At 40.3% G+C, this 72,089-nt stretch overlaps 2 protein-coding genes across 2 annotated transcripts in view; one reads left to right on the top strand and one right to left on the bottom strand.

Moving 5' to 3' along the window:
- The first annotated feature begins 5,194 nt into the window (after positions 1 to 5,194).
- On the top strand, positions 5,195 to 30,533 carry LOC124775686. The gene is made up of 6 exons (XM_047250515.1): positions 5,195 to 5,312; positions 26,872 to 27,067; positions 27,380 to 27,569; positions 28,575 to 28,758; positions 29,061 to 29,320; positions 29,427 to 30,533. Exons 1-6 carry the CDS (start codon positions 5,195 to 5,197, stop codon positions 29,697 to 29,699), a joined length of 1,221 nt encoding a protein of 406 aa, XP_047106471.1. The 3' UTR covers positions 29,700 to 30,533.
- A 33,517-nt stretch (positions 30,534 to 64,050) lies between these two features.
- The window catches only part of LOC124775687 (Down syndrome cell adhesion molecule-like protein Dscam2), a 194,666-nt gene continuing 186,627 nt past the window's right edge, over positions 64,051 to 72,089 (bottom strand). The window contains exons 18-19 of the mRNA XM_047250516.1: positions 64,817 to 65,198; positions 64,051 to 64,198 (exon numbers count right to left, since the gene is read on the bottom strand). Coding sequence (XP_047106472.1) covers positions 65,085 to 65,198 — 114 coding nt within the window. The 3' untranslated portion in view covers positions 64,051 to 64,198; positions 64,817 to 65,084. The remainder of the gene's footprint in view (positions 64,199 to 64,816; positions 65,199 to 72,089) is intronic.

Genomic DNA, 72,089 nt, shown 5'->3' on the forward strand with positions numbered 1-72,089 from the left:
CTTTGCCTTTGTGGAGCCTTGAACTCGGGGGGGGGGGGGGGGGGGGGAGGTGGGGGGGCACATTCAATGAGATGTCTGAATGTGTGGAAGAATGGTGGCGCATTCTTTCTCAAGAGCTGAAACCAGAGAAGGTGGTGATGTCAATGTTCACCTTAACAGTTTTTCCTTGGTTTCAGGTTGGGACTCTGGGCAGGCCAGTCCATTTCAGAAATGTTAATTGTTCACACACCATACCTCACTGACGCTGCTTTACGACAAGGTGCATTCTCACGCTGATACAATCATCGTCTCCGAACTGTTCCTCTACTGTACGCAGTACATAATTTTGTAAAATGTGCTCATATTCATGCGCATTTGGCGTTTTTTTAAATGCAGTAAGGGGATCTTCATAAACAACACCCCTTGAGTAACACAGCACTTCCTCCTTAATTCACTGTTGGCTTTATACTTGATGACGGGTACCGTGCTTACAGCCGTTTGCCAAACACAAATCCTTCCATCGGAGAGTATAACGTAATTCAAATCTCTCGTCATCTGCTGTCCTGTGGCTGTACTTTTTCCACCACCTCAAGCGTCGCTTAACACTGGCTACAGACATTGTGGCTTGTAAGGAGCGGGTCGAGTTGGGTTGTTTGGGGGAGGAGACCAGACAGCGAGGTCATCGGTCTCATCGGATTAGGAAAGGACAGGGAAGGAAGTCGGCCGTGCCCTTTCAAAGGAACCACCCTGGCAGTTGCCTGGAGCGATTTAGGGAAATCACGGAAAACCTAAATCAGGGTGGCCGGACGCGGGATTGAACCGTCGTCCTCCCGAATGCGAGTCCAGTATGCTAGCCACTGCGCCACCTCGCTCGGTTTGTGAGGAGCCTCTCGATCATTGTACAATACCACATTATTTTTGAGTTGCTGCAAATACTCATTGTGTTAACTGGACTGCTGGTAGCAATTTATAACACTTGACTAATAACCTCCGCTGATTTCATGAGATTATTTACAACCATCTTTCGCAATACTTGACGGTTCCTGTTCTACTGTACTTCATCACAGTGAATAATCTCATATCATCAGAGCGACGAAAGTTCCGCGAAGGAAACGAAGGCAACAGTGATTTACGTGGGAAGACAAGACCGTGTCTATGAACGTAGTTCGGGATTAAGAATTCTGAGGATATAACACACATGATAGATTATTCTTGAAGAAACAACTTAGCGAAGATCACTAGTAATTCTTTTTATTAGTACGACTTGCTTCTACAGATAACGCTGTCACCATAGCATCTTGTACATGTTTGTTGCAAAATTGAAAGTCATATAGTGATGCTACATCAACCATATGTAACACATGTTGGATATTAGCACGACAATAAAACTGATGTAGTTTTGACTGTTCCTTCGCGTTTCTGTTTCACAAACACATCACCAACAGTCGACCGGGGAAGCTTTAGAAGGGCTAAATTGTCCATGATGGATCCTGTCACGCGTGTCACATCCATTGAGTAGTCCACGTTCGAAGTGACTGAGCTCTCCTGATTGACTCTTTCTGCAGTTACTGCTTCCCTACTGACGACACAATACACCCCGCCTCCTTTTATACTGTCGGGTGCCCTTCTCATTACATCCGGTGGTTATCTCCGCGTTACATAAGGGTGTTGGGATACATTTGTTCAGATGGTGGAAATTTAAGGTGAAGGTATACGACAAACTGGAATTCATTGGAAGTGTAGTTCCTCTACGAAGGAAGTTGTTTCTATGACCGACTCTTGACGATTTTCTTCAGACATTTACCATTTTGGGTTCATAGAAAAAATTTAGAGGATAACTGTAAAGAAATTTTCAACGCCCTTAATTGGAATCTGCAATAGGAAAGACGTTGTGCAACGCATAAAAGCTCTCTCTTAAAATCTCGAGACCGGCGCAAGTTAAGTAACGTATTACGCCCACCCGCGTACGTCTCAGGTTACGAATGACTACCGCAAAATACAGTATTAGGTACAGATGTACTAACTATTCGTGGCGCACGAAAATTTGTGCCGGACCGGGACTGGAACCCCGGTTTCCCGCTTATCGTGAGCGGTCACGTTAACCATTGTGGCTCTATGTGCACGCTTCTCAGACCGATCACAACCTCTATGTGCCACACTGTCTACAACCCGTAATCCTCGCAACATGCATGTATGTCTGAAGAAAAAGACATTGTAAAATATACTGAAGCGCCAAAGAAACTTATATAGAGATATGTAAACAGGCAGAATACGGCGCTGCGGCGGCAACGTCTATATAAGACAAGTGTCTGGCGTAGCTGTTAGATAGGTTACGGCTTCTACAATGGCAGGTTATCAACATTTAAGCGAGTTCAAACGTGGTATTATAGTCGGCGCACGAGCGATGGAACACAGCTACTCCGAGACAGCGATGGTGGGGATTTTCCGGTACGACCATTTCACGGGTGTACCGTGAATATCAGGAATCTGCTAAAACATCAAATCTCCGATATCGCTCCGTCCGGAAGAAGATCCTGCTAGAGCGGGCCCAACGACAACTGAAGAGAGTCGTTCAACGTGACTCACGTGCAACCCTTCCGCAAATTGCTGCAGATTTCACTGCTGGGACATCAACAAGTGTCAGCGTGCGAACCATTCAACTAAACATCATCGATACGGGCTTTCGGAGCCGAAGGTCCACTCGTGAACCCTTGATGATTGCACGACACAAATCTTTACGCCTCGCCTGGGCCCGTCAACACAGACATTGGACTGCTGATGACTGGAAACATATTGTCTGGTCGGACGATTCTCGTTTCAAATTGTATCGATCGGATGGACGTGTACGGGTGTGGAGAAAACCTCATGAGCCCATGGACCCTGCATGTCAGCAGGGGATTGTTCAAGCTGGGGGCTCTATAGTTGCTCTGTAATAGCCCTATAGTGGTGTAGGGCGTGTGCAGTTAGAGTGATATGGTATAACCCTGCTTTTACCTAAATAACAGAAAACCCTGTCTCTATGTTTCCACGTATACTATACCCCAATAGAACAAATAGTCCTGTCAAGGAAAAAGCCACGTATAACCCTCTTACTAAAATTTAGTTTAGTTTCCAAATATTGTACACTATAGGGGGGTAGTCCTGTTAATAGGACAAGCTAATCAATAGAGTAACCCTTTATATAGGATTTGACCGTGTGTTGTGTCATTCCGTTCTTTTCCTAAGATCTTACCCAGTGGTTAGAAAGAAACGCAGTATGAACAGTATTATAATGAAGCTAGGAAAACTCAGTTCCAATTTCATTTAGTGGTTTAAAATATGTACTAACGGACGCCAGCCTATCCAGACAATGAAACAGTGAGTATTGGAAAAGCAGAAGGATGAATTTTGCCTATTTTCCTGCTACTGTTTAAGTTGCTTCCTCAAATAAATATTACTCCACGTAATCAATGTTGGACTGCACCCTTATACAATACGTTTTTAAAAGAGAAAAAGTCCAGTAGACAACTTCAAGAATGCTAAAAAAATTTGGCCCGGGGGGACCTTTAGAAAAGCACTTTCCATAATCAACAAACTTAAATACTAAAATATTTAGATACTAAAGCGCACATTTTTTTATACTGAACATTTCACTTCAAGAGAACCTCCTTCTTACTGAAATTTACTTTTAAAAGCTATTATTCTTTGAACTAACTCTGTATAGTCATTTAGCAGATTCTAGTAACTTGACTACACTCTGATTGAATTTTAAGTACGCAAACACTCCACAATAGTTAAGAAAACACAAAATAAAGTTCAAGAATTATTATTAAAACACAGTTTAAATTAATGGTTCACGCTGTAAAAAAGTAAAAATACAAAAAAAATCTTGTCTGGTGGCTGTAGGCTTGGATGTGGCGAACAATTATGACGGCTAAACTATCCACAATACGGCCTGCAAGTATCTTGCTGCATGGGCTCAATCTCTCTTCTTGGCGTCGCTCAGGTTTACATACAGTAGACCAACAACTCGCAGCTATGCCGTAAGCCGTTTGCAGTCTTTATCCGAGGCATTTTTGTGCAAAGTTGCTGGCAAAGCTTCTTGTGCTCCACGAAGGTGTTGCCTCAATCACTGCTGCCTACAGACTGTGTGACTTACTTCCCGCGCTTGCTCTAGGTAGCGAGCCAATTCGCCCTTGCCACCTTTTCTACCCCCCAGAGCCATTTTCGTTTAAAAAAAAAATCACACTGGCTTTTACATAACATCTATTTCTTTCATTGTTCCTAAGCGTGACCATTTCTTAAATTGTCAAATTTACATCAACATGAACAATTTACACACACAAATATTTTTAAATACAAAATGTCATCAGAAAATTATTCAACGTAATAAACAATTTACACAGTATTTTACTTTCATTACTCATATACAGTGCAAAGAACTTCAAACTCCAGTATAGCACACTTTGCTTTACATCTACAGAAAAATAATACCAATATGAGAAAATTTTAAAGCAAAAAAATTATAAAAATTTAAATGAACCATAATGGGATTCCGATACGGCTCGTGACAGGTGACGTACGTAAGCATCCTGTCTGATCACGTTCATTCATTCATGTTCATTGTGAGCCGGCCGCTGTGGCCGAGCGGTTCTAGGCGCTTCAGTCCGGACCTGCGCTGCTGCTACGGTCGCAGGTTAGAAAATCCTGCCTCGGGCTTGGATGTGTGTGATGTCCTTAGGTTAGTTGGGTTTAAGTAGTTCTAAGTCTAGGGGACTGATGACCTTTTTAAGTCCCATAGTGCTTGGAGCCATTTGATTTGTCCACTGTGCATCCAACGGACTTGGGCAATTCCAGCAGGACAATGCGACACCCCATACTTCCAGAATTGCTACAGAGTTTAAACACTCTTCCACTGGTCACCAAATTTCCCAGATATGAACATTATTGAGCATATCTGGGACGCCTTGCAACGTGCTGTTCATAAGAGATCTCCACCCCCTCGTAGTCTTGCGGATTTATGGACAGGCCTACTGGATTCATGTTGTCAATTCCCTCCAGCACTACTTCATACATTAGTCGAGTCCATGCCACGTCGTGTTGCTGCGCTTCTGCTTGCTCGCGGGGACCGTACACGATATTAGGCGCGCGTACCAGTTTCTTTGGCTCTTCGGTGTATAAATAAGAATGACTATCAGCATACGAAAAAGTCAGCACGGAGGCGAATCATTCACAGATGGGAAAGAGGGTAATTGATACTGGCACGTCAGATAACTTCACTCACCGTATTGTATCGGACGGAGACTTCCTGGAGATGAGAACAATTAATTGTGCATCCCCTTCTGATAAATCAGGTAGGAGCCTGGTTCTCGAGAGCGGCGCTGTTCTTTTAGATCTTAAAGTGAAAAATGCCTGTGAATAATCAGTCAATGTAGATCGTAGTTATTGCCATTCTTTTTAGTTTTCGAATTGTGACCTAATCTTTCGATTCTTTGCCCACTGTTCCAGAACTATCTATCTCACTTCATTACATTTTTCTATCACCTTCTCGTCAAATATCTGTTTAGCAGTACCTCCTTAATTTCTTGTAGATGTCTTCATTCATGAAATATTTTATTTTTTAAATTTCATCCAACACTTCTCTGTTTTTTTTTATAACAATTGACTTCTTTCTCCTACAGCACTTTTTTAACTGTTCACCATACCTCTGTTATGTTATTGTTCTACGGCGCATATAGTAAGAATGATGTAATATTATTTGTTTATTTGCTCTGTCTTAATAATGTTTACCGTTAAAGAATCTAAAAAAAGTTATTTAAGAGTGAAGCTTCCTTTGAGATTAAAGTTTTAGCGATAAAGAGGTAATCGAGGAGAAAGTGTCTTAATCTTTTTATCGAATGTTAAAGGTAACCTCCTGTCAGAGCTATAATTTATTTCATCGGGATAAACTGGCAAATTGTTTAATATGATGTACATGCTATAATTTAAAATGCCTGATGTCAACTTCTTGCTGATCGCTATACGTTAAAAAAAACTGCTGCATACTTCAGGCACTTATTAGCAGGCTTCTTGAGAGATAAAACTCATCGCATCTTACCATGGCTGACGTTTACTATGAACCATTGGGATTCGGAGGGTGATCGTTCTGTATACGAATCCATGGTTCTCGTTCTTTCACCACCAGTTATGACTCCTGAAGCACTATTCAAGCGACCCAGCGCATGTACCCGTTACACATCATGTACAGCTCCATTCCCCGAAAACGAAGGCTTGGGATGCAGGTGCCATTCTACTGACCGCCAGTGAACATGAGAATTTGTGGAAACTGAAGCCGCAGACGAAGTCGTTAAGAATGGCTGCGGGGAAAATATTGCGGCTCAATATCTCGCCCTTTTACCTCGCTCTTGAGTCATACGGTCATGTGCCAATGAGAGGAAAAGCAGCTCTCCCTTCCATTCGGGTGTCATCACTGATTCTAGCATGCCTCACTGTCCTATGAAGCATGAATTTCCTGCTTTCGTAAAAGGAATGTCCACTGCGCAATGACGGTGATGTATAGAAATCTATTTTTGCACGTGAACAATCAGGCGTATTAACTGAAGCAATGCTTGTATCTTTGTTCAGATGTCCATTTGTATTTGAATGTTACAAATACTTTTATTAACTGTATAAATAACTTTAGGTTTTGTGTTACTGAGGACAAATGTGAGGGCGGACGTGTGAGTGCATGAGAGTGAGTGGAACCCATTTTAAGAAACATTTTATGCTGCAGTTTAGGTACTTTAGCAACGTACGCCTTGGATTGTTTTAGTAAGGGAGCTAATAGCCGAGCTGTTGAGCATCAAAAACTCGTACTCATCCGTGAAGCTCGTTCGACATATGTAAGTATGCTGACGAGAATTTGAAGCAGCAAAAGTTATAAGGTGTACAGAAAATTTATTGCGTGACGCGGTAACAAGTCTAAAGATATACTTTTAGGAAAGGTAAACATGAAGTGGGAACTTAAAGGAAATGAAATCGCAGACAAACTTGGTAAAAATGGGTACATGCAGGGTTTCGTGGCTCAATGCGTCGTCCTTATGCATGCAGCGATTTGGTTGTTGAGCGGACTTACAGAAATCCACGTAATAGAGAACGTTAGCTATTCTGTTACACTTTTCTGAACATATACTACGTCGACTAGTTGCCACACGTCGTCCATTATGACGCACTATCTTCTATTACAAATAATTTCTTCGATGAAATCTCATATTTGAGAAAGTATTCTGTACAATCGTATCTTCAGTGTCATTTGACGTTGTGGAAGACAGACTACGCTTGTTCGCGTGCGCTTGCTGTTAGCTAGGTATCGCGCTCTTGTTGTTGTAGTTTGGGTTTAGGGATCTCAACAGAACAGTCATTAGCGACCATACTAGTGCTGTGTGTACAATATGAAGCTGAGAATCAGAGAACGTAGCTGAATAGTATTTTTTATAAGAGAAGTGATGTTGAAATGTTCCTCAGTTTGTTTCATTAACCTACTCCCGATACGGAAACGTCCTCATGTTTAACAAAGCTTACTGCCTTTGACAACATCGGACTGCATGTTTCAAGTATGTATATCCTTGGATTTTTGTTTTTTAGTTTCGTTGGGAGGTACTACGGTGATACTTTCAAGATCTGAACTTGTTACAGACTTTTCTCTCGCCCGGGCGACCGCTACGGTCGCAGGTTCGAATCCTGCCTCGGGCATGGATGTGTGTGATGTCCTTAGGTTAGCTAGGTTTAATTAGTTCTAAGTTCTAGGCGACTGATGACCTCAGAAGTTAAGTCGCATAGTGCTCAGAGCCATTTGAACCATTTTTTTTCTCTCGCTTTTGCGTACTCCGTTACTGTTTCAGCTCATTCTCCAGCTGTGATCAGACTAAGTATCCTAGCTACTGCAAATTCCGACTATTTTCGGTAGCATTGTACTTTATGTCCTTCTGTAGTCTCCTAAGAGTGCTATTTCTGTTTACAGTGCAAAAGTCAGCAAAGTAACGGTTGCGTAATACTTGACAGTGTTTGAAAATTGCGACATCCAGAAGAAACAGGGTTGTGAACCATCTTACTGTGTTGGGTGGCAAGAAATGCTATGGGAGATACCCGACTTGTTATTACTCTGTGAAACTCTTTAGTGCGTGTTTACATTACGGTTTTGCTCGTATTTAATTTTGGGAAATGTTCAACTTTACAGTCAGTTACGAAACCCCAGTGCATAGAAAGAATCTGTGAAATTCAGTGTCGTCTGTAGCAAGAGAAGTTATACTCCGAAACTGACCATTTCTGGTCTTAGTCTCATTTACTTTAATATTTTTCTTCCTCATAGGTCAGAAATATATTCCTAAAATTTTGTTCGTTAATTTCATTACACCCAGTTCACCATTTGAGCTGTCCTATCACACTACTTTGATTGAGTAACAGAGTCACTAAACTGACTGGTGCGTATGAAGAACTCTACCCAAATTCAAGTTCAAAAATGGTGCAAATGACTCTAAACACTATAAGACTTAACATCTGAGGTCATCAGTCCCCTAGAGTTAGAACTACTTAAACCTAATTAACCTAGGGACATCACACACATCCATGCCCGAGGCTGATTCGAACCTGCGACTGTAGCAGCAGCGCGGTTCCGGATTGAAGCGCCTAGAACCGCTCGGTCACAACGGCCGGCCAGATTCAAGTGCGCGACGGTTTCGTACGTTTCCATGCCTCCCGTCTATAAGACTGTATGCCTGCCTACCTTTCGACATTATTTACTCGGGCTGTGAACTGTTCATTCACGAAATTAACGCGCCGTTCTCGTCGCTACCTTCCAAATGATATTGCACGTTACTATCTAGCGTGTATCTAATATGTATCAACTTTTTTCAGTTGCTCTTATCGTGGGGGACTAACAGTTTGCAAATTTCACGGCGTTACGCCCTGGGCACAACGAAACCGAAACTCAGAAACTATTGGACATTTGTTACTCAACCTCAGTGCACAGCTACGCCTTGACGAACAACTGTACTGTCGTTCGCCCGGAAAATTCCATGGATGGTCATGTCATGTCAGTATCCAATAATTTTGACGTAATATAAGTCAAGAGCGGTCTATCGCTAATGGACCAGGTAATTTGTTTTTCCAACGCATTACAAGAAACCGAAAAGAAATGTCCACACTAATAAGTTTTCGCATATTTTAGCTCATTAAGAGAATAAGCACAAACATTTCCGCGAAAGAGTTTCAACTACGACATTTGCTGTACAAATTATGCAGCCAGGACCACACTGTATTTGTAACACATCTGAAGATGAAAATAAAATAAAAAATAAGATTAAAATAAATTTATACAGAATGTCCCAGGAGAACGGTCAATATTCAGCGCATGACAGGCACGACCATTTGAGACAAAAAAATTCATATGGATATATGCCCTATTCCGAATTGTAGTGCTAAATGTTGTATAAATCGTGTGAACATAACAATGTACTGAATATTACAGAAAATAAATAACAATGTACATTAAATTTGTTCTATCTCGAAAGCCATTTGCAATAGGGCATATGTCCATATGAAGTCTTTTGCTTCAAATGATCGTTCCTTTCACATACCAGAATATTTATTGACCATTCTTCCTTGGACACCCTATCTAAGTTCACACAGAGCACTTAATAGCGTATAACAAATCAAAACAATACACTCTGATACTGTGTAACAAATACAGTTACTGCATATTATTGAGGAAAAAATATAAGAAACGATAGAAATCCTCTATTTTGTAATGGAGTGATATTGAGACGTTATCAAGATGAAAGATGGCTTCCGAAAGATAAAGATTAAAAAACACATAGATATGCCACTATCGCATGACAAACAATCCATCGTATGGTACAGAAATTTTCCGTGGCGATAGGCACTCAGTTACATGTGCAGGCTACAATTTCTCAATAAGTTCTTGGTTATTTTGTAGGCGTTTATATTTTATGATGCGAGGAAACTGGTAACATTACTGGGAAGTTCGTCTTTCAGTTTGTTTAGCCTCCTGCCCAAAGTTATTTGTTGATTGAAATACCACTCCCATGAACAGAATGTGTAATTTAAATTACCTTCTAGTGATGAGTCGCATGAAAAAGTTGGCGAATCTGTAACGAATATACTGTGGGGGCGACTGGGGACGTTCCATCACTGACATAATGCTTTGTCAGTAAAGCTGGATACCGTCTACCACATGTCCAAGCCGAAAACCACCCTCTTCTGGAGAAGGAGCAGGTTGCAGATTTATTACGGTACCCCCCCCCCCCCCCGCCTCTCTACAATCGAGATCCTTTCGAGTCCTCTTTCCGTGCGTTGATTGTATACCACTGATGGTAGCTATTAAACTGTTACACCTATGACAGTTTTCATTGAAGAACTGATCCGAAAGCAGATTCTGGAATACTCACCTTCATTTCCTCTTCTGTCTTCGTCTTATAGTTCTACATAAATTATATCGACGAGCCCTGTTTCGTAGCGGCGTAACAGTGGTTTAGTGCAGGAGCTCTCATTATTCTTCCATACGCTAGAGGTGTCAGACCAACAGAGATGATTCAGTTTCATTGCAAAATTATAACCAAATCTGGATCGAAATGAATCCACCCAAAGAATCGTCAAATATTGTGACAACTTTTATTGAGAGATTTATTGCTTGCCAGTGTGGCTATGAAGACCGTCGAACAACTGACCGGATCGACATTATAGTGCGGAAGCGGACACATGGTGGTCATGCCCGTTGTCTAGAGTGGTCGAGTATGCCCAGCGATGACAAAGTACGGGCTTCGGCGCGTTGGTTCGTGATAACAGTGCTTACCACGCCGGTCGCGGATCCTCGAGAGAAACGGCAAACGGTGTAGTGGAAATGACGTACCCGCACACCCGTTAACGTCGGTAATGTCAGCGGGAACTCAGGAGAAAGTTCTGAAAATAACAGTAGCGTGAGGAGGCGCCGATATGGAACTGAAAAGCCAACGGATCCTTAAAAAGGCAAGAGCAGCTATGGATTAACGTGTAAATCATATTCAGTTTGCACGGAGTGACGTCTTTGTACATTAAAATAAAGAAAAAATGTTACCCTCTGCTTAAGTTTACCCAATACACTTCACAACCAAAAGTGGGAACGCATCAATGTTTTGACCAGCATTGTGTTGTATGAGTCCTCTTAGTAGCCTACATGACGCTTCATTTCACCAGCATAAATGATTCGACAAACTCTTGATTAGCTGAAGGTTCAGTGACTTCCTGTTTAAGTCTAATCGAATGTGAAATTATTGTCTAACAACATTTAAAGACGGTATCGAGCCTCGCCGACACACCTCGTAATTTTTCTCGGTTCACGCGGGGGAAATAAAGAAAATAGAAGTCATTCTGATCACACCGCAATTTCATATATAGTCACTTCTCACGTCATTTCCTCTACACCTTTTGCCTCTTCTCTCTAGGTGCCGCATCCTGTGTGGAAACATGGTTATCTTGAAGCCACCGTATCGGTGGCTGGAGGTATTTCGTATAACTTCCAGACGCGTAAAAATAAATGAAGTCCGCCGAATAAAATTCTGGACGTGTAAGAGGGAATTAGCATACAGAAAGCCACGAAAACGGGAGCTATGGACAAATTGCTCGCTTGCATAGGGGAGGAGAGAGAATGGGGCGAAAACATTTACCTGACACGAACAACCTTTTTCAACATAAATAACGACGAGGTCTTCAGTTCCAAAACCGGTTCTGATGCAGTTCTCCAGGCTAGTCTATCCTATGCAAGTCCCTTCATCTCTGAATAGCTACTGCAACCTACATCTAGTTGGTCCTGATTACCGTATTAAAGCCTGCTAAACTGAGATCACAAAAGTCATGAGATACTTCCTAATATCGTGTCGGACTGCCTTTTCCCCGGTGTAGTGCAACAAATCGACGTGAAATGGACTCAACAAGTTGTTGAAAGTCCTCCACAGAAATACTGAGCCATGCCGCCTCTATAACCGTTCGCTATTGCGCAAGTGTTGCCCGTTCAGGAGTTAGTACACCAACTGACCTCGCGATTATGCCCAATAAATGTTCGATGGGTTTCACGTCGGGCAACCTGGGTGCCAAATCATTTGCCCAGAATGTTCTTCAAACCAATTGCGAACAATTGCGGCCCGGTGACATGGCGCATTATCATCCATAAAAACTCCATCGTTGTTCGGGACCATGAAGTCCATGAATGGCTGCAAATGGTCTCCATTTAAACGAGAGAAACCTTTTCCAGAAGTGATCGGTTCATTTGGGTCAGAGACCCCAGTCCATTCCATGTAAACACACAAAAAAAAAATGGTTCAAATGGCTCTGAGCACTATGGGCCTTAACATCTGAAGGTATCAGTCCCCTAGAACTTAGAGCTACTTAAACCTAACTAACCTAAGGACATCACACACATCCATGCCCGAAGCAGGATTCGAACCTGCGACCGTAGCGGTCGTGCGGTTCCAGACTGAAGCGCCTAGAACCGCTCGGCCACACCTGTCGGCCAGCATAATGGAGCCATCACAAGCTTACACAGCACCTTATTGACAACTTGGGTCATTGGCTTCGTGGGGTCAGTGCAACACTCGAACCCTACCATGAGCTCTTACCAATTAAAATCCGGACTCATCTGATCGGGCAGCAGTTTTCCAGTCGCCTACGGTCCAACACATGTAGTCACGAGCCGAAAAGAGGCGCTACAGGCGACGTTGTGCTGTTAGCAAAAGCACTCGTGTCGGTCGTCTATTGCCATCGCACATTAACAACGAATTTCGCCACTCTGTCCTAACGTACACGTTAGTGGTACGTTCTACAGGGGTTTCAGCGGTTATTTCAATAAGTTTTGGTTGTCTGTTAGCACTGACAACTCTACGCAAGCGCCGCTGCTCTCGATCGTTAAGTGAAGGCCGTCGGCCACTGCGATGTCTGTTGTGAGAGGTAATTGGTATTCTCGGAGCATTCTTGTCACTGTGGATATCGGAATACTGTATTCTCCAACGATTTCGGAAATGGAATGTCCCATGCATCTAGCTCCAACTATCATTTCGCGTTCATAATCTGCTAATTCCTGCCGTGTGGCTATTATCAGCTCAGAAACCCTTTCACATGAATCACTGGTTACAAATGACAGCTCCGCTACTGCACGCAATACCGCTACCATCCGTATATGTGCATATCGCTATCCCACAAATCTTGTAACCTGAGTGTATTTTTACCCTTTACTTCTCTCTGTTACCAAACTGACGATTCCTTGAAGTTTCATGATGTGTTCCATCAACCAAACCCTTCTTTAATCAAGTTGTGCGATAAATTTCTTCTTTGCTCAGTTCGATTCAGTACCTTCTCATTAACATCCGATCTGCTCATCTAATTTTGAGCGTTCTCCTCTAGCATCCAATTGCAAATGCCTCTGTTCTCTTCTTGACTGAACTATTTATATTCCACGTTTCATTGCCGTACAAGGCTACACTCCAGACAAATACCTTCAGAAAATACTTCCTATTGTTTATATTTACATTTATATTCCATATAAATAAATTTCTCTTTTTCATTAATTCTTAGCTTGCTATTGGCAGTCTGCATCCTCAGTCAATTTGCTGCTCAAATAGCAAACTCTTCTACTACTGCCGGCCGAAGTGGCCGTGCGGTTAAAGGCGCTGCAGTCTGGAACCGCAAGGCCGCTACGGTCGCAGGTTCGAATCCTGCCTCGGGCATGGATGTTTGTGTTGTCCTTAGGTTAGTTAGGTTTACCTAGTTCTAAGTTCTAGGGGACTAATGACCTCAGCAGTTGAGTCCCATAGTGCTCAGAGCCATTTGAACCATTTTTTCTTCTACTACTTTTGGTTTGTAACTCCCTACTCTAATTCCCTCAGCATCGCGTGATTTAACTCCAGCTTATTGTATTCCATTACCCTTGTTTCCGCAACCGCAAAAAAATTTCGTCTGTTCAAAAAATGAAATTTTATTTTGTGCAGTACAGACGCATTTACAACGGAGCTGTAGAAGCTTAGAATTTCTGAATTTTTGTAGCACTAACCGAGTTTGACAGCGGTTTAAAACTGAGAGTCTACATGCACGGTATGGAAGTTCACCACCTCAGCGGGGCCCCAGCTTACACGTGAGATCCTTTCACGCCCCGCGTCACGTCAACTGCTAACAGGGAAATTCAGCTTGCTTCGCGATAATTCGCTCTCTGCGTCACTCCTAGCCACACAGGACACACAGTTTCATAAGCCTCTTTTTTACTCGTTCACCCAGCTAGGTAGCTGGTGGTTCCTTTTAATTACTTTTTTATCAAATGGCTTTGGACAGTTGCTCGTACAGTCAAGTGTATAGTTCGGAAATATGAGGCAAAATTAAATTGTGGTTAGGTCTCTGGATTGACTTTTCGGGGGAAGCAGAGGTCCAAATTTCTGTCTAGCCATCCAGATTTGGAGTTTCTGTATTTCCTTTAAGTAGCTGAAGGTAAAGCTGGAATAGATCATTTGAAAAGAGCAAAGCAGATTTCTTTTTCCACCCTTTTCAAAGCCGAGAATGTACCTCATCAGCAATGTCATCGCCGTCGGTGGGACGTTAATTCGTAAACTTACCAACAAAATTTCTAAACTTTCTCAGTGTTCCCGAAAAGCTTCGAAACAATAGCTTAGAAGCAGAAATATTAACCAGAAGAGAAAAAGGCGAGTAAATATTCATGCCATGAACGCCACTTCTTCAAAATAACTTACCGAACAGTTTTAAAAGACTCTAATTTGCAGGAAAATAAGCGTACAGTTGTCATTGTTGTTGTGGTCTTCTATCTGAAGACTGTTTTGACGCAGCTCTTCCATCTTTGAACAACTACTGCAACCTATATCCATTTGAATCTGCTTATGGTATCCGTGCCTGTTTCTTGGTATTGTTATTCTGTATTTTAAACTCTCTCTACTTCGACCATCATCAGTTATTTTACTGCCCAAACAGCACAACTGTTGTACTACTTTTACTGCCTCATTCCCTCCTCTAATTCCACCATCATAGCCTTATTAAACTCGATACATTCCATTAGACTTGTTTTATTTTTGTTGGTGTTCATCTTATAATCTCTTATCAATACACTGTCAATTCCGTTGAACTGCTTTTCCAATTCCTTTGCCATCTCTGATAGGATTACAGTACCATCGCCAAACCTCAAAATTTTCATTTCTTCTCCCTGTACATTAATACTTTCTCTGTATTTATCCATGGCTTCCTTTACTGCCTGCTCCCTGAACAGATTGATGGGATAGCCTGCAACTCTATCTCACTCCCTTCTGAACCACAGCTTTCCTATTATGAAATATATTCGCAGCTGCGAATATGGATAACCATCAGCTGTATAATGGAATGACGACAACGAAAATTTGTGCCCAACCGGGGCTCGAAACCGGATTTCCCGCTCATCGCAAGCGGTCGCCTTACCATTTTTTTATGTTATTATCGTATTGACTTGATAATTTCATGAAAATCAGACAATCATGGTGAAATCATCATTTAGTATCAGCTGCAAAAAGAGAATCAACAAATTAGTTCAAGCACAAACAATTATTAAATTCTGAACGGGAAGATTAACCCATTATCCCACCCTTCTTGTCATTTTTTTTGTATACTTGTGGAAGAGAAAAAGTAACAAAACAAAGCTACAAGGGACGGGACTCAAGCCCAGGGAAGAAACAAGGATCACAGGGGAGCTTAACCAGCACCCTGACGGTTAAACACAAGAAAAAGCATATTCACAAAAAAAGTTCGGTATCGTGGCAACCGCTGCCATTTCCAATGCGCAGTTGTCAGATAATGATGAAAAACGCGGGGATCTAGGTCATTCCCGTCTTCAACGACATAGTGAACATAATAACCCAAGAGCCAGACAATCGTGTTCGTTTTCGTCTGAGGAAAAAAGGATATGTCCGGATGTAGGAGAATGTCGTCTGGGAAAGCGGTTTCAGGCCCTCGAGTAAGGAAAGCTAATTGACGGCGCACCCAAAGCCAGTGATCCCGTCCACAAGCAACAAGCCTGTGAAGTAAGGTGTCCGTTTGATGACATTCCTTACACTGATCAGTCGGACGAAGGCCAATGCGAAAAAGACGATTACAAGTAGGTATCAGACGGTGAATGACATTATACCACGTTGAAGCAATCTCCATAGGAAACATAGGAAGAAGATGAGACCAGACCGTTTTCCAAGACGTTGACGGGAAAGCAAATTCAACAGAAGAAAGGGGACATGGTGCATGCCAACATGGTGATAGCATGTTGGTATTAATATGCGTCATAGAAAATACAGTATATCAGCACCTAGGATACCGATAATTAGATAGTATTCACGAAACTGCCGCAATGTAGGATTAATCCGTCCAACACCAACAGGAGATACCATTGGGCTAACCAATCACGACTCATGGCCAGCCCAACCTTCCTGACCCTTCGGAACTTTGCATCGTATTTCTGAACAACACAGGCACAGCAATATCGTATAGCTTCCCTTTCAAGTCTTTCGGCTCTTTTAACTGCAGTCTGGTATCTGTACTAGATGTAAATAATGTTTCTGTCCTTGTAGTTTATCCCTGTCACTTTCAGAATTACTCAACATTGTCAAAAGTTTTCTCTTAATCTACAAATACTGTAGATAAAGTTTTCTCCTTTTTCAGCTCATCCTCCAAGATAAGAGGTAGGATCAGTATTGACTCAGTATGACTGTTAATAAAGCACAAGAACAAACACGCACGGACATACATAACATATTCGCCCGTCGAACGATCGCAAAACTTATTCGTCTTTGCACCCGAAACCAAAAAGCCCGTTGTTTATGACAGTAGACTTTGAATAAGTTAGATGCTAGGGTCTATACAAGGGCGATGTACTTGAGGACAATATTATGGAAATAGAAGAGGATGTAGATGAAGATGAAATGGAAGATACGATACTGCGTGAAGAGTTTGAAAGAGCACTGAAAGACCTGAGTCGAAACAAGGCCCCCGGAGTAGACAACATTCCATTGGAACTACTGACGGCCTTGGGAGAGCCAGTCCTGACAAAACTCTATCAACTGGTGAGCAAGATGTATGGGGCGAAATACCCTCAGACTTCAAGAAGAATATAATAATTCCAATCCCAAAGAAAGCAGGTGTTGACAGATGTGAAACTTACCGAACTATCAGTTTAATGAGTCACAGTTGCAAAATACTAACGCGAATTCTTTACAGACGAATGGAAAAACTAATAAGAGCCAACCTCGGGGAAGATCAGTTTGGATTCCGTAGAAATGATGGAACACGTGAGGCAATACTGACCCTACGACTTATCTTAGAAGCTTGATTAAGGAAGGGCAAACCTACGTTTCTAGCATTTGTAGACTTAGAGAAAGCTTTTGACAATGTTGAGTGGAATACTCTCTTTCAAATTCTGAAGGTGGCAGGGGTAAAATTCAGGGACCGAAAGTCTATTTACAATTTGTACAGAAACCAGATGGCAGTTATAAGAGTCGAGGGACATGAAAGGGAAGCAGTGGTTGGGAAGGGAGTGAGACGGGGTTGTAGTCTCTCTCCGATGTTATTCAATTTGTATATTGAGCAAGCAGTGAAGGTAACAAAAGAAAAATTCGGAGTAGGTATTAAAATCCATGGAGAAGAAATAAAAACTTTGAGGTTCGCCAATGACATTGTAATTCTGTCAGAGATAGCAAAGGACTTGGAAGAGCAGCTGAACGGAATGGATAGTGTCTTGAAAGGAGTATATAAGATGAACATCAACAAAAGCAAAACGAGGGTAATGGAATGTAGTCGAATTAAGTCGAGTGATTCTGAGGGAATTAGATTAGGAAATGAGACAGTTAAAGTAGTAAAGGAGTTTTGTTATTTGGGGAGCAAAATAACTGATGATGGTTGAAGTAGAGAGGATATAAAATGTAGACTGGCAATGGCAAGGAAAGAGTTCCTGAAGAAGAGAAATTTGTTAACATCGAGTATAGATTTAAGTGTCAGGAAGTCATTTCTGAAAGTATTGGTATGGAGTGTAGCCATGTATGGAAGTGAAACGTGGACGATAAATAGTTTGGACACGAAGAGAATAGAAGCTTTCGAAATGTGGTGCTACAGAAGAATGCTGAAGATTAGATGGGTAGATCACATAACTAATGAGGAAGTATTGAATAGGATTGTGGTGAAGAGGAGCTTGTGGCACAACTTGACTAGAAGAAGGGATCGGTTGGTAGGACATGTTCTGAGACATCGAGGGATCACCAGTTTAGTATTGGAGGGCATCGTGGAGGGTAAAACTCGTAGAGGGAGACCAAGAGATGAATACACTAAGCAGATTCAGAAGGATGTAGGTTGCAGTAAGTACTGGGAGATGAAGAAGCTTGCACAAGATAGAGTTGCATGGAGAGCTGCTTCAAACCAGTCTCAGGACTGAAGACCACAACAACAACAACAACAACAGATGCTATACTAATGAGACAGTTAACTGCTCTGTTTTCAGTTCAAAAAACTATTCGAAAAGAAAAAAGCGAAGCAGGCCCTTTTTAGCTAGTACAATTAATTTCTTTAGTCTTCAGTAAGATGACAAATGTTCCTCTTTGAGCAAGAACAGAAGTCTCTCTTGGAATTTGCTTCCATTCGGTTGGATTTATCAGTAAGTGGTTTTCATCCCAGATTAGATTTCTGTCATGAATTCTTTATCTTGCGAATATTTTTTATAAGAAGGAGCGGGCAGCAAGTCCCAATAATTTGGACACATTAGGAGTAACTGCAGGAAGAGAGCTGTCAGAAGTTAGGAAATATTTCCACGATGAATGCGTAGTTTTTCCTTGTGAGAAACATACATTTGTGACACATCAGCAAATTCTTTCGCAAACACCACCAACTGTTTTCGTTAAAGGCTTGTGGTTTATTATTACATTATTATTACCTCTGTTCATCTTGCGCCTTAGGTTTCTTTGGTTGATAATATTGGAATGATACACGTTCAGCACAGTTTTCTCCCACCCATAACGTGATAATTATCCTCAGTTATCTTCACTTGGCCGAACTGCGCCGTTGTCTTTCACTTAGCAAAGACATACCATAAAAACTTGGCAGTAAGTGGGATCTTCGTTGAGGCAATTAGACTCGCTGGCCGTCCATCAGTGAAGACGGACTGAACTGCACTTGGCGCAAAACACATCTTGGAGATAGCTTTGAAATAAAGTAAAAGAAACGTTCAAAACGTACATCATGTTGACGAACAACAGCACACAGTTTTCTTTGGCATTTATCAGTACCCCTTGATCAGACGAGACGATAATGACTGTTGTTTTAAGGGTCTTGGGTTTCTTTGTTGTGAGTTTTTTCATCCTTGGAAGGCTCAGCTGATAATCGTGACGTTGGTTGTTATCGTAGTCTTCTGTCCGAAAACTGGTTTGACGTAGTTGTCTACGCTAATGAATGCTGAGCAAGCGCCTCCATCTCTACATAACTGTTGCAACCTATATCCGTTTTACTTGCTTACTGCCGTTGAGCCCTGGTCTCCATGTGCAATTTTTAACCACCACACAGGACATCATACACATCCATGCCCGAGGCAGTATTCGAATCTGCGACCGTAGTAGCAGCGCGGTTCCGGACTGAAGCGCCTAGAACCGCTCGGCCACGCCGGCCGGCAGTATATTTTCTTTAGCTACGAGGGCTATCCACAAAGTACATTACGTTTTGGAATTAAAAATAAATAAAGTATTGGAATTTTTTTTATTATATACAGATGAAAGCCACATTTAAATACTACTTTTCTACATAGTTTCCATTTAAATTAAGGCACTTATCGTAGCGATGGACGAGCTTGGAAATTCCTTCGTCATAAAATTTGGCCGCCTGCGCCTTCAACCACGTGGTTACCTCTTCTTGAAGCTGTGCGTCGTCATCAAAACGCTGCGTAGCCAACCACTTCTTCATTGCTGGGAATAAGTGGAAGTCGCTCGGTGTCAGGTCGGGACTGTACGGCGGATGAGGAAACAACTCCACTTAAAAGATTCGAGAACTTCACGAGTGGCATTTGCCGTGTTGGCCCGGGCGTTGTCGTGAACCAGCAAGATCTTTGAGCCCAACTTTCCCGTGCGCTTGTTTTGTATTGCTCTTCTGAGGTTGTGCAGAGTTTGGCAATACCTTTGGGAGTTTATTGTAGTGCCTCTTTCCAGGAAATCCACAAAAATCACACCTTTTCTGTCCCAAAAGAGGTAACCACGTGATTGAAGGCGCAGGCGGCCGAATTTTACGACGAAGGAATTTCCAAGCTCGTCCATCGCTACGATAAGTGCCTTAATTTAAATGGCAACTATGTAGAAAAGTAGTACTTAAGTGTGGCTTTCATCTGTATATAATAAAAAAATTTCCAATACTTTATTTATTTTTAATTCCAAAACGTAATGTACTCCATCTATCCGTCTAATCTAACACCTTTCATAAGTGCAGAACTGAAAACATCAACAGGACCACTCCATACAACTGACGCTTGACAAATGACCTGCAGAGAAAAAGAGGGTCTGAGGGAGGTATGGTATCAAGTCGCAACGTGATCGCGACAGCGCACATACCACGAGCCAGTGCTCGACTGAGATGAATCATGGTCATGTTTAATTCCATTTCGTACGCAGTAGCGGCTGCTTTAGTTTTGAGGTAGGTAGACAATGTGTTTACTTTCGTCACATTAAATAAAGATTCAATAGCAACAGTTCCGTATGCTTTTGAAAACAGTCCAGTGTTTTAAGTTTTACTCTTTTTAATTATTTCTTCTCATTTGCTCAATTTTTTCGCTGTTTGATTTGAAATTAATTTTTTCCTCCTTTTGCCGCCGCTAAAATCTGACCGCCCTAGGCGGCTACCTAGTCTTGACAAATGGTAGAAACAGCCCTGCCAGTGATGACATAAACTACGTGATCAAATGTATCCGGACACCTGGCTGAAAATGACATACAAGTTCGTGGCATCCTCCAGCGGTAATGCTGGAATTTAATATGGCTTTGGCCCACCCTTAGCCTTGATAGCTTCCACTCTCGCCGGCATACGTTCAATCACATGCTGGACGGTTTCTTGGGGAATGGCAGCCCATGTTTCACGGAGTGCTGTACTGAGGACAGGTATCGATGTCGGTCGGTGAGGCCTGGCACGAAGTCGAAGTTCCAAAACATCCCAAAGGTGTACTGTAGGATTCAGGTCAGGACTATGTGCAGGCCAGTCCATTACAGGGATGTTATTGCCGTGTAATCACTCCGCCACAGGCCGTGCATTATGAACAGGTGCTCGATCGTGTTGAAAGATGCAATCGCCATCCCCGAATTGCTCTTCAACAGTGAGAAGCAAGAAGATGCTTAAAACATAAATGTAGGCCTGTGCTGTGATAGTACCACGCAAAACAACAAGGGGTGCAAGCCCCCTCCATGAAAAACACTACCACACCACACCATAACACCACCGCCTCCGAATTTTACTGTTGGCACTACACACGCTGGCAGATGAGGTTCACCGGGTATTCGCCATACCCTCACCCTGCCATCGGATAGCCACTCTTTTCACAAGCTGCGACATCGTCGCGAAAAAACAGTGACCCGTATATGTAATTAGTTTCCTTTAATTTACGTCTATGGTCACAAACTTTTTGTTAACAGATTACCGATTTCAGTCTTTAATGACCATCATCAGATCTGTTTCATAAAAACAGATCTGATGATGGTCATTAAAGACCGAAACCGGTAATCTGTTAACAAAAAGTTGGTGACCATAGACGTAAATTAAAGGAAACGGATAGCCACTCTGTGTACCGTGATTCGTCGCTCCACACGACGTTTTTCCACGGTTCAATCGTCCATTATTTACGCTCCTTACACAAAGCGAGGCGTCGTTTGGCATTTGCCGGAGTGATGTGTGGCTTGTGATCAACCACTCGATCATGAAATCCAAGTTTTCTCACCTCCCGCCTAACTGTCATAGCACTTGCAGTGGATCCTGATGCAGTTTGGAATTTCTGTGTGATGGTCTGGATAGATGTCTGCCTATTACACATTTCGGCCCTCTTCGACTGTCGGCGGTCTCTGTCAGTCAACAGACGAGTTCGGCCTATACGCTTTTGTGCTGTACGTGTCCCTTCACGTTTCCACTTCACTATCACATCGGAAACAGTGGACCTAGGGATGTTTAGGAGTGTGGAAATCTCGCCTACAGACGTATGACATAAGTGACACCCAATCACCTGACCACGTTCAAGTCCGTGAGTTCCGCGGAGCGCCCCATTCTGCTCTCTCACGATGTCTAATGACTACTGAGGGCGCTGATATGGAGTACTTGGCAGTAGGTGGCAGCACAATGCACCTAATACGAAAAACGTATGTTTTTGTGGGTGTTCGGATACTTTTGATCACATAGTGTATCAGGAAAGTTCGGCGACCGCTTTGGTGCAGGCTATTCAAGAGGCGTGATTCGTGTGGCGGCTAGAGGTTTCGCCTTTCTTCTTCCTATCTACTCCAGAACCATGCACTACAACAGAATCACAAAATTATGCTGGGTAATCACTCGGTAACAACAAAATGCCAGTGACAGAACAGTGTCTTGTACGTTTGGTGCCCTGCAGCTTGTAGAAGTTGCAAGTGCGTCATCTAATTAAGTAAGTATTCCACAGAAGCTGGTTTGTGATAATATTTTATTTCACCAGCCAAGTTTCGGGCGTCGCCCATCAACGGTATCGTATATGTAATGTTCTAGAGCGTATGCCAGTGACAAGTTCATATATTTCATAAAAAAATCCTTGTGCTGATTACATTTTTGTCTATATAAATCATATTATATATATTACATGAACATTATGAAATATTGTCAACGGGATACGATAGATAACATTACATATAAGATACCGCCTATCACGGGCAATATCCGAAACTAATCCGGTGAAACAAAATAATACCACACAGCATCTTTTGTCGAACAGTTAATTGATTAAGATAACATATTTGCAGAAAATCGTGTGAACGATCAGGAGAAATAGCGCAGTTTCAGTGAAAAAATAGGTCATTTTGGTCTAATCTTTCGCCTCTCACTGGTGGAACAATTTTAAGTTGAAAACGTAGTATTGAATGTTCTACAACGAATGTAATGTACAAAGCCATCTTTCAGATTGCCGGCCGGCGTGGCCGAGCGGTTCTAGGCGCTTCAGTATGGAACTGCGCGACCGATACGGTCGCAGGTTCGAATCCTGCCTCGGGCATGGATGTGTGTGATGTCCTTAGGTTAGTTAGGTTTAAGTAGTTCTAAGTTCTAGGGGACTGATGACCTCAGAAGTTAAGTCCCATAGTGCTCAGTGCCATCTTTCAGATTAAGGCAGCAACTTGCACAGAAACATTTAAATAAGCTGTGGAAACAGCAGATTTTAAGATGAAATTTTTATATTGGTATTCCAGTAAAAAGATAGAAAACTCATAGTTCGAACTGAACGTGATATTTGCTATCGTGGATCTGCGAAATGGAGAGAGACTCCGGTTGAATATGCTCCACCTTGACACGTTAGTATATGATTAAACATCTAGTGGGATTAAATCACAACCAATAACAGGTTTCAGTAGGTGTTCTTGCTGTACCAGTCTCCGTGGCCAAGATCGCGCCGGCACGGTAGTTCAGCGTGTTCGGCCAGATGGATAGCTGCCTTCTGTAATAAAAAACTGAGTAAATGGATCCACGATGAACTTGAACAAGCGCCCCGAGCAAATACAGCGACCGTTAACGAACAAAGTGAGATTGAGTCTTTAACGCACACATGAGAGACTGCGCTCGACTCGGATTCAGCCGTTTCGAATCCTGGTGGAGGAAGAAATTTTCATCGCTATTGTCTACCTGGCACGCGGTTCAATAAGTTCTTCATCACGAGACTATGTGCCAGGGCCCTGAATGAAATTCCAAACATCTCTGCACTGTCTCGTGGAGGGAAGGCCTGATTTGTACGTCGAATGGGTGACACATTGATGCTAATCGAGAGCAGCAGGCTCTATGCCGGTATCGGGTTTCACCTCCTTTCTGTCATCGTACAACACAACCACGACACCACACTGAATGTACGCATCCACTGTAGGCGTCTACACGCAACACACACTGTGCGCAACTGGTCACTGAACTTACACTGAAGGATTCCCCAGCCATCACTGCAATGCAGCTCTTTCATTCTTTGTTATTGCTATTAAAAAAACAGTATACATAATCTAAAATCCAATGACGTAGCAGGTAAGAAACTTGCAGTTCGTACTGAAATATAGCGAAAGACGTTGTGACCAGGTGTGTATCTGAGGTGTAAGATCGCGGCGCGGCTGGGTCGGCAGTTAACATTCGATTTTGTTGTTGACGTTAATCATACAGCAGTAAAAAAAAAAAAAAAAAAAAAAAAAAACCACTTTGGCGAAGAGAAACGCGATATATCCAGACTCACAAGAAAAATGTTACCTACAAACGCCCACACATTGCTTTTTCCAGCTTAGTTATACGGCCTATGGCGTTGCTGACTTTCCCAGTTCGAATTTTGCAAACCGAAAAAGGACTTAACGCCAATCGGCATTACACGAATGTGCTGTGGTCGATTGAAAACAGCTTCCAGTTACCATGATCTAACTATTTCGAACTGTCCAATTTCGCATGTATTAGAAAAGCTGTATAACAAAGCTACACAGTTTATGAGGCTCCAGAAGTATATTCCGACAGAGGGAGAATCTGAAAAAGATTGCTAGAGGTATCCTTGCATGAAAGAATTACATATACGTGTTTACGTAATGTGAAGATATTCTTCTTTCTGGTCTTGTTTTGTCTGACAACAAATGTTGTGCGAAAATTAGATTAATGACTAAACTGCCTCACTTGGTTCGCTTTAAAAAGATAGAACTGAGTGTTTTATTTACGAATAAAAGTACGTTAATTCACTTTTTCTTTGTGGCAATTTATCACGTAATGTAAACTGAATAGTGGGTGGAATAGCAGCTCATACTCTTATTAAGGGCAGTATCGTGCTGCACTGCATGTATAAACGACCAACATTTTGTATTAGCACAACTAGGCAATTTTGAAGCGCTGCATAATATGGTCGTGCGCACTGCTCTAAAGCAGACAGCAAGTAAAGAGGCGCGTTCATGATGGAGAAACCTGGATTTTAAGTTCGAATATGTATTCATACGCAACAAATAACTCAAGTCGTATGGAGAGCGACATCTTTACTACCTTTTCCCTCTGTTGCGTTCCGCACTCCGCTCCGAACCTGGAGAATGTAGAAACGTGACCTGCAGTCACGTGTTCGGGCTGTTCCCCGACGCGTGACGTCACGAGCGGAGAGGGGAGGGTCACGTGTTGGGAAAGACAACTATTGATCATGACGTCATCGGTGTCGGCATGTCTGTAAGTGTGGGAAGTGCTTTTGTGCGTCTCGCTGCGTGCCTATCTACCCACAGGGCAGTTTACTTGGCGAAACAGCTGTGCATCATGCGCTGCCAGTGTTGAACTAGTGACGTGGCAGAGGGGAGTAGAGGGGGGGAGGGGAAGTGTGAATCTGGTTCAAGCCAGTCCTCTGGTATAAATATACGTGCAAAAGAGACGCTCGTTGTCATTTGTATCCTGGCAGAGGAAGGATTTGGACCGTAGTGGAAGGAGAGTGTTTTCTTCAGATAGGTGGTGCACGTTTTATGGGTAAGTCAAGATATGATTCTCTACATTGGTTTGCGCTTACTTGTGTAATTAAATGGACGATTGTTTCGTATTTTGGTGAACGCAACAATGCGTTTTTTTCTTTTGAGAAGTTGTGCAATTCAGGTAACTGCTTTGTGACTAGCTGCTTTTTGTCCTGGACGTACCACCGGATTCTTTTCAACTTTAATATTAGCCCTACAGCTCTTTGTTGAGGGTTTTAAAGCCTTCGACGTAAGAGTAACTGAATTTCGATGGATAGAGCATGAAATATGAGCAGTAAAGCCAAGTGGTGACGTACGATACTGCTGCGATTTTTGCATCAAAGATGTCTAAATCAGCGTATCATTTCATTTATTGGGGATTTTAACTTACTGTTTATAAGCGAATTACGATTGTAATTTCTGCTGTTGGATTGTTTCACCATTTTAACAATTAGCGCGCTATTGAATACAAGGGCAAGGGGTTATTAATGATCAATTTGATAACAGCACAGAGGAAAAAAAGTTTTTCCAATGCGTTTTGGGTCGAGTGTAAATGTTTTGAGTGTTTATATTACGCGTGTGGTTTATTCCGTGACTGCGAGGCAGAATAGTTGACAGAAAATGTCGTGCATTTGTTTTCGGTAGATGCTTGCCTGTGCTGGCCGAAAACGTTTGTTCTTCGCGTGTAGTACGTACATAGGACATTTGTGGACCGCAGATTCAAAATCAGTAGTGTTCACTCGGATGCGTACGTATGAATTGGGGAAATAATGTATGATTCTTGTAAGAAGTTAGAATTCGTGTAACTGAGCAGCTTCGTATTAACTATGTGTAGTTACATCGGAAATCAGATTTGTTCACATAGTTCATGGTTGTATATATATAATATCGGTACTATGATTATATATGCGGTGCAAAGTATTCGCCTTAACCCTGCAGTATAATACGTAGTAGACTATAAATGGACCACTAACGAGTAGATTGATAAGTTACTCAGTTTTACTGGAGTGTAATATTATATGTATGTGTGGTTTTCTGTATTTTGGTAAGGGAGGTTGACGTGGTTTCTTCTGACTTTCAGAGCAGAGTAAGAGCTCATTGCTAACGGAACCCCCTGTAGAGCCCATCAGCAGCTGCAGGGATGAATCTGGCTACGTGCCAACGGTTGGCCGCTGGGGCAGCGAGTGGCCGAGTTGACTCGAGACAGAAACCTGGGATGGGCTAACAGGGGCGGCGTGGCCTTCGGGCCACCCGCTTCCACTTCCGGCATGGGGTAGTTTCCGTGGGCAGCCGCTCCGGTTCGCCTCTGTGGAGCGCTATGAGGAACTGGCCGCCAGCCTCGAGTTAAGCGTGCAACAGCTCGTTCAAGCTCACAACTACAACAGCATTGGCAACTTCGTCAGGTATGAAGTGAAAACCAATACACATTGTTCATAATCGTAGCTAAGAGTAACTCGCAGCTCTAGTCACACTCGCCCCTTCCCACACAGTGTCACAAAACACACACACTCTCTCTCTCTCTCTCTCTCTCTCTCTCTCACTTTACAACAGTAAAGCATGTAACGAAGAAAACTTCCAAATAATAATTTAAGGTACAGGATATGTATGACTGACATGAAATTAATACGTTACAGCTTGGATTTGCCTGTTTTCTTTACTATTGTTCAGTACAATGCTCTGCAAATTTAACCCTACTTATTGTTGTTCCTGCGCAGGTTCTACAAAGAGTTTTGTGCAAGTGGTGAGGATAGCTTGAGTCACTTCTATCGACACTATGAACCTCCCATAACGGAAGAGCATTACACCTGTGTTGGTTTGGCATTAGAACTGCTGCAGAAGCTAAGGCGCCTCGACAAGAAGTTTCCAGGTCTTGCTTCTGGGCTGTTTCTTGCTTCATGTGAGGAGGTAAGGTTAACGACATCTGTTCAGTTTTCAGTATTGTTCCACAATTAAATACTGATTACCCTTTGCAGCTGGACAGTAAACATTTACAAAATTTGAATACTACCGGGTCTGCCTAGTTTAATTTTAGTTATATAGTGCTTATCGGCAGTGGGTTAAAGATATATTGTAGTTAAGTTTCCTTGTTTTGTGGGCTAAGTGGAGTCTTTTAGTTGTCAGATATGCCTCATGGCTGTTCTCTCTTTGTGAAGCGGACGAGAACTGTAAACAGTAATGAATGTTTGAGGAGGAAAGACATTTACACCAGACTTGGAACATCTGTTGCTTATGTTTTAAGTGCCTGTTGTTTCAGAGCTTTGAAAATAGTTATAAAGGATTCAAATTTGTAAAAATTACGGTTTGCTTATGTTGTGTGGCATATCGGTAACAAAATTAGACCTGGAATTCTGACTGAAATAATAGTTACAAATCAGAATGTGAGCTGCTTTGTAGTATTTGGCTCTCAGTATTGGGGATATCCACAGTACTCTCTGAATGTGCGTTTTTATTGTTAACGAGATGTGCATTTTAATGTGTAATGTACAGTTCAGTTTAGATTGCTGTTCCACGTCTTACAAATAAGATTTGGGGGGGGGGGGGGGGGTTGGTTGTCCTGTTAGCATTAGTGCAAAAAAAAATAATAATAATAATAATAATAATATCACTGAACACCAGTTTGGGACTGCCTTGTGTGCCATGGGTAACCTTATCCTAAAATATCAGATCCATTGTTCCAGCAAAGAGGATGTAAATTTCTTAAACTTCAAATGTCATTAGAATGAGGGAGAGATTAAAGAAAGACATGTACATAGCAATTGACAGTGAGAAAAGGGAAATAGCAAAAGAAAAGCACAAAATATTGTAAATCTGTCTGACTTCTACTGCAGTATTTATATGTTCCTCAATTTATGTCAAATGTTTGAGGTTTTGTTCAACAGTCTCTTTAGTTTTACTTTTCTCTTCTTTCAGTCCATAGAAGATGTTGACAGTTACGTCAGCTATGATCCGTGCCCAAGAACAGTGGAAAAGGAGCATGTCCTTGTGGCTCTTCGTATTGACATTGGAGGAAGGCTAGGTGTTGCTCTGTTAGACCCAGGCTATCATGTTGCCAGGGTGGTGACTGTTATGGAAGATGGTTCCTATCCACACACTGGTTAGTAATTATTAAATTATGTAACTTTTTGGACATACACATTCTACAGATTTGTGACATGATCATTCATAATATGTTAGAGTTGAACAAGACATGCTAATTGTGGAATAATTATCAAATGTAATTGTAATTATTTGTTATAAAAAGGAAATATTTAAAATTTCTTAGAATCTTAATTTTAAACTGTAGGTAACTGTAACAATCATTTAATTTGTGCCAGGTTTCGCTCTAAGCTCTTCATTTTTTCCATTCTCCATATGTGGGAGATACCGTAAGTCTAAACATTTCCTTTTGTTTTAAAGGATGGTTTACACAGTCAGATCAGCCACACTGCCGAAAGGATTATGGATATTCATTAACAGGAAATGGGAAGTATGTGCTGTGGAGAGATCGCCGGACAATGCGTGATGGGCTAGAAGAGGTGTATGCTGCTTTGATTTATGTGGGACGTCCTTTCCTTGCTCCAGTATCTGTCACTGAACGCCGAAACCTTGTATACAACACCCGTTCACTTGTTGGCCGAGATACGAAGGGTGGACTAACTGCTACCATTTGTGTAAAGGTTGGTACTGCTCATACGTCCTGTGAAGATTGGAATATTATGCAGATATTATGTTTTGTTAATGCAGACTTGTGATTCATGACTAATTTCATCTTAACATCTGCAGATTCCACGTGAGGGTGATCCAGTTGTGACGGTGTCCAGGCAAACAGGATCTGGTCGTAATGAGCGACGAAAATTCCCACTTTCAAGTTTCATCAGTATGTCTGACTCTGACATCTTATCTTGGGTGGCAGCATTGGCACAGTCTTTGAATATGGCAGAAGTAGAGCTTGCCAATCTTATGGGTGACCTGGCACATGCACTGTTGGATATGGATTTCCGTGCACAATTGTTGGCCATTAACGACGACATCAACTATGTTGCTCAAGACAACTGACAGATCCAGCAGATGCAGCAGCGCTCTTGGTGGCGTGCCTGCATATTCTCTGTTATGGGATGGCTCGAGGTTGCATTTAGGCTAGCTTTGGAGTCACGTACGGGCGTCTGTTTCCCTCATCGATTATAAACTACCCCATTATTGCATAAATTAGTTGTCATTTTTAGTACTTAAAAGATAGTTGCTGTAATAAATTGCATTTAATTTTTGTTGCAGTTTTTTTTCCTTATGTTAGTTTTGACCCTATCATTACTTAATTTCAAGCTTAGTGATGTATTTATATAAAATTTTCTGATCTGGATTCTTAGGGTCCTGCTTGTGAAGTTTAAATTAATTTGTGTTGTGAAGTTATTGTGCTGTAACATACTTTTTACACATTTGAATTTCTTGGTAGATGGGCATCAAGGACCTTGTTTCTATTAATTTTACTGCTGTTCATAGCTGATACTATATAATGTAGTTTTGGTTTGTAATTTTGCAAAAGTCTATTGAGGCTTCAGAACACTCACTTATACTTTAACTGCCTTCATATTTTTTGTACAAATACCACAGTTGTTTATCACTATTTATAAGCATTGACAGAATCCTTTGAGCAATAAGAGCATTAATTTATTGTGATCAAAATTTTCAAGTAGTTATAGTAGTGAAGTCTAAGCTGTGCTGCTTGAACACACTTTTTGTGGTATAAGTTGTTTAAATTTTCATTTCATTATCTTTGAAAAAGTTGTCACGTCTAAGTTTAAAATATCTTCCTCTTTGTTGGGCATGTTTAATTCAGAGAAGGCTGCAGATGGAAAGTGGCTTACATAACAATAAAAAAGTTCAAAAAATTAATAACACTTCTTATTTGTGACCCCCTCTCCTAAATTTCTTGTCAACATATACATGACTACCACTGAATGAACCTGCAAAATATCACTGTATGACAACACATTCAGGAGGTATGACATAACAGATTCATCTAAAACTAATTTTTTAGAAAACCCTTACTATATTCTCCAGTGTTAGGTAATGAGAGTGCTTGACAACTAACAAACCTGAAACATAACTTCAAGCCTTTTGCAACTTTTTCTCACACATGTAATGTCATATTTAACACAATAACTCATTTGTGAAGTAATTGGGCATATGAATGTTTTATACACGAGTTCGATTCTTAAAAGGATCTGGGGTTTACTGGTGTTAAGCTAAAGGAGAAATACTTTGAATTCAGTTTCTAGCCATGACTTCAAAATCTGCAACACATGCTTCATATCATAGGAAGTATATGGGCCCAGTTTTAAATAAATGAAACCACATACTGAAAGTGAAACTGTCCATCAGCTTCCAACATCTCATTATTTTGTATGTATTCTGATCTCTCTTGCTATAGAGTTTTTGCACTGTACAGATCACTTTAGTACTAAGGGAATTACAATAGTCTTTAACATTTCCATATTACCTTTCCTTGTCACTTTTTATGTAGAACATTCTCATTACATGTCTTTAAAAACTCAATTTTCAGCATCCTTTTGTAATATCACACCTTAAGACATTTTGAATCTCTTCATTCTGGATTTTTCTACAGTACATGATTCATTTCCATGCGATACTGTGCTCCAGACATACATTCTCAGAAAGTTTAAGGGGTGCTTTGTCTGTGCTAGTTGGCTTAAGTCCTTTCATCTGTCTCTCATTATTTTTATTCCAAGGTAGCGGATTTGCCTCCCTTTATATGCAATATAGTACCAAATTTTCTTTTTACGGATCTTGCTCCGTCCACTGCTACCAGCTGCTATCATGTTGCCTAAGACCTGAAGATAGTCTAAATTATAGACCGAAACCAGATGCCAATTAAAATAAACATCTGTTGCAATCAAGATTATTTTACAGAAAAACAATTGCACTGATTGCTGTTCATTCTCTATTGCTTTCTAAAATTTTAAATTTAATTTTGTCATTGATTTACTCTCAGTCCGTTAATTTGTTCAATAGGTTCTGTGATTCTTCTCCAATATTATTTAAGGTGGCAATGCCATCAGCAAATCTGACAATAATTCATCCTGAATTTTAATCACCTTTTTGAAACTTTCTTTTATTACCTGTGTAACTCCTTGATAGAGCGAACAGTTAAAAGTGCATTCTTGCAATCCAAACTTTTCTCATTTGGTTTTCCATTATTATTATTATTATTATTATTATTATTATTCCCATTTTGTTCTTGTACATGTGCATATTAGTCATCTGTCCCAGTGACATACACTGGTTCATCTTTCTTAGATAATTTCAAACATTTTACACAACAGTAAACTGTTGAACTTTCATGTCATATTTTTATCAAGTGTATTTGTAAAGCAACTGATCTTTTGAAAAGTTTGTTGACATGTCTCCCATGACAATTTCTGCACACTAACCTGAATCATTGTTCAGTTGCCTCTTCCCTTTTGAGCCTGACACCCCAACGCAACACTAATTGCTTTAGTAGTTTTGCTGAAATGTTATCTATCCTTTCTGCCTTGTTTGGTAGCAAGTCCTTCAAAGCTATTAAATTGGGCTTCTAGTGCAGGATCCCTTCGTTCAAATTAACATTAATTTCACCTTCCCATTGCAGCCCCTCCTCTGTATAGGGGCACTGTCTGTATTCTTTCCCTAAATACTTCAGTATTTCCATTAATTGATCAGTTGAAGTATTTCTTCATTTACCCACAGCTTCTTTATAACTTCATTTCTTATATCTGTATTTGCCTGTACAGCGTTTGAGAGCAGCTCATTTTTCCTTGTCAACTACCTATTCAGGTATTCAGTGTCACATACCTACAGCCTCACCAGACTTTGAATGTACATGGTCATCCCTCAATGCATCATTACCATGCAATCATTGTTGATTCTTCTTGATGATTCTCCCAAACTTTGGTGTCATATTTTCCTTTACGAAATTGTGATCTGAGTATACATATACTCCTGGGTACACATGCTGAGTTTGGAATCTGCCTCACCATAATGCAATCCAGCGGGTATCTTTCTGTTTCTGATAGCCTTTTCCCAAGTATACCTCCTCCTCTTGCAATTTTTGATTAGTGAATTTGCCATTACTGCCTGAAATTTATCACAGACCTCGAGGAGTCTTTACCCTCTCACACACTGCTGATCCTGTATTCTCACATAACTTTTTCGTTCTATCCTCTGCAACTGCATTCCTTTTCCTGACAGACATTACATTTTCATCTCCTGTCATGTGTGTTTCATAACAGAGAAGTTAATGGCTCCACCTCATGTTGATAATCTACGTAGTTATTGATTCAGTCATCATGTTCTGTAGATTCCAACATGCTTCAGGATGTGGAGCAAACCAAAGTATACATTTACTAAATATAAGCAAAGCAGAAAAACTAAATCTGCACAAAAAGTGCCTGTTTTATCAGGTATGTTAAACAAAGGTATTAATTTTATTTTGAATTTATAGCTGTTACCAACAATCTCGCTTTATGTTAAATGGAAACTTGTTGAAGATATTCGCCCATGGATACATGACGTTACTCTGAACTCTTAGAGAATGAGATAGAGTTGCTAGAGCCACCCTCGATTTATGTTTGTAGTCAGTCAAGTTATGTTTCCTGAAAACTGGAGTATGTAGTACACCAATGTATAGAAGCTGAGATAAGCAACTGATTGTAAATTACATACTTATCTTCCTTCTGTACACATTCTCAGAAATGTGCAAGAACATAGCTTACAACAGAAAGCTGAGCCCAGCCATCATTCTGAGAAGAAACTTTCGAGATGAGCTAAGTTTCTGTATACACATCTCCACTTAGAAAGCAATGTGTAATTTCATGAACTTAACTATAGAAGAAATAAAATAAAAATTACTCTCTTTGCATCTCCTGATTGCATATATCACACAATTTTTCTCGAGAAGCTAAAATGGTATGGTATTAAAGGCATTCCCCTTGCATGGGTAGAGTCTTACCCTAACAGTAAAAAACATAGGGCCACAATCAAATAATACAGTGGTGTGGCATTAAAGCCATTCCTCTTTCATGGGTGGAGTCTTATCTTAACAATACAAAACAGTTTGTCACATTAGCTAATTATGCAACAGAAATAGAGATAAAAATCAAAATGGGGAAACATCAAATATGATATGCTGCAAGGTTTAGGTCTTGGCACAAAATTTTACAATTTCTCAGCTAAAATGAATGGAAGCATGTCATGTATGGCACCTCATTCCAGCTAACCACTTGATGATGGCTTAAAAAGCTGAAACTAGTTGTGGGACAAAGTAGCTGTATGAATAAATACAGCCAGAGTGGAAACGATAACCATCCTTCATGACTTTATTTATGGAGGGTGATGTGTCAGTGACTTACCGAATGGACTTCGAACAATGATGCAACGTAGCATTTTTCAGATTTCACACGTCAGTGCCAGAACTGAAAGAAACAATAAGGATTGACTGGGGGCCAAATCCCAGACTAACAGTAATAATGATAATAATAATGACTGAGAGAAACCTTTCAACACTTACTTGGGGCAAACGGCAAAAGGCCTGTGTCCCTTCAACTAGTTGGTGTAGCTGCAAATATAGCTGTGGAGCTAACCACTCCAGTTCTGTTTGCTCAGTGAAATTGGATTCACAAAACAAGCATATAGACAGGAATCATGAGAGAAATGCTACCAATACCCCAGGTGGTAACGTATCTGGCATTCCACTGTACACTGGACCATTGGATTCTTGGGAGTTTGTATACGCCGCTAGCCACCAAGCGGTGTGTGACGGAGAGCACAATTCGCACCAAAGTCATACTTCCCCCCCACTGTTCCACTCGCAGACTGCGCAAGGGAAAAACGACTGGTGAGTGCCTCAGTACAAGCTCTAATTTCCCTTATATTTGAATGGTGATCATTGCGTGATTTGAAAATTGGTGGTAATAATATTTGCTCTACATCCTCGGCAAAGATCGAATTTCGGAATTTAGTGAGCAGCCCCCTCCGTTTAGTGCATCGTCTATCTGCAGGTGTGTCCCATTTCAAACTTTCTATGGGATTTGTAATGCTCTTGTAATGGCTAAATGTACATCACGAATCTCACCACTCTTCTTTTGACCTTCTCAATCTCTTGAATCAGACCCAACTGGTAAGGGTCCCAAACAGATGAACAATACTCTTAAGACTGGACAAACTAACATTTTGTGAGCAATTTACTTACCTGAAGGACAGCATCGTTTCAGGATTCTACCAATAAACTGCAATTTAGAGTTTGCCTTGCCCGTTATTTGTGTAATCTGATCATTCCATTTGAGATCATTTCGAATAGTCACACCCAGACACTTGATGGATGTTACCGCTTCCAAAGATTGGGCATTTATTTTGTACTCGTACATTAATGGGGATTTTTGCCTTGTTATACACAGTAGGTTACACTTATTAATATTGAGAGATAACTGCCAGTCATTACACCACACATTTATTTTCTGCAAATCATCATTGATTTGTTCAAAACTTTCATGTGATACTACTGTCCTGTAGACTACAGCTTCATCGGCAAACAGTCTAATGCTGCTGTCAATACCATCAACCAGATCATTTACGTAAATTGTAAAAAGTAACGGACCTAGTACGCTGCCCTGGGGCACAACTGAAGTTACGCTTGTTTCTGTTGAAGTCACCCCATTCAGGATGACATACTACTCTCTGTCTGTTAGAAAACTTCCTATCCAACCGCATATGTCATCAGATAGATTGTAAGCGCGCACTTTTTGGAGCAAGCGACAGTGCGGAACTGAGTCAAATGCCTTTCCAAAGTCGAGAAATATGGCATCAACCTGGGAGTCGGTATCTAGAGCCTGTTGTATATCATGCACAAAGATAGCCAGCTGTGTCTTGCATGACCACTGTTTCCTAAAACTGTGCTGACGAGCTTCTCAGAGCCTAGAAAGGTCATTACGTCTGAACACAAAATATGTTCCACGATTCTACAACAAATCGATGTCAGTGAAATTGGCCAGTAATTATGTGCATCTGATTTTCTCCCCTTTTTATAGATTGCTATGAACTAGGCCTTATACCAGACCCGTGGAACTTTCCGCTGTTCCAATGATCTCTGATAGATGATGGATTAGAATAGTGTTATATTTGTAGCACAGTCAACATATAATCTTATGGGGATACCGACTGCGCCAGATGCATTCCTGGCGTCTAAGGATCTTAACTGTTTTACAATACCAGATACACTAAACACTATGTCAGCCAGCCTTGCATTTGTTTGATAAATGAAAGGGGGAATAGTGCTGCAGTCCTCTACTGTAAACGAGTTTTTGAAAGCTAAGTTTAAAATTTCGGCCTTCTGTTTATCATCATCCATTACATTACCCATACTGTCAGCAAGAGAAGGTATTAAATTATTTGTAGCATTCATAGATTTTACGTACGACCAACATTTTTTGTGGTTATTTTTAGACTCTGCAGATAAAATATTGCTTTCAAATTTGTTAAAAGAATCTCTCATTGTCCTTCTGACGGCTGTTTTCATTTCGTATAATTTCTGTTTGTCAGCAGGGCAGTGCCTACCTTTTAAATGACTGTGCAAAATTCTCCGTATTCTCAGTAATTTCCTAATATGTTTGTTGTACCAAGGTGGATCCTTTCCCTCCCCTATATTTTTGCTAGGCACATACTTCTCTAGCACGTGGTGGACAATACCGTTAAATTCCAACCAAAGATGCTCAATATCTTTGTGTCCCACGATGAATGCTTGGAGCTGACTATGAAGAAATTCATTAATGACACTTTTATTTGCATTAAGCAGAAGAGAGAAACTACATGATTTAATGTGTAAGAGTCTTTTCGTTGTGCCTGTCTGCAACTCAACATTCATCTTTACGGTGAGTAGCAATCTATCATTTTCATAATATTGTTGATATTACAGCCTAAACTTTCCATTGTTTGAATTGGCAAACATGCCAGACAAACAGAAGATCCTGTTACTGGGAATCCAGTAGACTCACGTAACAGGGATTAACACTGTAGACTTCAGTAGCTACAGGTTGTTCAAGAGTAAAACAGGCCGGAAAATACGCAAAGGAGCTCTGGTCCCTTACCAGTTGGGTCTGATTCAAGAGATTGAGAAGGTCAAAAGAAGAGCGGTGAGATTCGTGACTGGTACATTTAATCATCACAAGACTTTGTGACCAAGAAGAGGATCCACGCGCTCAAGAAACCAATAAACAACAAACCAATGACAATGAGGCTCAAATGCACTAACAAGTCTTACATGATAATCAATGCATGTACAGTAGTAAACCAAGATAACAAGAGAGTTGAAGAAGGAGTCAATAAGTACTGAGATGAACAAGAGAAAATGACAAGAAAATTTCCTAAAGGAGATCTTAAAATTTTATTAGGTTATTTAAATTCATAATTAGCCAGTGAAAAAATATTTAGAGAAGCAATAGAGCAACACAGCACACAGTCACTAACAATAATGGAAAGAATGATTGAGCTGTATTATCAATGCCAACTCATTTCAGGAAAGAGATAAAGAAAAACTAAGACATGTAAATCACCAGTCAGATCATTAGGACTAAGTAGCAGTTACACAGAAGAACCACGGGGAAATCCACATCCACACTCTGCAAGCTTTGTGCACCAGCGGCAGTTCCCCCCATTCCTGTTCAGGTCGTGAATGGAATGCAGAAAGAATGATTGTAGGTAATAATAAATGTTGGCATTAGAAGAGGGGTTAAACATAGACCCTGATCATTATCTCACCAGAATCAAAATCAGGCTGACACCAAATAGAATGAGTAAAAAGACTGTAATGATATCAAGTATTATATGATAAAATTAAAATCATCATGATTCAGAGTAATGGAAGAAAGAGACAGCCCCAAACTTGGAACAATTCCACGAGAAGATAATCAGTAAAATGAAAGAGAAAATTCATCTAATAAAAAAAAGACACGTCAATGGTGAATGACACTTGCAATAAAACAACCGAAAACAGGAAAATAGCATATAACAATTGGAATACTGACACCCGAAAAGGATCAATTAAAGGGAACAGAAGAGGATTTCCAAAACTACACTAGTTTGCAAAACTTAGGATGAAAGTAACCTATGCAGGCTACTTCATTGCCAAGTAACGTAGCTTGGTGAAACATGGACAATACATAGCAAAATCTGATACAGTGCAGTGCAGAAGGTAAATGAAAGAAATACACAGTGAGACAAATGGAAATGACACTTTTATTCAAAGAAAATAAATACACTAAAGACACTGCAATTTATGATGGTCCTCTGGACATTACAAAAGGCAGGACATTGTTTATTATAGGGTTTGTGATCACCATGGACAGCAATGCTTGCTCTGCATCATGCTCTCACACTGTCCATAGAGTTGATAACGTGTTCTTGTGGTAGGACATTGGATTCCTCCACCAACGCATTTGTCAACTGCTAGATTGTCATTGGCGCATGTAAATATGATGCAATGTATCTCCCTGCCATATCACAACTGTGCTCAACGGGATTTAAGTTGGGGAAAGGGGCAGGTCAATTCATTCTCATCCCGAGAGCTCCTTCACCTGCCCTGCTTGATGTAGTTGACCTTTGTCATCCATAAAAATGAAGTCTGGGCTGAAAGAATCCATAAAAATATGATTGTGGGGAAAGAGTACAGTGTTACAAAAATTTTGACTAGTGAGTGTACCACATTCAAAGATTTTGAGGCCAGTACGTCCATGCAGCATTATGCCTCCCCATACCAAAACACGTGGACCATTAAAACGATCATGTTCCACACTATTCCTGTATGTATTCTACGTTCCCACCTCTCATCACACCATCAAGGTATTTCCAGTGTCACGATTCAGACTGTATCTGGTCTCATCTGAGAAGAGCATGCATTGCAAATAATGCCACCGATGTACAGCTGTCAATGGAGTACAACACACTGGTCACTGGGCAAAGAGACTATGTGCATGCAGTTGCTGTGTCACTGTGGAGTGTGAGATTGTGCGCTCTGCAGTCCCATTACATGTGGTTGCAGTAGACCCCCTGTTTGATGTGGGTCCCTTCTTGCACAATGTAATGGTCATCTATTTCTATTTGACCAAGGTCAACCACCTCCTCTCCTTTGGGCAACTGTACCTGTGGTTTGGAGTGCTACTCATGCATGTGAAACAATGCTGTAAGCAATACCGAACTTCTTGACAACAGTTGTCACACCTCGTCCTCCTTCTGGCTTCCTGACGATTCTTCCCTGAGTGAAGTCACCTTCATGTTGTTTCTGGACCATGCTGCAATGAAGAACACTATGACATTGCACTGCAACTCCTTGCTCATTGACACTCTCTCTCTCTCTCTTCCTGTTACTTCAACTGCCTCATGTTTCAGGGCCAGCCAAATTTTGTTCTGCTGTCATGCTGATCACATGCCATAGGATGTCCAACTTTCTGAGCATGACTGGGAACCTCTGGCAACATACTCTCACACTTTCATTCTTTTCCACTGAGCAGTTAATATGTTATGTTGCTTTATATATCTCATCCTTAAGTTTTGCAGAGCACTGTATAACATGAGAGACTTCTACAAGACACTTAAAACCAGAATCGTAGGATACACACACAATATCCTTATTTCAGAAAAAGGATGGAGAACTGGAACTAAATAACAAAGTAAACTGTCAGATATTGGCAAAGTACTTCAATGGAACCCTGAATTGTGCTGAACAGGCAGAGAGACTCTCAAGGAGCCCAGAGATCAAGAGAAATTATAAGTCAAAAGCATAAGATGAACAGAAGATCAAGGGAGAAATCATGAAACTGAAAATTGATAGAGCAGAGGAGAAGATGGGATCATAGTAGAATTGCTAAAGGGAGCTCTGCAGAAACTGTCAGAGAAATAACGAATACCATATAAGACATATGGGAAACTGAAATAACACCAGAAGACAGGACGTGCACAATTACATAGGAAATGGGAGAGGAACAATGTTAACAATTACAGAAAATCTATCCTTATTGAATTACAGAAGTATATCTTTATTACGCATCACATAAAAAATTCTCTCACATCGTGCAGAAAGTAACTGAAAGAAATACACAATGAGACAAATGGAAATGACAATTTCATTCAAAGACAATAAATATGCTAAGACACAGTGATTTATGATGATTCCTTGCACACTGGATTGCGTGACATTGAGAATATAAAGCAGGCTTTAGACTGCGAAGATCCTATGCTGAACAGATACTCAGTTTAAAGGCAGTCCTGAGGTACCAAGTGGTGAAAGCAGAAAGACCATGTCCAACTTCATGGATTTCAAGAAGGTATATCACTCTGTAGATTGACATCACTGATCCGAGAACTGAAAGAGACGGGTGTGGATGATAAGACACTGAATATTATCAAACAGGCACTAACAAACACCAAATTCAAAATTAAATTCATAGGGAATCAATTCAAATTTTTCAATATTAGAACAAGAGTGACACAAGATGATGGTATTTCACCACTACTGTCCAACATATTATTAGACAAAGTTACCATGGAATGGGAAAAAATTGAAGATTCGAGGCTAGGAAGAAAAACCTAAGGACTGGATACTGGCAATCTGGCATTCTCTGATGATTTGCGACACTCACGGATAACACAGAATTTCAGTAAAACTGACTGAGTTCCTGAAAGAGAAGACTGAAAAGGTCACGTTACAGATCTCCTTTGAGAAGATAGAATACATATCAAACTAAAAGATGTGTTAAAAAGATGTTACAATGAAATATGGTGAGGTTAAGAGTTCTCAGATTCATTTATCTTAAGCAGATACTTCCTGGGAAATAATGACTGAGTGCCAGACTGGGGTGCAAACCTGGGACCTTTGCCTTCAGTGGGCAACTGCCCGTTAAGGCAAAGGTCCTGTGTTTGAGTCACCAAACCACATGTCCTATACACATCAGAAACATTGGTCATGGATTGGAAAAGTGCACTAAAAATATCTAAAAACTAGAGAAAAGAGTCATCAGAAAAATCCTAGGGCAGCCTATAACATATAATAATGCATTCTGGTCGAAGCAGCCAAAGATGGCGATCATTTGAATGTGGGGTATGCTTGTTTGTGAGAATGAGTGTGTGTTTCCTTTTTTGATGAAGGTCATGGCTAAAAGTTAAGCTAGTCTACATCTACACGTATACTCCTGCAAACTACTGTGAGGTACATGGCAGAAGGTCATCCCATTGTACCAATGATTAGGGTTTTTTCCTATTTCATTCACATTTGGAGTGCAGGAAGAAAGATTGTTTGGATGCCTCTGTCCATGCAGTAATTATTGTAATCTTATTTCCATGATCCCTATGTGAGCGATACATAGGGGATTGTAGTGTTTCCCTAGAATAATAATTTAAAGCTGGTTTTTGAAACTTCGTTAATAGCCTTCCTTGGGATAGGTTACGTCCATCTTCAAGAGTCTTCCAGTTCAGTTCCTTCAGTATCTCTGTGACACTCTCCCAAGGATCAAATAAACCTTTGACCATTCATGCTGCACTTCTCTGTATACAGTCAATATCCCCTGTTAGCCCTATTTGGTTGTATATTTACGTTACACTTGAGGAATATTCTAGGATGGGTCACATGAGTGATTTGTAAGCAATCTTCTTTGTAGGCTGACTGCATTTCCCCGGTTCTCTAGCAGTACACCGAAATCTACCACCTGCTTTACCCACAACTGAGCCTATGTGATCTTTCCATTTCATATCCCTACAGTGTGTTACACCCAGGTATTTGTATGAGTTGGCTGATTCCAACAGAGACTCATTGCTGTCATAGTGATAGGATACTATGTTTTTTCTTTTGTGAAGTGCACAATTTTACATTTCTGAACATTTTAAGTAAGTTCCCATTTTGCACTTAATGTATAAGTGTCTTTTAGTTATGCCTGTCTGCAACTTAATATGTCATTTTTGCAGTAAGTAGCAATCTATTTTTTCCTTACATTGTTAATAATGGTAATAGTAAAATTACAGCTCGTATTAGTATCCCTCTTGCTCACAACTGGAGGGTTCCTGTTTATTTTTGACAATGAGTGTCCTGTCTTTGCTTTTTAATCCACTCCAACTTACTGCTCTCTCTTCTCTGAGGAAGGAACTAATAGTTTCTAAAGATAGTATAATTTTGTGCACTTTTATATGTCCCTATGGGAAGTACTAGAAATTTTAGCTTCTGAAGGTAAGTTTTCAGATAACCATCTGCTGATGTGCTTCTTATTGAGTAAATTCCAGTGAATGTCTTAGGTTACTAAACATTAACTTCATTATTTATGGATACCTCTACAATGAATACTAAACTTAAAAAAAATTGTAAGTTGGAATGCTTCACACTGATTTCATTTCAAACTGTACACAATTTTTCTCTTTGTGGATGTATTGAAATCACACTCTTGATTCTAGGTATTGCATTACTAATTAGTTTGTCTACCACCACAGGGACAGGCAGCCAATGTTACAGTCAAAATTGCTGGGTATTTAGGTCATATCTCTGGTACACATGAAGCCTGAAACATTATCTAATGACAGGAAGAATTCCAATTCTTCATCTTGTCCATTGTAACTAATCTTTCTGGATGTCATAGATCAGTTTTGTTAACTGTGCCAGCTCCTTAATCTGATGAATTAATACCAATATTGATTTTCATAATATATATACTAACAATAAAACTGTGAAACAACTGTGTCTGTCCACTTACACATTAATCTTCAAACAAATTTTCATGGAGTTTTCATAGGTTACTTGGTTGCAGCTTGGGGTGGAATATAGTCTTTATTTTATCAAGATCAGAACACAGAAAAAAAGTTATCATAGATTACAATTCTGTCTAAAATCATTTAGTAGTTTGGATGTTAAATCACACAGTGTAGTATGCAATAGAACCAACAAATGATACTCTTAGTATCATAATACTCCAAAGAACCAACAGATGGTATTGTTAGTGTTTTTATCTTAGCACCAGATGTATTCTTGGAAGTTTACATCAGTGACAAAATCAAGTGGTGCAATCTTATCTTCATGATTACAATCTAACAGTGAATTTGCTTACCTAGGATGTACAGATTTACTGATTTCTCATTGTGTATTAACAGCTTAACAAGATTACTCTGCTTCTTTTGATAGGTTTTGTTTATATTCTTTGATAGGAAAAATGAATTTATCAAGTTTGCTTTGTGATTTGATTAGCTACTCACTACATTCATATTTGGTTTTGTTTACAAGTAAAAATTCCTAGAAAACTATCACATCTTTCTGAATACACCAGAATGGCTAAAAGAATGATGACTATTTGGCCTCAAGAACCAATTGAAGATTTTTAGGCAAGACTTGCTGCAGCACAAAACATTAGGCTTTAAATCACTCTTTGGCAACTCCCTTTAAAAGCTCTGATTGAGAGCATCATGTATTATCTTGCTCTCCAGAACCCTTCATTCACAGAGGCTTGAAGTCACTTTTCCCCCATGTCACATCATAGGAGCAGAAGTTTGATGGGAGGAAGTGCAGATAAGCAAGTTTTTATACGATGAATCCTGCTTACTTTGAATGTGTGAGCTTATGTTGTGCCATGATCATAAATAAAGCACAAAGCCAGACACTGCATGTTGCGGGTATGGATCTTAGTGTCTGTTGCTTTTTCACACAACCAACTCTACATGGCTCTCTCTCCCATATTAGTGAAGCAAACAATCTCTCCATTCATGTCCCTAATCATACAACTTCAAAAATTATACACAAAGAAGCTTTATAAGTCAAAACTAAATTCCACAAGTACAATGTCCTTTGTGAAGTTGTAAATAAATACCTGAGCACTGCCAGGTTCAGGTTTCTCAGCTAGTAATTACTAAAGTATTCAGTAGCTGCTATTCCACTTGAAAGACAATATAGTATATAATGTAGGAGGAGACTGGTAGGAGCAGACATGAAGAAGATCACTAAAACTAAATGATGTATTGGAAAGAGATATGTGGAGTGTTGTAAAATTTTTAACAAGTGTTTCAGGTTCAGTAGCTGCTGCTGTGGAATATCTCAGACCAGTCATGACAAATAATTTCAATAACATGAATAAGACCTTTACTACATGAGGAGAAGTAATCTCCAGCACAAAATATTTAAAATTGAAAAATAATTATTGGTTATGATAAAGTATCAGCAAAGTTAATTAAAGGGTGCTCTGCACTTAGTTATAGTATTAGACAGTCATTTATCATTGGAATATTTCCCATCTGGCTGAAATTTTCTGGAGTTAAGCCTCCGTACAAGAAATAAGATAGATATACCATCAGACTTACATCCAGTTTCGCTTTTGCCAGCACCCTTGAAAATTTTAGAAAAGGTTACATACAGGGTGTTACAAAAAGGTACGGCCAAACTTTCAGGAAACATTCCTCACACACAAAGAAAGAAAATATGTTATATGGACATGTGTTCGGAAACGCTTACTTTCCATGTTAGAGCTCATTTTATTACTTCTCTTCAAATCAAATTAATCATGGAATGGAAACACACAGCAACAGAATGTACCAGCATGACTTCAAATGCTTTGTTACAGGAAATGTTCAAACTGTCCTCCGTTAGCGAGGATACATGCATCCACCCTCCGTAGCATGGAATCCCTGATGTGCTGATGCAGCCCTGGAGAATGACATATTGTATCACAGCCGTCCACAATACAAGCATGAAGAGTCTCTACATTTGGTACCGGGGTTGCGTAGACAAGAGCTTTCAAATGCCCCCATAAATGAAAGTCAAGAGGGTTGAGGTCAGGAGAGCGTGGAGGCCATGGAATTGGTCTGCCTCTACCAATCCATCGGTCACTGAATCTTTTGTTGAGAAGCATACAAACACTTCAACTGAAATGTGCAGGAGCTCCATCGTGCATGAACCACATGTTGTGTCGTACTTGTAAAGGCACATGTTCTAGCAGCACAGGTAGAATATCCCGTATGAAATCATGATAATGTGCTCCATTGAGCATAGGTGGAAGAACATGGGGTCCAATGAAGACATCACCAACAATGCCTGCCCAACATTCACAGAAAATCTGTGTACTGTAGAGCAATGAGTCACATGTCAACACAAGCACCGAAGTCAACATTACCTTCCTTCACTTGGGCCAACTGGCGGTGAATCGAGGAAGTACAGTACATACTAACGAAACTAAAATGTGCTCTAACATGGAAATTAAGCGTTTCTGGACACATGTCCACATAACATCTTTTCTTTATTTGTGTGTGAGGAATGTATCCTGAAAGTTTGGCTGTACCTTTTTGTAACACCCTGTATAAAACGGTTCTTAACCATCTGACTACAGCTAATAAACCAATACGAAGTCCAGGATGGAATTACAACAATATGGAAAGGATAGGTTGCTACTCACCACATAGAAAAGATGTTGCATCTTTGACAGCCACAATGAAAAAGAATGCTAGAAATATTTAAGCTTTTGGACGGAGTCCCTCTTCCAAAGTGGAAAAATCACACAATCACAACTCACACACACATAGGTACTGTCTCCAGGCACTAAGATCTTAGTGCCTGGAGACAGTGGTCATGTGTGAGTTGTACTTGTGTGAATGTGTGTGTATTTTCTACTTTGGAAGAATCCAAAGCTCATGGTCTAGTGGCTAGCATTGCTGCCTCATGATCCCAGGATCCTGGGTTTGATTCCCAGCCGAGTTGGGATTTTCTCTATCTAGGGACTGGGTGTTTGTGTTGTCCTCATCATTTCATCATCATCATTTGTGACAGTGGCTAGATCGGACTGTGAAAAAAATTGGACTGTGTAAAAATTGGGGCTTTGCACGGGCACTCATGACTGTGCAATTGAATGCTCCACAAATTAAACATCATCATCTGCTTTGAAAGAAGGACTTTGTCCAAAAGTTTAAATATTTCTAGCATTCTTTTTCACTGTGCTTGTCTATGACTCAATGCCTTCTCTATGCTTCCCATACTTTTGTTGAATTCAAATAATATATAGTAGGAGTCACAGCATGGATTTCTAATGGGTTCTGGTATTGAGAGGCTATTTACACTTAACAGTGAGAAAGTACTTAATTTATTAAACAATAAATTACAGAAAAGTGATATATTCTGCAATCTGTCAAAGGCATTTGAGTCAAAATATACTTTTAAGTAATTCAGATGTTACAGTGTAACAGTAAATGCCGCAAAATGGTTCAAATAATGTCTGTCTGAAAGGAAACAAAAGCTGTCAATAGAAAAGAGTCCTGTATTAAGCTATAAGCCATTGTTCGACTGGGAGCTAATTAGGCCTACATATGGTATCCCATAAGGCTTAACCTTAGTGTCCTTAGTTTTTTTGTGAGTATTAAGGACCTTCTATCAGTAAAATTACCAGATGCCAATTTTATTTTGTTTGCAGTTGTTACAAACATTGTAATAAATAGCACATCAAGTATATTTCTATGAAGGTCAGTTAATTAAATTTTTGTGGACGTTAGTAAATAGTTTCTAGTGAATTCTGTGTAACTAAACACTGAAAAGACCTTTTATAAGTGTTTCACAACTTCCGAGACATTTTCTCCCAAGTATTACCCAAACCAGATGACAAGCAGATAGAAGATGTTCATAGGGTTAAATTCTCGAGATTTCAAGTTGATAATAAATTCAATTATCAGGAGCACATGTCAGAACAGCTGAAGTGTCTGAACAAATCTTTATTTGGAATGCAGACATCAGACATAGATGATATAAAAAAACCTAGCTTACTTCACTGACTTTAATTCCATAATCCCACATGGCAAGTTTTACTGCAACTCACTAAACTGAACTAAAGTTTTTCAAGTCCAAAAATGGGTAAGATAAAGTATTTATGGTGTGAATTCAAGAACCTTCTCTAGAGACCTATCAAGGAATTAGGGATTTTAAATTCTACTTCCCAATATTTTTATTCCTTAATGAAATTTGCCATAAACAATATATACCTTTTTCAAACTGATAGAGCTGTTTGTGGAGTCAGTACTAGAAATTATTAGGGCAATCAGATGAAAATGAGACAGACAGAAAAAAGTAAGTAAAATGTTTATTATTTCAAAAGTCATCACCTTAACTGTTAATACATTTGAGGGAATATGGTATAGTTGTAGGTAAACAACTAGAATTCTCTCATGTACAGATTTATTCACACTTAGCGTCTACACAGATACAAGTCTGGAGGCTAACTGCTGTTAGTGTCCAACATGCTCTCCAAAGCCCTCTCCTCAAAGATAGCACACTTACACACAGAACAAATATTGATTTTTATGGCACTCTACGCCACACATTCATCCCACTGTGAGACAAGACAGCCATGACTTCATGGAAAAAATGTTTTTAGTTGCCTACATAACCATTATTGTACACAGGACGTGCACCTATTCATGTGAAGTCCACAACTCATGGGCAGTGGCTAGTGTTGCTGCCTCTGGATCACGGGGTTTCGGGTTTGATTCCCGGCTGGGTTGGGGATTTTCTCCACCTGGGGACAGGGTGTTTGTCTTGTCCTCATCATTTCATTATCATTCACAAAAGTGGTGAGACTGGACTGAGTAAAGATTGGGAATTTGTACGGGCACTGATAACTGCACAGTTGAGCACCCCACAAACCAATCATCATCATCATCATCATCATGATCATCTTCATGTGAAGCAAACTGACAACCATAAATGTCTTTCTACAGGGCACCAAAAATATGCAAATAGCATAGGGAAAGATCAGGACCATATGGAGGATGTGTAACGGGTTCCCAGTGAAACTACTTTAGTGTACTCAAAACATTATGCTGCAACATAATTAGTATCATCTGTCATAATTCCAGCGAATTTTGACTTAATGGTGTGCCTTAATTTTTGTAAAGTGCTCATTTACCACTTTGCATTAATTGTGGCACATGTTCCAGAAAGTCAATGAGCATCAGGGTATTGCAGTCAAATAAAAAGGCCATCATGACTTTCCTGAAGCAGGGATGCCTGTTGTTTCAGTTATGCTGCAGGAGTTTCACTTGGAAGCCTTTACACATCTAACATACAGTCCCTATCTCTCCCCAAGAGATTTCCATATTTTTGGAGCTCTGAAGAAAAGCATTCATGGCTGTCAATTTGCTTCAGATAAGAGAAGCATGGAACAATTGTGGCTCTGTAGGCAACTCTAAACATTTTTCCATGAAGGCATTGCCTGTATTGTCTCATGCAGTTATTTACATTAAAGTACCATCTAAAAAGAGCTGCATAAATATCCAGCCACATCTTAATAGGATTCCAGAGGGATGCAAAGATTGACAACTTGCTTTGAACATTAAGAAATGTTTAACTGTTCATTTCATAAAATGCAATAACATAGTATCCTAAGACTGCAATACCAATGAGTCAAAATTGTAACCATTCAACTCATACAGATACCAGAGAGTAATAAATTTTGAGGATGTGAACTCAAATGATCACATTTGTTCAAACAATCATAGGTAAAGCAGGTGGCTGACTTTGATATGCTGGTAGCATACTGGGAAAATGCAGTTAGTTTGCAAAGAGACTAGTTAAAAAATTCTTGTACAACCCATCCTAGTATATTTCATAAGTGTGTGGCACCCATGCCTCATAAGACTAACAGGGGTACTGAATGATTACAAAGAATGACAGCATGAATGCTCAGATGTATGTTTGATCAATGAGAGATCATCATAGAGCAAGTAGATGCTTGAAGAAAGCCAACAACTATACGGCAAAAGCCTACTTGCAAAGTTTCAACAACCGCTATTAAGTGAGCAATCTAGTTATATGTTGTAAACCTCTGTGTATTGCTCCTGTAAGGACCACAAAAAATGTTAGGCTGTTACACCATGTAGAGGGGCATTTAAGCAGTTGTTACTCTCACCCACCACACACAAATGGAATGGTAAGAAGCCCTAATATGTGATACAATGGGAAATACCCTCTGCCATGCACTTCACAGTGATTCGGAGAGTATGGCTGTATATGAAGATGTAGACCTCCAAGTTTCTGGACATTCAGCCATTTCCATGTATATGAAATATTATTCAGATTTTTCCACATACACTAACTATTTTTTCAAAATAAACATTACCAGTACATAAAAGAAATTATTTGTCCTATTGTTTAATAGTTTAAAATATATGTGGGCTCAAATACTATCCATTAAGCAATACAATCCCACCTTCCATCATACTGAGTCCAATTCCGTATCCCGAGGACAATAACAATCAATCTTGATTATTCAGTTTCTGCAGAAAGTCTTAAATATGTACCTTCCATCACACAATGCCAGAAATCTTGTGTCTTCTGCTTCACTAAAAGAGTTGCCATTGTAAGTAGCTGAATCTCAGCATGAACAAAATTGTTTATTAGAAACTGGTTGCACAGAGTTATATTGCAATTATGAGTCAGCCCATTAATCATACACTAAGAGCTACTTCTTTCCAAAATGTAATTTACTGTTTTACTTGGTTCCTGAAATTAATAAATAGCAGTTATGCTTGTATCATCCATAAAACTGCAGCTTTTGGTCTGTTGACTATAAGTGTGTGTCAGAAAACCACACATGTGTGTTTTTGTTGCCTGGTGAGTGTTCATCAGAGACAAGGGTATCATCAGGAGTGCCCCAGGGAAATATAATACAACTGCTATTCTTTTCTAAATACATAAATGATCCGGTGGACAGAGTGGGCAGCAGTCAGTGGCTGTTTGCTGATGCTGTGGTGCATGGGAAGGTGTTATTATTGAGTTATTGTAGGAGGATACAAGATGACTTAGACACAATTTATAGTTGACAATATAATTTAATTGGATGGATAAAAAACCTATTCACCAAGTGGCGGCAGAACACACATATAAAAGCTCATAATTAGGCAAGTTTTCAGAGCCAGTGGCTCCCTCTTCAGGCAGAAGGGTTGAAGGAGAAGGAAGGGCTTGAAGGGAATGGACTGGAGAGGTCTATGAAAAGGGTAAGATTTCAGAAAAGTCACCCAGAAGCATTATGAAATGGAATGAGCATGTAACAATTGTAATAGGGAAGGCAAATAGTTGACATCCGTAAAGGAGACTAGTGAGATCTGTTCTTGAGTACTGCTCCAGTGTCTGGGATCTGAACCAGGTTTGATTAAAGAAAGACATTGAAGCAATTCTGAGGCCAGCTACTAGATTTGTTACCGGTAGGCTCAGACAACATGCAGGTATGACAGAGATGTTTCAGGAACACAAATAGGTCTCCCCAGAGGGAAGGTGATGTTCTTTTTGAGCAACAGAGGAACACTGTTGAGAAAATTTATGGAACCAGTATTTGATGCTGAACCTGACAGCAGAATGATTCTACTGGTACCAGCATACATTTCTCTTAAGGATCATGAAGATAAGAGAAATTAGGGTTCATACAGAGACATACAGACAGTCATTTTTCCCTTGCTCTATTTGCAAGTGGAACAGGGAAGGAAATGATTAGTAGTGGTACATCCTCTGTTATGCACCTTATGATGGTGTGCAGAGTATCTATGTAGATGCAGATGTAGAAAAGCAGTACCCTTAGTATGAAGCCTACATATTACAGTATCCCAACCACATACTAGCATACTTCAGTGAAGGAAAGGGTAAAATAACTTTCTGCTGCTCAGGTAATACTGGGACCATACAAGTACTGCACTCTTAATCCTATAATGTTCTAATTTAGTTAACAATATATTATGATTTACTGCCAAAAGTCGTTTTTACAACACAGAATGTACCCATGACCACAATTTATCAATACTTTCTGCTGCACTGCCCAAGAAGGAACATATTACCTCATCACTTGAACCAAACTGGTAGTCTATCAATAAGTTGTCTTCACAGAAAGAACCAACCAGTTGGTTATACACCACTTATCTCAAAAAATTTAAAAGCATCTATAAGAATGGTATATATGCCAAGAGTCATCAACATCACATTTTTTCTGGGTGACTCACTAATGACTATTACTCTTCAATAGCTAAGGACCACCTATGCACACTTGTGCAGTGGTGACACTAGGAAAGAGGAAGAGAAATGTTGGTGGTGCACACTTCCTTATCATCAGACTTGGCTTGAATGTTCTAGGTTAATTTCTGCAGTGTCTCATTGAGTGAGTGTGTGTGACACTGAGTCTGGTGATCCATATGAGGATGTTAACCTTGGTGGCCCCATTAGTGCAATTTGATAGAAGCAGGCTATGTGCTGTCACTGGTTCCCCTCAGATCTTCTCTTTCAGCATCATCATCAACAACAGCAACAACAGAAATGTGACAACAAAACTCTCCATGCAAACATTGAGACACAACACTTATACTTCATAAAGGAAAGGTATCATTGTGCATAAAGACAGAAAACTTTTCCAATTAGGCAGCTGAACAACTCCTTTGCAATCTCCCAGCAAATAATGCCATGTGATTTTACCTTTTATCATTGAGTATTTATGGTTCTATGAAAACATATCCACCCAAAAAAAATATTTTACATTGGTAGCTAATAAGATTGTTAATTTGGAACTCTCAAAACTTCATTATCTTACTTGGTATCTGATGATACCTATATTAACTTTTACACTTTAGGACTGTAATTATTTGCTTGGTTCTTTTTCTATTAGTCTCCTGCTAGTCAGGCTCAATGATTAGATGATAGATCATCAGTCCAAAGGCTTGGTTTTCGACACTTGATTATTCTAGCATTGTTTCTGTCATTTATCATTTACTTCAGCACTGGCAGTGATTTTTAGTGTGAATAATGGCAACCCTCTCTGTGGTCTGGAGCCCACATTAAACTGTAGGTCTCCCCATACCTGGCTGGGTAAGGTAGTTCAGTAATCAGAAGAAGGTAAGCTCATATCAACACTAATAGGATCATGCCTAGTAAAGCACTGCAGTATTAAAAGTGACCATAGGACTGAGGATGGCTTTATTTGTACCTTTTGTTCACAAATAGCCCCGTCTCCTTTCGAACCCTTAAAGAGCCTTCTTCAGGGAATCTATATAATTGGTGTTGTGCAAGAAATTTTGATTCAGCTTACACACAGTAGAGAAGGAATGATTACTGAAAGCCATTCAAGGATGTCTTGCATTATCCACACTGCTTGCCTATCATTAATGAGATTGTGTTTTATGTACCGGTACCTTAGTGGAAACCAGTTTTCATAAAATTTGATACAAATTTGGACTACATTTGTTACCTGAAATTGTGAACGTCTCTTCCTCTGGTGGACATCGAAGAATTGAAAAAAAAAAAAAAAAAACTTTACTATGTGATGGCTCGTGGCTCTAAATTTCTTGCCTATCTGCTGTGAAGTCCTTGTTTCTTTATCAGTAGCTCTCAACATTTAAATCAGGTCCTCATAGTCTAAGTAAGAACAGTATGGAAAGAAAGGACACCGGAAGATTGGAAAAGAGGATCATAATCCAAGTTTTAAGAAGTGTATCCCAAAACTGTGGGGAGTTACTTTTATGTGTCACACTGCCAAGGTATATGAGAAGATCATTGAAAAAAAAAAAAAAAAAATACAGAAGACAGTAGAATGTAACTGGATAGATTAAAAAAATCTGCTCACCAAGTGGTGGCAGGACAGCACACTTATAAAAGAAGGTTTTACTTATGCAATCTTTAGAGCCAGTGGTTCCTTCTTTTGGCAGAAGGTTTGAAGGGGAAGAAAGATGAGTGATGGGAAAGGAACTGGCGAGGATTAGGAAAAGGGGTAGAGTTTGGAAAAGTCATCCAGATCCCAGGTCAGCGGAGACTTACTGGGTGGCATGAGAAGAAAAGACAGATTTTCTGGGGACTACACTGGTTGAGATTTGACAGGTCAAAAAATGAAAGATGTAGAAAACTAAAAATGAATGAAGAAAGGAGTAATTACTGTGAAGAACTGCTGAGATGGAATAAATTAACTTGTAAATTAAGGCCAGGTGGGTGGTGAGAACCAAGGACATGTTGCAGTACTGGTTCCCACCTGCAGAGTTCTAAGCAACTAGTGTCTGGGGGAATAATCCAGATGCCACATGTGGTGAAACAGGCACCGAGGTCACGACTGTCATGTTGTAGAGCATGTTCTGTAACGGGATATTATGTGTTGCCAGTAAACACCCTCTACCAATGCCCATTCATCCTAAGTGACAACTTGATTGTGGTCATGGCAAAGTAAAAGGCCAAACAGTGTTTACATAAAAGGTGGTATATGACATGTGTCATTTCACAAGTGGCTTTCTGTTTGATAGTATATGTTTTGCCAGTTACAGTGCTTGTATAGATAGTGGTAGGAGGGTGTATAGCACAAGTCTTGAGGCAGGGATGATCACACAGGGTAGGCAGATGGGTGCAGAAGGAGCATATGGTCTGACAACGACAATGCAGAGATTGGGAGGGTGATGATAAGCTGTTTTAGGTGTGGTGAGCAAAATTTCAGACAATGGATCTCATTTCAGAGCCCAATTTTAGGAAGTCATCTTGTTGCAGTACGTGTTGTACAATATGACAGTTGTGACCTTGGTGCCTGTTTCACCACAGACATCATCTGGATTCTCTGCCCAGACACCAGTTTCTTAGAACTCCACAAGTGTGAACTAACACTACTATATGTCCTTGGTTCTTGCCACCCACCTGGCTTTAATTTACGTTAATTTATTCTGTCTCAGCATTTCTTCACAGTAACTACTCATTTCTTAACTGCATTTTAGTTTTCTACAACTTTCATTTTCTGACCTGTTTAATTTTTGTCATTCCTCTCCCACCTTTGTTACATACATGGACTTACTTTTGTCTCTTATTGACTCACAAAGTTTTAGCAGTAATCTCTGTCCTGCATATTATCCTGTCTTCTACATTTAAACTGTCAGGTTTTCAAATCGCACCTGGCGCAGTCCCCAACTATCAGTCTCTTGTTCTCATTCCATCCTGTAAGTCTCACATGATCTGGGGTTCAGGGTGACTTTTTTGAATTCTACCCATTTTCCTCTTCAGTTCCTTTCCCTTCACCTCTTTTATTTCCCCCTGAACCCTCTGCTGGAAGAAGGGGCCACTGGCTCGAACAGCTTGCATAAGTAAAATATTTTTTATAAGTGTGTTTTCCTATTGCTGCTTGATGAGTAGATTTTTATCTATTCAATTACATTGTACTGTCAAAAATTGGTTATTTTTGTTGGAATATAGTAGAATGATGACTGGTAGAGGAAGAGTATGGGTTTAGACAAGGAATGCTGACAGTGGATCTAATTTTCAGTGTAAAGCAACTCCAAGAGACGCTATAAATAAGGTAAGGATTTAAGGATTTAGTAATGATGTTCTTGGACATTGAAAAGTCATGTGATAGCCTGAAAACAAGCAAGAGCTGGAAACCCTTAGAAAAAAAAGGGTATTGGGAGGTGGATTATGAGAAGAATAAATGAAGTGAATCAAGGAAGTGTGAGTTATGTAAAAGTATAAGATGGGAAGACAGACTGGTCAAAAAAATAAATAATATTAAAATAAAATGGAGTGAAAGAAATTTGCAGATGGTTAAATGTTGGGGGGGGGGGGGGGGGGGGAATGGAGAAGGGCACATACAAGAAAGGCTAAATGTAGCGAAGTAGTGGTGGGACGATGTGGATTGAAATTTAATGCAAAGAAGTGTTAGGAGTTGGTGTCAATGAGGAATAAAATGAGAGTAGCAATGCATGTAAGTATTAGTGAGTGAGTACTAGAGGAAAGTGAGATCAAGAAATGTGACAATGGTCTGGACAGCAATGTGCTGACCTTGTACCCCTCTGTACTACATTCAGTGATGCCATTGGCTGAGCATGATCAGCAGTCAGTCTGTACTGATTGGCTCATCTAGAGCCGGAATGGGGAAATTTACTTTACTAAAGAAAGTGGTAAGTTTCAAGCACCTGAGAAGCATAATAGGAGACAGCAAGAAAAATGATAAGGAGATTAGTGGGAGAGTTAGTAAGCACATGGATTCCTGCAGAATGGAAGAAGCCTTGAATGGAGCAAGGATGTACCACCAGAAAGCAAGCTAATATTAGTACAAAAATGTTCTGCTCCAATATTCACATATGTGTCAGAAACATGGGTAAAGAAGTAAATGCAGGTGAGCAAGATGCAGATTTGTGAGCTGAAATTTCAAATAGGCACATTAGGAATTGCTGGAATGGATATAGTATACAATGAAAAAGTTAGAGAAATAGTAAAATAGATGCCCATATGAGAGGCCATAGAAAAGACAAGATTACAGTGATATGGACATTTTAAAAGTATTGAAGCTGACAGGATGCTGATACATGCTCATGAAATGTCTATAGGAGCAACAGACCTAGAGGCAAACCAAGAGACATATGGACTGACAGAATGAAGAAATGTTTGAATAAGATTGGAGAAGACTGGGACAGAGTGAAATGGTGGAGACACTTATGTTCCAAACAGACCCGCCCAGGATCTGAAAACTGTAGATGATGATTGTGTATTCCTGTGGAAGATGTTTCACTATCTCTTCATTTCAAAGATGATGTTCTAAAAAGAAAAATGTATCAGGACTGAGATCTGTTTCTAGTTCATTAATATTTACCCACAACCTAGTCTGGATTTACTGTAATGTTGTGATACTTTCAGTTTTCTACATGTTGCACCACGTAACATACAAACAATAGAGAGACATGACCACTCAGGCTATAACAAGATATGTGATGGAGCAATACAATATTGAGGCAATGAGGTAGGAGACGAGATATTGGGAGAAGCAGTGTGGCACTATGATTATAATATTTTGGAAAAATACCATAAGTTATTTGCTATAATAGACAAAACACCACTGTTAATTGAACAATTAACCAACCACTGTTTGATTTCAGTTCACACACAAGTACATACTATCAGTATGTGTGTGTGTGTGTGTGTGTGTGTGTGTGTGTGTGTGTGTGTGTGTGTGTGCGCGCGCGCACGTGTTTTAGAAGTGATGGTCAATATTCAGGGATATGACAAACAGCAATGACCATTCGAAACAAAAAGACACGTAAACATGGGACCTAAAACACAAACCATAAGAGCTTTGAGCAAGTCTTGTTCTTCGGTATTATGAAACAAATCTCTGCTACTGCAAGCTCTTTACTTTCAGTATTTTGGGATGTCATAGTATGAACCAAAACAAGAAAGTCCAGTTAACATGTGCTCTAAAATTCATACCTTAAAAGCTATGAGCAGTTATTCATCTTCCCTACTTTGAAACAGAACTCTTCTAATAAACAAGTGCTCATAACTTTTAAGGTATGCCTTTTAGAGCACTTGTTCACTGGACATTTTTTTCTTGTTTTGGTCCTTACTAGCACTTCTCAAAATATGGAATGCAAAGAGCTTGCAGTAGAAGAGATTTGTTTCCCAGTATTGAAGATCAACAATTGCTATAGCTCTTAAGGGATGCATTTTAGTCTATATTCTTTTATGTGTGTGTTCTCCTGTTGCCACTTGGTGAGTAGATTTTTTTATTCATCCAGTTACATTATATTGTCAAAAATAATAAATAATTTTATAGATGTGACACTGCATATGCATGTGTCCCCACAAACAACAATTTATAATTTACAGTATGTGTTCAAAGTGATGTCCACTAATAGTAATGTCTACATTACAACATATCCCACTCTCTCAAAGATCCTCAGTCTATGGAATACAAAAAAGCAGAAAGACACTTTTCTACTGGAGGTTTTGTACAACAGTGAGCATGTTCCTGGAGAGATCACAGAAGATATGGAGGTAGTACTGGTCACCAGACAGCACCACACATGTCAACTCAGAGACTAGGAGAGATGTCTGAATAATAGCATACTTCATAATCAAAATGAGGTGGTATCCCCCAACATTGCACCAACAAATTCTTGCAGACAGTTTGAGATACAGTTTCTGTCAATCAGTGCAGTGCATTTGACAGAATGCCAAATATTGTTGTTGATGTATCTCTATTAGAAGATAAGGTTTTTATTTCAAACTGTTTTGCAGCAAAGTAAAATGTTCCTTTCTTTGGACACTTAGACTAAGCACATGCTTTCTGCTTTGTTTCCTGCCTCAAAGTAGCGCTCAGCTTGAGCTCATCAGTCATCTGCCTCATTTTCACCAGGTATATTTTGAAACATACTGTGTGATAATGATGAATGTTAGATGGATATTTTAGAATGATTCTGATTACATATAGTTTTATGCAAATAATGAGGAAATTGGAAGAGACCAACAGTGAAAGAAAGCACAATTATTTTGAGCAGAATGTTTTGTTTTTTAAATTTTCTTTTTCTGTCTTTAATGGTGCATTTGGACAGCTACGACCTGCCATCTAATAAATTTTGTGCAGGCCATAGCACTCCACTCAGTTCACTTATCCTGGACCAATGGACACCACTATAGGGCTCTCAAGCTACACAGCTGAGGCCACAGGCTCTGTTGCCCATGCTGCACCAGGTGGAGGTGGGTCTGCATGGAGATCTTTTGTCCTGGTTTTTTTTTTTTGTGTAAATGACAGCTGTATTACACCTATAAAACTAATATACACTGTATTGGAAATAAGGAATTATAAAAGAAAATAATTTTGATTTAAGAAGAGTGATAAAAGGGGATAGGATAAATTGAGTAGCAGAGGTCCCTTCACCTGCGTTGCCCAGGGAAGAGGGCTTGGAATGCTATTTTGAGCCCAAAATTTCTGCACAGTTCTCTCAAGGTTACTTACTAAGGTACGTTGATTTGATAGTCTACTTAATACCAGATTTTTACAAATTTACTTTGATGTCTGGTGCAATAACTGACAACACTAGGTTATAGTTCCACATTGTGTCTGTATACTATGTGATAAAGGATTGCTATTGATAAATGTTGTGTATGCTATGTATTGCATCTCTTCACATGTTTTATTGTGTGTTTACTCTTGTTCTAAATTATGCTGTTGTTATAACATCAAGTTAAACACATATATTTCAAAGTGATGCAATACATGTAAGTCACTGAGCAAGTAGACAAAGTAAGACATGTGTACACGATAAAAGTCAAATCAGCACTGGGTCCAAGTCTGGCGGCCGCTGACTGCTTGGCCGCTTAGGTAGCGTGGCTGCTGCATGGCTGGCAGACAGCGCCGCATATAGAGGACGTGTGTAACTGCGCGGCGGCACTTTGGAAGATCGGCGAGTCACAACACTTTTCCCGCCTTTGAAGTTTTTGCACTGGTCTTGATGGAGGTGTCCTGTAGACTGCTAACGTCCATAGGTGTTGTTTGACTGGCCGTAAAGTCTCGAGGAGGAGGCTTCCCGTACGGACAGAAGTGTCCCTGACGATAACGGGTCGAGCTGACAGGAGATGTAGGGGTCGAATCTGCTGGGGCCCTGTGCACCAATCTGTCCATTGTGGCAAGTCCGGTTGATATAACAGGAGACATAGGCAATGTGTCAGCGTCCATAGGAGAAGGAGGCGAGTAGAGTTGCTCCAACAGATGATGGTCATCCGGTTCCTGCATGAGCACGTCTCCTGGTGGTGTCCGTTCTTGTGCTGGCACTGAGATGATGGTGAGAGGGCTGCATTGTGAGTAACGAGAGATGCCAAGATTGTGAGTGTCAGGTAGAGCCGAAGGTGGTGTAGCGGCATTCGGAACAGGTGTTGCCGGCACACGAAGCCAAAGCTGGTCTGAATGACGTGCTGCAACACCCGTGTCCATCTGGATTTCATACAGGCATCGGCCACGGTGTCGTGAGATGCGGCCCGGACTCCATTTGGGTTGCCTGCCATATCCCCGTATCCATACAAGGTCACCGGTGGTGTAACGGCCAAGCGAAGGCACCTGTGGCTGTGAGGTGGAAGGCCGCAGAAGATGAAGTAGCATGCGGGGCTGTCGGCCATGTAAGAGCTCAGCCGGGCTGTGGTTGCCCATGGGGGTGAAACGGTAAGAAGCCAGAAATTGGGGAAGCGCATCATCAGCAGCAGAAGAAGTCAGGAGTTTCCTCATCTGATCCTTAAATGTGCGGACCAGTTGTTCACCCTAACCGTTTGATTGTGGATGGAGTGGAGGGGCCGTGACATGCATGACGCTGTGACGAGCACAAAAATCCGCAAATTTGGAAGAGGCAAATTGCGGGCCATTATCAGTAACAGGAGAAGAGGGAAGGCCTTCCAAAGAGGAAATGCGGGTGAGAGCACTTGTAGTTGCTGCGGTGGTAGGCGACATGCAATGGACAGTGAAAGGAAAGTTAGAGTAGGCATCAATTATGAGTAGTCAATAAATACCTAAAAAAGGTCCCGCGAAGTCAGCATGAATGCGCTCCCAGGGCTTCTCAGGCGAAGGCCACGGTGACAAAGGTGACTTCGGGGCGGTGGCCTGTGATGCACAAGGGCCGCAGGCAGCTATTTCAGAGTCAATGCCAGGCCAGTACACATGACGGTGCTCCAGAAATTTTGTGCGAGAGACATCCCAGTGCCATTGGTGAAGGAGGCGCAAGACCGAAGCATGCAAAGATGCAGGTATCAGAACACGTGGTGAAGCATTATCGGTGGAAATGAGGATAACACCATCCCTAGCCGTGAGGCGGTAGCGTAAAGTGTAGTAGTTCCACAACAGATCAGAAGTCTTAGCAGACGGATGATCTGGCCAACCCTTCTGAATACAGTGTAAAACCTGGGAGAGGGTAGGGTTTGAACTCGTAGCAGCCGCCAACCCGTCCCCGGTGATGGGGGACCTGTCCACAACCCACTGCTTGGCAATGCCCAGATGGAAACAAAAAAGTTTATCCCTATTGAATGCCAGATCAGCACCCATGGGAAGGCAAGACAGTGCATCAGCATTCGCATGTTGAGCTGTTGGCCGGAAATGAATCTCATAATTGAAACAAGACAAGTAAAGAGCCCAATGATGGAGGCGGTGTGCAGCCTTGTCGGGAAGCGACATTGATGGATGAAACAAGGAAACAAGTGGTTTGTGGTCCATAACAAGATGAAATTTGGATCCATAAAGAAAAACACCAAACTTATGAAGAGCATAAATAATGGCCAAAGCTTCTTTTTCAATTTGAGAATATTTTCGTTGGGCATCTGTGAGTGTTTTGGAGGCATAAGCAGTGGGTTGGTCAGAACCATCAGAAAAATGGTGTGCAAGGACTGCACCAACCCTGTATTGAGAGGTGTCTGTGGCAAGAATGAGATGTTGGCCAGGTCAATAAGTAGCCAGGCACAGGGCCCGTTTCAGCATAGTCTTCAATTTTTGGAAAGCCACATCGCATGATGCGGACAAGTGAAAAGACACGTTTTTATGCAACAGGCGATGCAACGGCTGAGCCACTGAAGCCGCAGATGGTAAAAACCTGTGATAGTATGCTATTTTCCCCAAGAAAGCCTGCAGTTCCTTAATGAATGTAGGGCGAGGAAGGGCATCGATTGCAATGACAGTTTGCTGAAGCGGACAAATACCATCCCGAGAGAGTTGGAACCCCAAGTACGTGATAGATGCCTGAAAAAATTGTGATTTCTGAAGATTACACTTAAGACCGGCAGTCTGTAAGACATGAAAAAGTGTGTGGAGATTCTGAAGATGTTCTTCAGTGGTGGAGCCAGTGACAACAATGTCATCCATGTAATTGATACACCCAGGGACAGGGAGCAATAATTGTTCCAAAAATCTCTGAAAGAGAGCAGGGGCACTGGCAACCCCGAATGGCAATCATTGATATTGGTAGAGGCCGAAAGGCATGTTAAGGACCAGTAACTGCCAGGAAGCAGCGGTGAGATGAAGTTGATGATAAGCTTCTGATAGGTCAATTTTAGAAAAATACTGGCCTCCAGCAAGTTTAGTAAACAATTCCTCAGGTTGGGGCATAGGGTAAGTGTCAATGAGGCATTGAGCATTTACAGTGGCTTTAAAATCGCCACAGAGATTAATATCACCATTGGGCTTAGCAATAACAATGACAGGAGAGGACCACTTACTGGAGGTGACAGGAAGCAAGACCCCTGAAGTAGTGAGACAATGCAGCTCCCGTTTTACCCGATTACGAACATGAAGGGGCACAGGAAAGGGCCGAGCCCGAAAAAACTTAGACCAAGCAGTGGGTTCGAGCATGATATGAGCTTCAAAGTCATTTGCACGGCCTACCCCAGGAGAAAAAAGGGACTAAAATGTCGTCGACAAGGAATCCAATTGAGCATAAGGAATAGCATCAGAGACAATATTGACAGAGCCATCTATGGAGAACCCAAAAACGCGAAAGGCATCAAAACCAAATAGATTCTCTGCATTTCTCTGGTCCACCACAAATATGGGAACAGTGCAAACGATGAATTTGTAAGTTACCTCAGCATTAAATTGTCCCAAGAGAGAAATCTTCTGTTTATTGTATATCCGTAATTGCTGAGTGACAGGTGATAGGAGTGGAGAACCCAACTGAAGATACATCTGAGAATTCTTATAGTGGCAACAGAACCAGTATCCACCTGCATGAGAACATCCTGACCAAGGATTTGGACAGTGAGGAATAACTTCCCTGAAAGGGAAGAAGTGCAATTGACAGACAACACAGAAGCAGAATCAGCATCACAGTCATGAACATCATGTATGCGGTCTGATTTGCAAATGGAAGACATATGACCCTTCTTTTTGCAATTGTGACACACAGCCCAACGTTGGGGACAACCATCCTGTGAATGTTTCGTAAAACACCGTGGACATGAAGGAAGTTGCTGGGGGTTTTGCTGCAGTTTCTTAAAGGGTTGTTTACGGTTAGGCCGAGGCTGCGCGTGGGAGCATACTGCGGCCACGTCGGCCAGTGAGGACATTCTGCACGCATCATCAACAGTGCACAGAGGTTGTATTTCCCCGACGTCACCCCATGCCTCTATTTGTGCCCCAGCGGCGCGAGAAATTTCAAAAGACTGCGCAATGGATAGAACTTCATCTAGAGTCGGATTTACCAACTGAAGGGCACGTTGTCTAACTTCTTTGTTGGGCACCGACTGGATAATAGCATCCCATACCATGGAATCGGCAAAGGATTCTTTGTGACGTCAGCAACAAATTGAACTTTCGACTGAGGCCATGAAGTTCAGCAGCCCAAGCGCGATACGATTGATGCGGTTGTTTTTGACAATGATAAAAGGCAACACAAGAGGCTACCACATGCGTTTGCTTTTGAAAATAGACAGACAGAAGTGAGCAAATTTCAGCAAAGGACAAAGACACAGGATCTTTCAAAGGAGCCAATTGCGACAACAACCAATACGTTTGAGGTGAAATCCATGAAAGGAACAGAGACTTACATGTTTGTACATCTGTGACATGAAATACCAAGAAGTGCTGTCGAAGACGTTTTTTGTAATCAGACCAGTCTTCCGCTGTCTCATAAGGAGGAAAAGGAGGTATAGCCAACGACGAGAAATGCCCTGCATTTGATGCTGCAATGAAGTCGCGAATCGCTGATGTTAGAAGCATCTGCTGTTCAATGAGACCTTGCAATAGTTGCTCTACAGTAGCCATGGAAACCTGTGGGTCAACAATGAAAAGGAAAAATCCACTACCTCATCGCCAATTGTTATAACGTCAAGTTGAACACGTATATTTCAAAACGACACAATACATGTAAGTCACTGAGTAAGTAGACAAAGTAAGACATGTGTACAAGATAACAGTGAAATCAGCACTGAGTCCAAGTCTGGTGGCTGCTGGCTGCTTGGCTGCTTAGGTGGCATGGCTGCTGCATGGCTGGCAGACAGCATCGCATATAGAGGACACGCGTAACTGCATGGTGGCACTTTGAAAGATCGGCAGTCACAACAGCTGTGTGTTAAAAAATCTATTTTAGTGTAACAGGTTTAATGTGGCACCTGGTACAATATCCAGTCACAGGTATGTGATAATGTGTATCTCTGTGGTCTTATGTTTTATGTTACTATATTTGGGTGTCTAAATGTTTTTCTTCCTCTGTTATGTTCTATATGTTGGTATTGGAGGAGTCTGTAGAGCTGAAGTCCTCATCTGAATTAAACCAGTCCTCTTTGACATCTGTTACAATGCTTGTAAGGTCTCATCTGTTTATAGATGGTGTGTTCTGTTTTGGAAATGTGATCTATTCATTCATTTAGTTGTCCCCATTTGTGTCAATCCCTGAGTGTTGTAATGTTTCCATTGTAATTGCTGTTATGTTTCACCATACATGTGAGTACTGCTCACTGTACAGCACAATGTGTTCAGGGGATCCATTGTCAGCACATCACCGGTTACTCTAGAAAGAAAGTGAGTAGAACGGGTTGCTAAATCAGTTTAAGAGCTTTCAATATATGTATACATAAGTTTACAGTAAAGGGTCTGATGGGATCAAATCTGAATAATGGGATGCCAATTCAGTGTTACTGCACATAGAAGTAACACTTCTAAGAAATATGATAAGAATTTCAAGTCAATAGTATATGAAGGCTGTTGCACTATCTTATTGAATCACATGTTTCTGATCCATGTTCATCAGAAAGCTCATCAAATTTTTGTCCAGTGAAAGTTCCGAAACACTGAAATTGGTTATGTATTGCCTACAGGCTTCAAGTGTTGCCTGTTGTTGATATTTCATTATAGATTTTCCTTTTATCTGTTCTGCAATTAACACCTGATTAGCTTTGTTCCTTCAACTACTTCAACTCTTTTGGATGAAGGATACCTGATTCTGAAAGATAGCTTTTCTGTAACTATATCTCTCTCTGTTGTTACTTTGAAAGCATATTTTTGTCTGTCCATAGTTATAATTTTCTAATGACTGCATCAATAAAAAAAGAAACTTTAATATTGTAACTGGAGAGGCAGCATGTCCTTTCACTTACCGTTTGTTACTGCATCCACTAAAGCATTCATCAACAATCATATCCGGTTATTTTCACACCCCTGAACATTTTCCTACTTGATGGGATCTGTGGAACATGATGACTGAATGAATTTATGGTGTAAGGGAAATTATCATTTAAAGGGCTTCACATTTCTTACCTGTAAACATTATCCTTCATGTTGAGATAACAGGTTGGCATTTTGTGGGTGTGTGTGTGTGAAAAATATTACATTAGGTAGACTGACTAGCACAGTTAATGCAGTTTAGTGTAGCTTTATTATTTATACATATATACAATATTTAAGTTACAAAGATGTTATTCTGTGGTTCTCATACTGTGAAAAATGGAAGCTCTTAACATGACCTTAAAGGTAAGTTTCAAATAAGCTGAAAATTTAATGTCTTTCCAGTCTGTCACTGCTGTACAGTGAAAATACAATGAAGTATTACAGGCTGATGTATTGACATTTAGTTCCAAAAATATTTGTTCTTGTTTACTGAGGTCAGCAACATGGAGTGGAGAGCAGTTGAACACATTCCAGTCAATGATAGTTGTAGATGATTGCAAAAAAGTCCCAGTTTTAACTTCTTCACAAATGTCATGCAGCTCACAGCTATAGCTTCATTGTATGTACGAATATTGAAATTCCTTATAAAAAGATAATCCTGGCATTGCACTGGAACAAAATAAATGATGTAAAGAATAGGACAGATATATTAAAACTCTGATTTGCTGCCTTGTAAAGAGCAGGTGTCTATATATGTCAACAGCAGATAAAAACTGAAATGACAATAGAGTCTATGGTCCTCAGTTGGTTTTATAGGCAAACACAATATTAATCATGGAAAGACATTTTGATAGTAACTGTTAGGGTTTGTACGCAATGGCTTTGAAGGGAATATGTCAGCCACACAACCTGTAGGAGAGATTTATTGAATACAAGAATCAACAGCAGAAATTTGCTGGAGGCATGCAGTAGGTCTTGAAATGCATGCTCATAAATAACGAGGCAAGACACACAACAGTAGCGATGGAAGCAACCACTACTGCCATTGTCCCTCACAGTTTTAATCTGCCAATGCCGATTTGCTGTTGCATGTTCTGAATTTCTGGATTAAGAAAAGTCAGTTTATATTTGCAGATGTATAGTTCTGATTCAGTTTTAAAACTGAAATAACTGTTTTATAATAGTTCACAAGTTAACAATAATACTACTATTTTATGCTTTAAAAATAAGTATAAACAAAAACATCACAAAATGTTGTAGATTTCTGCAGCAAATAGTATCACTCACTTTGTTTTGTGTAAAAGTCATCCAGATCTGATATGAGATTTCAGATAATAACAGAAGACAGGCCTTATTCAGATCATTTTGAATAAAGGGGCTGCAATCTTTCTTTGTCTTCTGGTGGAAATATTTATTGTCACAGCAATTCCTACTGTCTGTCACAGTTTCTTCTACATACAAGTATATGGAACAAAGGCACTTTGGAAATGGTGTGCTGACATTTTCAGCTGTTTGTACTCTTTCTCGCCACTGAAGGTCCTAACTGCAGCTAATGTCAGTATCTATGGGCCTGGTACAAACTGTGGAGTGGTACCCAGTCTCCATCAGCATTGATTTGTTGTGACTTCTTCTTTATTTTCATGTATACAGAATCACTGTAGTTGTCATACTAGAAAAGAAGAAAATATTAAATGAAACAAATTGGTTGTATTGAATCTAGTAAGACTATTTACAACAAACCTTAAAAAGGTAATTTTAAGTATTGATTGCAATGCAGCAATGAAAGAAATGTGTTTAAAGCTTCTATGTACTTGTGTATAAAAGCTGAAGGACAGTAAACAAATGCAGTAATGGAAAGTCCTTGAAGGAATGTAAATAATGGAAGGAATAAAGGCAAGAAATTACTCTATAATGGAGGAAAGAAGAGTAAAAACATTGCTGAGATATTGGATGAAGTCTTTCTTGAGTGGTAACTAGTATAAAATAAATATATGAAAACACTGAATTTTGTGGTTACATTGTTGCCACCAACCATATTTCACTAGCACTACAGTGTTACTGGGGTGACTGGTTGTATCAAGAAGAGTGGATGAAAGAAGAAAGGAGATAGGGAGGGGGAGGAATGGTTGGAGGGAAGAATTACTGACAGGTGGGAGGGAAAGGCAGCAAGTGCACAGAATAGGAATGTAGCACCAGTGGGCCTACTCTAGTACATGCAAAGTGAATTGCTTATTTTACATAATTACACAGAAGTATGGACTAGGAGGGGAAGATAGAATAGAGGAAGAGGATGGCTCCAGAGTGGATGGTGAGAATGTCGAATGAATGAAGTGGGGCACATAGAGACAGGAGGAGATGTGTGTGGAGCAGGAGTTAATTGAAATTGGGGCCAGGAGAATTAAAGGATGTTGTAAGGGCAATTCTCATCTGTATTATTCCTGGAATCTGGCATAATGGGGTGAGGTTGGGGATAGGACAGGGGTGGAGAATGATTTCGGTGACATGAGTTGTAAAGCAGCAACTGAAGTCAAACATGCCATACTCAGAAATGTTTTCCACCTCTGGATTGTCAGTCCAGCTCTCAGACACAGTCGAGCTGTGACCACCCATTCAGATGGACAACAGGTCTGTTGGTCACATAAAAGGCTGTGCAAAAGCTGCAGCAGAGCTATTATATGATATGACTACTTTCACATATGGCCTTACCTCTAACAGGAGAGGACGTTCTTGTGACAGACCTGGGATATGGTGTGCTGGTTGGGTGCACTGGTCAGGTCTTCCATCTCCATTTTTCACAGGTGTTTGGTCCATGTAGCAAGGGACTGAGATAATATGTGGCAGAAGGATGAACCAGGGTGTTGCACACATTGAATGAGTAGTGGGATACGACCTAGAGAGAGGTGCTCCAAGAACTGTCGATAGTGTGTTCCACATTTCTTGGTATGGTGATAAGGTGTTGAAGCTCTCGTGAAGGATATGGTTAAGATGTTTCAGTATGGGATGATGCTGGGTTGTGAGGTAGGGTGCCCTTTGCAGCTGATTAGTGGGTGTAATTGAAGGAAATGTGGTGCAGTAATCACCTACAATAGTACATCCAATGTAGTTAGATTTATGGATTCTAAGAAGCTTGTAGAAGTTTGATATATGGAGGTTGGTGGGAAGAAGTAATTATAGTAAGGAGGGGGATGTATTTGGGACAGAAGTTCTGGGATGGGCCTAAGGATTTGAGTAGTAGGGTTTGGTAATTATACTGGACATCTGGTGTGTGATTACTGGGGCTGCGGGTGTAAGAATCAGAGAGTTGGCGGATATGTTCTATCAGGTAATCAGTAGCATTCATCATAACAAGCCTTTGTCCACAGGGAGGATGATTAGATTGGGGTCTATCTGAAGTTGTGGATATCTGTTCTGACATATCTATTCAACAGCTCAATCCCACAGAAAGGTCTCACCTTCAGACCCACACCCAAGTTCTGTCATTGAATACTCATCAAAGACACACTCTAGATATGTTTGTATTAACAAGAAAGGACCTGTGAAGGGTGGTTGAGGCTAAGTTAGAGGTGAGAAATTTCTGAAAGGTAACCTCAGTGTGATTTAGGTAGGAGTGGGGGAGGGTCACTGTTAGACAAAAGTATGAACTGAGAGATGCAAGATTCACTTTGAGGGGACTGGTGGCAAAAAAGTGTTTCCACTGTAGGACTCATGAAAACAGTGTGTCTTTGATGAGTAAACTATGACTGAACTTGTGTGGGGGGCTGAAGGTGAGACCTTCTGGGGGATTGAGTTGTTTGGTAGGGTTCTTGGTTTTGTGTGGTACTGGAAGGTGAAATGTAACAAGGTGGAATACCTCCACTTCCTATAATCCCACTCCTAACATAAATACTACTTTTTTATCTTGTCCTCTCTTTACATATGCAATACATACGTCATGTACATATGAAATCTTAGAAATCTTATCTGAGCTGTATTTTTCAAAACCTTGTTATTCAGTGTACAGTTTACAGGCTACTGACAACAACAGTTTAAATAGTTTGCAAGGAAAAATTTTATTTGAAAATATATTGAAAATTTACAATTTGTGCAAGTCATATCCCCTTCAAAATTCAACCCTGTTAATAATTGTTTGTTTTATGATAGACTTATTTTATCCTTCACCAGAACTTCAACACCTTATCACCATACCAAGAAATGAGGAACACACTACCCACAGTCCTTGGAGCACCTCTCTCTAGGTGATATCCTACTACTCACTCAATGTACGCAATACCCTGGTCCATCCTTCTGCCACATATAATCTCAACCCCTTGCTACATGGGTCAAACACCTGTGAAAAATGGAGGTGGAAGACCTGACCAGTGCATTCCCATCTTTCTAATGAACATGTTATATTTTCTGAACTGTATGTTTCAAAAGTCGTCTTTATTTAAAATTGTCAGTGTCTAGAACATTCAAATCTTAAAATTTAATATTTTCAAAAATCCAGTGTTATAATATTGTAGCCCTGATTTTTCTGATTCCAAAAAATTGTAATTTTTCTAGAATAATATTTTAGTTAATGATATATTTCAATTATAAAATGTGAGTTTATAGAAAAGTCTTGGTGTACTTTGATAAATCCCAGTGCACACCCAAAGTTTCACATCAACTGATCGTTTATACAATTTTAAAGACATTGAGCCAACTGTTAACCAAAAAGCATCTGTGCCTAATGTGTATCTGTATTCTAAGCTTCTCCTGTCTTTTGTGTTAAAAATGTAATAACTGCGTAATTTACCATTTGTAAAAACTGTCCTGCATTCACCTTTAAATAGGTGCTGTGCCCAAAACCACAGCCAGTCTGCACTGAGCTTTCAGAGTACAGTCTCTATGATAGTTAGTCCCTGATTAGTCTTTAACATGTTAACTTATGTGCCAGTTTGAGTCGGGCTGCATCAAGCTACTGAAGAGTACAGTAACTATGCTAGCCATGTGTTAAGCAAAATTGTAAGGGTACAGATACTGATCCTATACTTGAAGGATCAAATCTACCCTTACATTCTTTTGCTACAGTGTGGTGACATCACTGACAAAAAAGCCCCATTGTTCTAAAATGGGTGGACTGGTGCCTGGAGATCTTACGGTGTGAAAGAGCGAGTCAGTCGAGGTGGAGCATGCTTATGGGACAGATGTAAAAAGCCTGCACCTCCCATGATCATGCAAAAAATTGTAAGATTTTATTGGTATTTGCACCAGAGTTCAAGCACGAGTAGAATGCATACATGTGTGGGCAAATTTAGAATCCTGAAGTTCAGGATTATACTTCATATCTGAGAGAATTGTTATGTAATGAAAAGGTGATCATACAGTAATGGACTGGCAATGGTAAACACAAACAAGCACATGATAAATGAGTGACTGCAATTGTAGTGTGAATGCAATCTGAACAACTAGGGATATGTTACTTGAATTTAAAGTGGAATAAAATAAATGTATCATTCAAAGGTGTTTACACATTAAAAACTCTGCATTATTAATAGAATGTTTTGGAAGGAACATAATCACAGAATAGTGTAGGGAAATAGATAGAGCACATGTCATAAGCTTATATAGGAACTTCAGTTACTGGTGCATTTACCTTGGGTGTAAGTGCACCCTTTATAACTGGCTTCTTATTAATGACTGTGTCATATTTTTCTAACTAGCCAGATTACAGCAAGCATTAATTAACTATACTAATTGAAAAAAATCACAGCTATGTATCTTTTTGTGTGGAAAACATGTACTGGTGACAGTCATGTTTTAATTTATAGCAAAATATACAACCCTAATTCCATTGTTGTTGTTGTTGTGGTCTTCAGTCCCGAGACTGGTTTGATGCAGCTCTCCATGCTAATCTATCCTGTGCAAGCTCCTTCATCTCCCAGTACCTACTGCAACTGACATCCTTCTGAATCTGCTTAGTATATTCCTCTCTTGGTCTCCCTCTATGATTTTTACCCTCCACACTGCCCTCCAATGCTAAATTTGTGATCCCTTGATGCCTCAGAACATGTCCTACCAACCGATCCCTTCTTCTAGTCAAGTTGTGCCACAAACTTCTCTTCTCCCCAATCCTATTCAATACCTCCTCATTAGTTACGTGATCTACCCACCTAATCTTCAACATTCTTCTGTAGCGCCACATTTCAAAAGCTTCTATTCTCTTCTTGTCCAAACTATTTATTGTCCATGCTTCACTTCCATACATGGCTACACTCCATACAAATACTTTCAGAAACGACTTCCTGACACTTAAAACTATACTCGATGTTAACAAATTTCTCTTCTTCAGAAATGCTTTCCTTGCCATTGCCAGTCTACATTTTATATCCACTCTACTTCAACCATCATCAGTTATTTTGCTCCCCAAATAGCAAAACTGCTTTACTACTTTAAGTGTCTCATTTCCTAATCTAATTCCCTCAGAATCACCCGACTTAATTCGACTTGATATTCATACAAGTGGCTCTCTTTTCTCCAAAGGTCTCTTTAATTTTCCTGTAGGCTGTATCTATCATACCCCTAGTGAGATAAGCCTCTATATCCTTACATTTGTCCTCTAGCCATGCCTGCTTAGCCATTTCGCACTTCCTGTCGATCTCATTTTTGAGACGCTTGTATTCCTTTTTGCCTGCTATATTTACTGCATTTTTATATTTTCTCCTTTCATCAATTAAATTCAACATTTCTTCTGTTACCCAAGGATTTCTACTAGCCCTCTACTTGATCCTCTGCCGCCTTCACTACTTCATCCCTCAGAGCTACCCATTCGTCTTCTACTGTATTTCTTTGTCCCATTCCTGTCAATTGTTCCCTTACGCTCTCCTTGAAACTCTGTACAACCTCTGGTTCTTTCAGTTTATCCAGGTCCCATCTCCTTAAATTCCCACCTTTTTGCAGTTTCTTCAGTTTTAATTTACAGTTCATAACCAATAGATTGTGGTCAGAGTCAACATCTGCTCCTGGAAATGTTCTACTATTTAAAACCTGGTTACTAAATCTCTGTCTTACCATTATATAATCTGTCTGATACCTTTTAGTATCTCCAGCATTCTTCCATGTATACAACCTTCTTTTATGATTCTTGAACCAAGTGTTAGCTATGATTAAGTTATGCTCTGTGCAAAATTCTACCAGACGGCTTCCTCTTTCATTTCTTAGCCCCAATCCATATTCACCTACTATGTTTCCTTCTCTCCCTTTTCCTATTGTCAAATTCCAGTCACCCATGACTATTAAATTTTCGTCTCCCTTCACTACCTGAATAATTTCTTTTATCTCATCATACATTTCTTCAATTTCTTCATCATCTGCAGAGCTAGTTGGCATATAAACTTGTACTACTGTATTAGGCATGGGCTTCGTGTCTATCTTGGCCACTATAATACATTCACTATGCTGTTTGTAGTAGCTTACCCGCATGCCTATTTTTTTATTCATTATTAAACCTACTCCTGCATTACCCCTATTTGATTTTGTATTTATAACCCTGTATTCACCTGACCAGTAGTCTTGTTCCTCCTGCCACCGAACTTCACTAATTCCCACTATATCTAACTTTAACCTATCCATTTCCCTTTTTAAATTTTCTAGCCTACCCACTTGATTAAGGGATCTGACATTCCACGCTACGATCATTAGAACGCCAGTTTTCTTTCTCCTGATAACAACGTCCTCTTGAGTGGTCCCCGCCCGGAGATCCGAATGGGGGACTATTTTACCTCCGGAATATTTTACCCAAGAGGACGCCATCATCATTTAACTATACAGTAAAGCTGCATGCCCTCGGGAAAAATTACGGCTGTAGTTTCCCCTTGCTTTCAGCCGTTCGCAGTACCACAACAGCAAGGCCGTTTTGGTTAATGTTACAAGGCCAGATCAGTCAATCATCCAGACTGTTGCCCCTGCAACTACTGAAAAGGCTGCTGCCCCTCTTCAGGAACCACACATTTGTCTGGCCTCTCAACAGATACCTTTCCATTGTGGTTGCACCTACGGTACGGCTATCTGTATTGTTGAGGCACCCAAGCCTCCCCACCAGCGGCAAGGTCCATGGTTCATGGGGGGGGGGGGGGGGGGCTAATTCCATTATCATTTGATATTTCATGGTGGCTACGTCTTCCTATAGTCGGCTGATAGGCCTCTTCTTGTCCTATTTTTGCATTCAAGTCTTCTATTAAGATCTTAACATCATGTTTGGGAGCCTGATCTACTGCTCTACCTTGCCATGAAACTCATTCTTCCATTGTTTATCTGCCTACTCTGTGGGTGCATGTACTTTTATAATCGTTATGTTGAAAAATTTTCTCCTTAATCTTAACATGGACATCTATTCATTGAGTGGTTCAAAGTACATCACAGTAGGTTTCAGTTCTTTAGCGACCACAAAGCCTGTTCCAGAGGTATTCGTCCTCCTGCAACTATAGAAGACAGTGAAATTTCCTGAGTCCATTGTATCACTTCCCTTCCACAAAATTTCTCAGAGAGTCAATAGTTTTATACCACAGTTGTTTACTTGTGCTAGCCACTGACATAGGGC

Source organism: Schistocerca piceifrons, chromosome 2 (genome assembly GCF_021461385.2).
Source record: "Schistocerca piceifrons isolate TAMUIC-IGC-003096 chromosome 2, iqSchPice1.1, whole genome shotgun sequence".
NCBI classification, from domain to species: domain Eukaryota; kingdom Metazoa; phylum Arthropoda; class Insecta; order Orthoptera; family Acrididae; genus Schistocerca; species Schistocerca piceifrons.

Bases quoted from the DNA above. Each gene is read 5' to 3' on its own strand.
- LOC124775686 (XM_047250515.1), top strand. From the start codon at position 5,195: ATGGGAAAGAGGGTAATTGATACTGGCACGTCAGATAACTTCACTCAC. The intron at 5,313-26,871 runs GTAGGAGCCTGG...GACTCGAGACAG, and splicing joins ATCCCCTTCTGATAAATCAG to AAACCTGGGATGGGCTAACA. The intron at 29,321-29,426 runs GTTGGTACTGCT...TAACATCTGCAG, and splicing joins CTGCTACCATTTGTGTAAAG to ATTCCACGTGAGGGTGATCC.